Below are 72,089 nucleotides of genomic sequence, written 5' to 3'. Positions count from 1 at the left end.
AATAACACGACGATCGACAAACGGCAAGGAATGATGGACTTCATTTTGGACGGTAGTAGAGTGTAAGAGGCAACGTCGGGTCAGATCCACAAATAGATTCATTCGCATCGCATCAAAAGTAGATAGGCATACGGACTATGTAAGAACAACTGTCAACTTGAATTCGCTCTGGTGATGTCCAAGCTGGATGGACCAATGCATGAGTTAACTCGTTGACGTTTGAGCGGTGCCGTGTTATTTATGTGACCTTGGAAACGAATGAATATGGCACAGCTCGAAGATCAAATTCGTGAACTCGTGCAACGGTTCATAAGTTAAGCAAATGGAGGATGAAAAAAAATGAAACGAGCTCACCAGTTGGTAATCCATCATGATCAGTGAATCAAATTGTGATCAAAGCAGACGAAAAACTAACAACAAAGCAGGCGCGCTTACAATCGTTTGTCCCAACTTCTGTGGATTATCACACATTATCACAATCAAAAAAATCATGACAATCACAGGGGGGAACATTGTTGCAACCTTTTCAACTCGTGATTAATAAGTTATTTTGAACATAAAATCGAATTTGTTTCATGGATGTTGTTCGACAATGTAGCGATGTTTACCCACACGGAGAAAATTCTGGAAAATTGCGACAAAAAGCCTAGAAAATCGCTTGGTACACAGTGAGCGATCATTGTCATATTTTGTTCAAGTGGTGATAAACTGTTATTGCGCAATATAATTGTTGCAACCAAAATAGGAGAGGATCAAGGAGAGGATAATGTCTTTGCTGCTGCGTGTTGGTTGACAATTGATTTACTGATCATGATACTTGCACAACGTGAACCAGACACGATTGATCCTTGGGCTTTCCGAAGCACTGCCCAGTAAAAACAAAAACGAAACCAAAAAAGACTGCTCGGCGTCTCGAAAATAAACCGTCTTGCTTAGACTTTCCGAAGCACTGCCACAATTTTTTGGTACTGGCTCATTAATCCGAAGGCTGAAGTTCGTTAGGGCAAAGTACGTCAGGCCGTATGGATTATTAGGCTGAACGGGCTGAACAGGGCATTAGTACGAATAAGTTAAAAAAGTAGGTAGAAATTTTGCTTCGAAAACACTTTTTTAAAATGACCAATCAGATGAGGGTTTTAGTTTAAGCCTTGCTCAATTAAGAAACTGACGCCAGTTTAAGGATGTGAGAAGTAAATATATGTACCAATAATCACTGTAACGATCCAATACGATCAACGATCAACTGACGGATCATACATTTCGTGATCAATCAAGATAGTGATGTTGCACAGAGAACCACTCAGATGAAGCTTGTTTTTTCCACCATCTTCAATGTACAATCGCACTACCCTTATATTTCTAGAATCTAGATTCAGAGGTTAGAAGAAGTATCCTTGTAAGAATTCCTGAAACATTTTTTCTGGAATCTCTGAAAAAATTTCTTCAGCAAACTAGAGATGGGAGACTTACTCACGAATCATTCAAAAGAGTCGACTCTCGAAAATGAGTGAACGAATCAAGGCTCTTTTCAAAAGAGTAACGATTTACCTTGTACCGCCATTATTTGAAGTTGAGCGTATAAATTTACTAGGAATAATATTCTGGCGTTAGACCTTCCATAGCCAAGTATAAAATACATGTTTAAATAGTAGCTGTATATAATATGTTCTCATTCAAATACTTTCATATTTTCCGATCCTTATGCGAAATGTTTTTGTTTTAATGGTCACTGAATCGATCAATCGAATCACTTTTGCGAGTGAGTCACCTACGATTCGCTTTCAAAATTAGATCACCCATCTCTATAGCAAACCCACCCTGAATGATTTCTTGAAGAAGTTGGTGATGAAATCCCTGTAAAAACTATGTGGGAAATGTTATGGAATTTTTTTGTTAAGATATTCTTGAAAAAAAGCTAGGAAGAAATTTGCAAAAACTTTGTATGCAAACTTCTGAAGTATTCCATGCAGGAAGAATGTGTGCTAGGAAACTTTGAAGGAATGCTGGGTAGAATTCAAGAAATAATACTTGCATGAATTTCGATGATGGGCCTTCTTTAGCCGAGTGGTCCGCGGCCACGAAGCAAAGCCATGCTGAAGGTGTGTGGGTTCGATTCCCGGTCGGTCCAGGATCTTTCCGTAATGGCGGTTTGCTTGACTTCCCTGAGCATAGAGTATCATCGTACCTGCCGATATACGAATGCGAAGATGGCAACTTTGGCAAAGAAAGCTGTCTGTTAATAACTGTGGAAGTGCTCATTGAACACTAAGCTGAGAAGCAGGCTCTGTCCCAGTGAGGACTTAATGCGAAGAAGAAGAAGAAAAAGTATTTCGATGATAATCAATGCAACAATTCATCAAACATTCTTGCGGAAATCATGGAAGGGTTTTAATAAATTCTTGCAAGAATATTTAACTGGATTTTCCCCCTGTAGAGAATTCACTAGAGATGTTCTTTGAGAATACTTAAAAAAATCGATGAGCTCCTTTGAGGAATCCACTCAGGGAAGTTCGATGAAACCCCTCAAGAAATTTAAAATGAACCTGAAAAAATGTAACAAGAATGTTTGGATAATTTCCTTCAAGGTTACCAGGAAGAATATTTGAAGAAATTCCTGAAGAAACTTGTAGAGAATTTCTAGAACATACCTAAGAGCAATTCTTAATGGGATTGCAGGAGAATATTTTAGAAGTATTCATCAAATTGCGCATGGAAAAATATATTAAAGAATTTCTAGATAATCCCGGGACAATAATCATTGGAGAAATTACTCCAGGAATGCTCGGTTTGATTCTTGAATAAATCTCCGAAGATATTCCAAAAGAAATCACTGCCATGAACCCTTAAAAACCCACTTGGAGGAATTGTCGAAGAGCTTGGAGAAACTTTCAGAAGAGTAAGTTCAAAAATTTAACACCGTTATTCAATACCTACACACCAAAAAATCTTAGAATTACACGTAACGTAATTTTAGCTTAAATCATGCAAAAGCCATTTCTCATGTATTATTCAGTGATAAAACCTACAAACACATCTATTATATCCAACATTGCCAGCCAAATCCTAAATATTGAACACGAAAAGTCTTCTCTTAAAGAACGTTGCATGCAAAACAGTTCGGTTTACATGATTTCCACGCTGAAAATTCAATCATAAATAATGCACATCAAATGACAAGCCGGCGATTCATCCATGTGCATTATATATGACAGAATATTCAGCGTAGAATCATGTAAACCGAGCATTCTTGTTTGCAATTTCACTTTCTAGATGCAAGAAAGCATGCAATATTGGCGAATGTTGGATAGAAGTTCATGAAATGTTTCAGTTTCACTCAAGATTGCAAGCATTTTCGAATGCAATGAGATAGTTTACATTATGTATCGTTGAATATTCAGTTACATGATTATCATAAAAGTTTGTGTCGCGTGAATTTAAGATTTTTTTTTGCTGTGTGTTGGGTTACACAAAATAATACGTTTCTCTCTATATTAGGAATCGCTGATTTCCTAATACAAGTGACGTATCATATATGGCCGGTTATAGTTATTTGACAATTTTAGCATGATTTCTGAGCCCAAAAAATATTGTTTTGGATAAGAGCCTAAAACACCAATCAATGATATGGAGCACAGAAAACATATATTAAATCTCCATTCTGCGGTACAGGTTTTTTTTATAGAAACATATTTCACAATTCCACATTTATTTTTATATCACTTGTTTAATCGTAAAACTTTCAATTTGCGACAAAATTACCAAAAACAAATTTGAAACACCAGCCTTAATTCACAAAAAAAATATTGTTTCGATCATTTCCATGCATGGAGAATGTAGGAGACGTCGTATGAGAATTTAGTTCGAAAACGCCGTGAAAAAGGCCATTGTCCGGCTTTCAAAGCATCCGGCAATTAGAAGAGCACGGTACAAGATCTATCGTTAGGAATATTAAATGATTATCTGAAAAATGATAGAATTTGTACATGTGGAAAAATATGTTGAAAATTGGAGGAAAAAATAGTAAAGTTATAAGTCCTTGCAGGAATTTCTGCAGACATCCTTAAGAGAAACTAATGATAAATGCAGAAATAAATTTCTAGAAAACTTATGGCAGAATTGCTGCAGAAAATCGCAAGATGAATTCTGAAACTTCCAATTCGATAGACACATTTCTGGAAAGAAGCCAATATGAAACAATCACTAGAGGAATCATTGACATGATTCTTGAATTAATCTTTGGAGAAATTACTACAGAAATTTCTAAAGAAATTACTGGAGAAACGCATGACGATTTTGTTTTCAATGTTTTTCGGATTGCTGAAATAATTCATGAATTTAGAAATGTTGGACGAATTCGGGGGAAAGATTTAAAGGAATTCTAGAAAATATTTTATAAAAAAAGTAAAAGATGGATTCATCAAAATTCCTGAAGAAATTACTTTAAAGACCTGTAAAGGAACTCAAGAAGAAACCACTGGAAAACGCCACAAAAACCTCAGAGAAATCCATGAAACGAATTCATGGGAAAAAGTTGGTGGACATCCAGGTCAATTTATTTTCAAAATTTAAAGTAGAATTCTTGAAGACATCTTGGAATACTTGAACAACATCGGTGAGGAATGAATATCTTCAGAAGTGCTAATAGAACACAGAACTGAGAAACAGGCTCTGTCCCAATTGGGAAATACCTATCGCTTGATCGAAGATAACGTAGATCGATGATGGCACGCATTCGACAGTGCTTGGCATGAAGACTTATTGTAAAATTAAAGAACTTCAAATTTCCAACATAAATCGTTAGAATAATCCAAAGTTATCTTTCAAACCGTACACTTCATGTTAATTATCAGAACTCCAAGTCTGAAAGACTTCCTGTAAGAGCTGGCGTTCCTCAAGGCAGCATTTTGGGACCAATATTATACAATATGTCCACATCTGACTTACCTCAGGGATTTTAAAAATCTTTGCTTGCGGATGACACAGACCTCTCCGCCAAAGGACGAAGCCAGCGTGTCGTCTGTAGTAGATTGCAAAAAAGTTTGGACATATTTTCTTTATACTTGCAAAAATAGAAGATGTCTCCTTATGCTTCCAAAACTCAATTAATAATAATCCCACATATACCAAAAGCCCTTTATTTGAAACCTTCAAGTTGTCATGTTGTCACGATGAGAGGGGTTCCAATCAATTGGTCAGATGAAGTTAAGTATCTAGGGCTCATGCTAGATAAGAATTTATCTTTCAAAAATCACATTGAGGGCATTCAAGCCAAATGTAACAAACATGTAAAATGTCTCTATCTCCTTATTAATAAAAATCGAAACTTTTTCTTAAGAACAAGCTTTCGATCTTTAAACACATTTTCAGGCCAGCCATGTTGTATGCTGTACCAATATGGACTAGCTTTTGTAATACCAGGAATGATTACTATGAATTACGAATGATTCTCGATGAAACCTGCGAACGAACAATCCTGTAGGAATTCATTAAAGAATATTTTAGCATTATTTGTTTCCAAAGAAATGATTTACAAAACATTTAGATATGTATTATATATACACTGATTAATTGTATAAACTTTATTTCATTTTAATTCTCCTTTGAAATTGAACTTAAACCTTTTCTTAGTTTTAAATAAGCAAGGTGGTGCAAAAATCTACGAGCCAGAAAAGAGCCTTTTCGTATATCAGAACGATATTTTGTTATTCCTATATTTGCTATGATTTTTATCAGTTTAGCATGTCGTACTTATACAAAAATTGAAATTTTACTGGGGATTACTAAAAAGTAATACCATTATTAGAAACGAATGCCCCTTCTGGGTAAAGTCTCTCTAAACAAAAAAAAAATACCATTTGATGGGTTTGAAATAAGCATTCACTTAATGTGACCATTATGCTTATAGCTATATTCGCCGGTGTTTAAACCCGGCAATATCACAAACCGAAATCAGTTCAAAGACTTCTTAGAAATGTTCCAATCACAATCTTATCTGAAAGTAAATCCTCACATCGTTCACGGATCGATTAAACTCGACACACCTCTACCTGTCTGTGGTGGCTTATCATCGCCACCACCGGCAATCATGCGGCTAGATACCGACCATTAACAGACTGCCCTGTGCGATAACCGAAATGGCACAACTGGGTTCCCCAACGCCCATTAGCCATCCCTGGAGTACTAACCAGCTCGAGGAATTTCAGCATCGACAATCGACTGACGGCCATTGTTTCTGTTTGGTTTTTCGTAGGTTCTTCACAGGAACTTGTTCTTATTCACAAACGCAAAATAATTGCGGTTTTGACTCAAAAGCACCACCAAAGAGGTTAACTGTCACACACACACGTCGATGGGGACACTGATCGGGGGGACGATAATCGGAATCGAATCGAGTGAGGTAGGTTTTGAACACACAGCAAAAATGTAAGAGCACTGAACGAGACGACGGTTGGCGCGAAACTAAACTCGATGAATGGCGCGATGTGGCTTCTTAATGCGCATTGGCCGATGACGACGAACGAACAACTGAAACCGACAATAATGGCGATGCACGATGAACGATGAGCAAAGACGAGGACGACGACGCGACGCTGGATTGAATCGCGTCCCAACAACAAAGTGCAACAGATTGCCACTTTGATGCCGGTCCCTACTTCTGTTTGTGATGCTAAATGGTAAAATCCATCACGTTGATGCTATAAGGGTGAGGATTCGACCCAGAATGTACAGTGATCGGCTGATTTACTTGCTACTAGTTTTTTTTTTCGTATGATAAAGCTTCAATGTTGGTTCAGAGACATTGCATGACTTGTTATCCAAGCTATTTCTGGAGAATTTAAAGCACGTAAAAGATCTGCGGGCCCATCTGGGGGCCCACATAACCGTCGCACTGATAGACAACTTCAAAAAGTGAGGCTACATCAATCGCATCACGTACCGAGCTGAATCCTGATCATGTAGCTTTTAAACCCTCCCATTAACGAAACTCTTCCTGAGAAAATCATGGAGATGCAAAGGTGATCTCGGTCTCTGGTGACAATATACGTTACATTATTGACTTCGCAGCACCAAACTGGAGTTCGCCGGTAGGACTTCCGAAGCGAAGTTTTGAACGAACTAACTGTTATTGCTCTGCCTGTTTTTGAAAACAGTCCGACATCACGTCGACGGGAGAAGTTTCACCACAACGGAGGATTTGTCAGTTCGAGGGCGCCAAAATCCTTCCGATTGAAAATGTGTTGGCGGTCCTTAAGGTGCAACTGTTTGCTTTCCATAGATAATAATCATTTTTTTAGATTTGGGGATATGAATCCCGTTCTACCGGACAGAGATGAACTTAAAATGTATCAACATGCCTGTTGTTAGCAAGCATATGATCCGATAGATCACTGAATGACCGATATGATGTAAAACAGAAATATTTTCTTTTCAACGATAGTTTAAATATAGATTGTTCATGGATGCCACGATGAGTTTATCGTGTGTTACCTTAAGCTCGTTGATATAGAAGAGGAAATTGAGCGAAGTTCTCTTTCTGAATTTTATCGGGATGAACAATAACATTCCTTCCTTTCATCGATGCCCGTAAGGGGCTGTCCATTAATTACGAAAGACAATTTTCGAATTTTTATTCAACGGCCTCTAAGGACGTTGCCGGCACTGTTATTGACATTACTAACTACATTACTTCTCAGCTTAGTGTTCAATGAGTACTTCCACAGTTATTAACAGCGAGCTTTCTTTGCCATAGTTGCCATTTTTGCATTCGTATTTCGTGTGGCAGATACTGTATGCCCATGGAAGTCAAGGAAATTTCCATTACGAAAAGATCCTGGACCGACCGAGAATCGAACAGCCACCTTCAGCATGGCTAAGCTTTGTAGCCGCGGACTCTAACAAGTAGGATAAGGAAGCTTCCAATTCCAGGCATAACATTTCTTGAAAAGAAAAAAAATAGATGAACGTTTTGTGAGATATTTTGTTTGAAGTAAGGCATCTAAAACTTCAAATATCTCTAAAATGAAAACTTTGATTATACAAGAATTGTTTAGGCGTCATACCCACCACACCGGCACCAATTTTTTTTCCGCATTTCGTCACCTTTTAGAGATTTTTCGAGCAAAGACATTAGGTTTCAAGAAATATAAGCAATCCTTTTAAAATATCGGATAACAATTTCGAGATATTCTTTTGTAGGGTATCTCGGTGTAATATGTCCCAACGGGGAAATACGCCCAACTTCATTTTCACGGGATTGAGGATTCTTTTACTCGTATATATGATTACATATCGTGAATATCCACTCAGAAGTAGCCCAAGATTACGCGCAGCAGTTGAAAGTGGCCATACCAACGGAAGAGCAGCTTGGCGCCGCCACTCTTGAAGATGGTTGGAGGCACATACGATCCACCATAGGTAGCACCGCAACAGCAGCACTACACACCAAATGTTCAATGCTGTTAACCAGCAAATTTTTGCTGATTTTTTTTTGTGGTGTAAATTCCAGAGGTCTGACACGACTGTCATCCTGCATATATTTCGGCTCTTCCTCACATCGTTTTTGGTACCCACTTTTTGGTCGGTTTGCCTTAACGTGCTCCTGATTTTCGAGTATACGGCTCATGTGCTGCTAATGCTAGTTTCTGGCAATTAAATATATTGCGTTGAATCGTCGTATTCGATGACGCTTTTTCTCTTTCCAACATTTTGTTGAAGTTTTACGCATCAGTGAGGTATCATTGATGTCTCCTATCTAAAAAATCATATGTTTTGTCAGTCCCAAAAAAATCATAACAAAGACATTGGACGCCATGTTGAATCAATGTTGGATAGCTAATTATTGGCTCATTTCACTCCCCTGGTAAATTCAGCAAAACAAAATTTGATGGATCTTTCAACAAATAAAATTTTCATCAAGGTGACAGCTGGTTTGATGACTATCCAGCAATATTTATTTGAATTTGCTGATTATTCAGTACCGTAAAACGGGGTATCCTTGATAATGCGGGTAACTTTGATAGTGCGGGACCCATCACATACCAAACGAAATAAGATAACATCTGTTAATCAGTTAAGCAAAACGATTGCAAAAGTAAAGAATATTAGTATAACACTTCATGTCAGAGCTATTTTCATTTGAATCGAGAACATTTGAGACTTTATATACGAAAATTAAAAATTGATGCAACTTTAGCAATTTCGACACGTTTACGAACAACCTGTTCTACAATCACTATTTGAAGTAGTTTTGAATAGTTCGTTACTTATATTTGACAGCCTAGTTATAATAGAACTTGAATATGGTCTCAAATCTCTTAGCGAGAACCATTTTTATAAACTGTGACCATTTTTGTAATCCAAGTCAATAATTTTCACATAACGATAAACTAGAGGTATGCAATACCCTATAAATGTTCGTAATTCATTCAATTTTGTTTGATTTATGCTCCATTATCAAAGTAACCCCAAAACAGAAAACCGACTTTTGATTATATGGAAATTTATATGCCTATTCAAAATGAATCTTTCGGCAATCTATCAACTGAAATCGATAGCTAGGATGCCAGTAGGGAAAGTGTACCAGTTATGGCCATAGTGGTTCCCTATTTGGCCATGTGTGAAATTTCAATAACTTCCACATTTTAAATCTATTTGAATGTTTCAACATCGAGATTATTCTTAATTCTTACTATTACAACACACAAAACCTTCCAAAATGTGAAGATAGTCAAGTAATCACGTATGGCGAAATAGGGAACCATTATGTCCATAACTGGTACACCTACCCTACTTGTTTTAAAAATAAAAATTAAAAATCTTTGAATCGACATGCATATATATCCAAGTTTTCTTCGAAAAAAAACTATCAAAGTTACCCCATTTTACGGAACTTGATTATTTGTTTTTCAAGTAGGATTTCTTGCTGCTTTCCAGCAATTTCGAGTCGCCAGGTCAAAATTTAGGTATTGTTCATTTCATTATCATTGTTATGGAAATTACATAAAATGCAATTGCGCAACATGCCATAAGGATTTATTTAGCAACACCAAACATCAAAACCATATTTCTGCGCCAGTAGGGAAAGGGATAGGCAAAGTACCGTCTGCTGTTCCGGTATTGTTGCTATCCTAGAATTAATCACTTAAGTAATTCTACAATACTTAGTATATTAGTGAATATAGTACATACCAAATACGGTACTTCAAATGTTGTAAAAATGTGCTGGTTGGTTAAATTTTCCTTGGCCAGTTAGGTCAATGGAACGAGCGGAACATTTTTTTTTCTCGTTTTAAGTTTATCGGTTGATAAGTAAAAATGTTTGCTGGTTTACGGCAAAATTTCAAATCGACTGCTGGTCATCAACCATCTGTCATGCATTTCACATTTAGCTTTTGGCAAGAACAGTCGTGTTAGCAAAGCTGTGTTCGATTGTGGTATTGAAAGTGAAGCCTATTGTTTCCTCTGCTGAGAGATCGTTTAACAAAGACAAGTACCATTGTTTCATTCCTATTGAGAATTTGTAGCGTGTGTGAGCGCCAGTGACCGTAAGTCCGTTGCGGCTATGGAGACGGACATAAAAGATAATCCTGACGTGGCAAATCCAGAGCATTCACCGAGAGCCAGAGCATACCCTGTTACAGCCAAGCCTCCTTATGTAGTGTTCCTCCGACAAATCGAAAAACCATTATACATCACGACAATCTCCAATGACCTTCATAAGCATTATCGCTCTGCACAACAAACACGTAAAATTCGCGTAGTCGTGTCAGATCGCAACGATGCCAATGACATAGTGAAGAATCGCCTACTCAAGCAATATAGAACGTACATCCCTAGCGAAGAAGTTGAGATAGACGGTTGTATACGCACATATAACGTACGGAGGTGCGCGGTGATACGATCACATCGGGATCACTACTTCCACGTAAACAACGGTTGAGAGGTCACTGCCAATGACATAGTGAAGAATCGCCTACTCAAGCAATATAGAACGTACATCCCTAGCGAAGAAGTTGAGATAGACGGTTGTATACGCACATATAACGTACGGAGGTGCGCGGTGATACGATCACATCGGGATCACTACTTCCACGTAAACAACGGTTGAGAGGTCACTGAACTACACTTTATTTTGACTGGCAAAAATACACAATTTAGTTTTATTGCTACCGATCGCGGTGGAGATACATTTTCAACTAACTATCAGTGTGTTGAGTATTTTAAATGATGGATCGATTACAAGGATTGCTGTGCCTCCCAATAATCATTCATGTGTTGATTTATCCCTGTGTTCAAATAATTTATCAATGCAATCTTCTTGGAAAATTATTGATGATCCCAACGGTAGTGATCATTTACTTATTTTAATTGGATTAAAATCTTCTGAACACAGGAATGTTATACATGAACCATGTGTTCCTGATCTCTGTAAAAATGTAAATTGGTCGAAATTTTCTGATCTCATCTCTAGTTCTTTGATGAATATTGTTAATTCTGATTCTCCAATTGAAAATTATAATATTTTTTCAAAACTTTTAAATAACTGTTTACGAATTTCTCAGAAGAGAAAAATAGTTCCTGGCATTATAAAAAAACTCGTCCAACTTTTTGGTGGGATGATGAGTGTTCCACGTCTTTAAGAAACAAATCAGATGCATTCAAATTATTTCGCAGATCTGGCTCCAGAAATAATTATTTGTTATATTGTAAAGCTGAAGCACAGTTCACAAGAATTACTAAATTCAAAAAGAGAAATTGTTGGAAAAATTTTGTTGAAAATCTAGATAGAGATACTTTATTATCCAAATTATGATCTGTAGCTCGAAATTTAAGAAATTATAAATCTCATCTTTCTTCTGTTTTAGAATATTCGGAAAATTGGATTGACGATTTTTCAACAAAAATATGTCCTGATTTTGTTCCTCCTTCTATAAACTTCAAAACAAATTCTTTCAATTAGGGGACGGACCTGGTGTAGTGGTTAGAACACATGCCTCTCACGCCGAGGACCTGGGATCGAATCCCATCCCCCAGATAGTCACTAAAAATTTTCAGTGACGACTTCCTTCGGAAGGGAAGTATAGCCGTTGGTCCCGAGATGAACTAGCCCAGGGCTAAAAATCTCGTTATTAAAAAAAAAAAAAAGAAAATAAAAAAATCTCCTTCAGAAATGTCTCCTTTGATTCCTTCACCAAATCTCCCGAAAAATCTTCCAGCTTTGTTTCAAGCGATGGTTAGAGGATATTTTTCAAAATTGAGTACTAGAACGCTCTTCTCGATTATTTTGATTTCCCCAGTTATAACTATAGAAGATTTTTCAAAGTTTCCTACAGGAGTTATCTTTAGAAAAAAAAACTACAGTTCTTAAAGAATATCATTTAAGGATTTTCCCACATTGCATGCGAAATTACTCCTGTAGTACTTCCAAACAATTTCTCTTTAATTTTTTCAAGTAAAATCTCCATGGCTTCTTCAAAAGTTCATCCGAGGTTCCACACTACAGCTAATACTACAGTAAATAGTCTAGTAAATCCAATCATCTCGTTTGAAAAATTTCAACAATAATTTCTGAAAAAAAAATCCTTAATCTCTTTCTGGTGGTATTCCTGAGAAAATGATTGGGGGAATTCTTTGAAGGCATCTTTGTGAAATTTCTCTGTAGTTCCTAGAATATTTTCTGAAGAAGTCTAAGCAGCAAACACTGGAGTAATTCCTGATGGAAATAATAGTTGAAATCTCAAAGATATTGTAAACGAAAACCGTAATGAAAGTTTTAAGAAAATGATGAAAAAATCATTGAGCCCTTCTGATTTTCTTGAAAAAACATCTGGAAGATTCTTTCAGAAATTGATTTTTTGGAGGAATTTCGGAGGAAACTTCCATGTTTACCCTTAGAAGAATTCTACGTTGATTTTTTGAAGATCTTAAACGAAATACTTAGGAAGTCCGTGAAAATCACAAAATGAACTCCTGAGAAATCATTGGAATTCATATGGTAATTTATTTTAAGTAAACTTTGGGCAAATTTATCGATATTACAGGCAATTCTTCCATAAGAATTTCAAAATCAATCCCACCTCAAAAACACAAAATTGAATACCGTAATTCGGGGTGTAGTTGATCAGTGGGGAGAAGTTGATCATTTCCGTACCCACATGTATGAACTGCCAAGAGAGCTATTATCCGTTTTCAATTATCACAAGTTGAGTCATATCGTATTACCTGATTGCTGCTCTTGATGTTTCTAAATTCGATTCGTCGTTCAATATAGTTATACCATGGAAGAAACAGATTTTTAAGGAAATGTTCGATGAACTGTTAAAGGGTTCTACCCCAAACATTCGAATATTGCCAAGGCTATATAAAGACATCATTTAAATAAACTGTTTCGTACATTCCATATATATTCTGTGAACCCAGTTTTATGTTTGCATTGAGGATAAAAAATCATTTTCAGAGATAAAAATGTTCTTTTTGTGAGTGAGTTGCCAATTTCAAAGAAAATTGCATACCTTTAGGCGTTTTATTTAGTGTATTCTGGATTTCACAACTTTCAATTCTAAAATTGATCGATTAATCCACAAGTTGTAAGATTTTTGAGACTTGATTCGGGATCAGTGATCCCAAACTTAGTAGTTAGCATGTCTCTTTATGTATTCTCATCCAAATATTTTTAAAACCTGTACTGGTTGGATGTTTATCGAATTATAGAAACGAAATTTTTACGAATTGTTATCATAATAACAAAAACATTTTTTAGAAATCAAAAAGTGGAATTTTTGATTCCGGGTGAAGTTGATCAATTACTGTGACATGTTTCCTTGTCACAGTAATTGATCAACTTCACCCCGGAATCAAAAATTCCACTTTTTGATTCCTAAAAAATGTTTTTGTTATTATGATAACAATTCGTAAAAATTTCGTTTCTATAATTCGATAAACATCCAACCAGTACAGGTTTTAAAAATATTTGGATGAGAATACATGCATCCTACTAGAAATTATAGAACAGAATCGCTCAAAAGTGATCAACTTCACCCCATTTTACGGTACCCAATTAAAGCTGCAATGAATCATTGCTTTCTAGTGCTACTTGGTCAGCTAATATTTCCACTTCCATGTCATTACATTGGAAGTTCTCTCGATAATTTTCAGTAAACTAATGTGTTTCTGAACAGAAATTGAGAAAAGAAGAACTGTAGGCTCATTAATTGACATTTTTGCCAATGAACTACTGAAACAACATATCAACATATGTTCTATCACTTCAGTCATAACTCTACAAAAGCTATTTGTTCAAAGTTTATCCGAATTGAACAAAATTGTCCTAGATTCTATAAGAATAAAGCCAATCGGTAAGTTAGGTGTTAAAATTTTACCATTTTAGCACCAAAATTTATTTAAGATAGAAATTCTGTTTTGAGAAAAGTCTAGGGGAGAAAAAGTTGTCGTAGTCCTTGAAATTGAATGAAAAGTTTAAATTTATTCTAACTTCAAGTTATTCAATTAGACTTGGTATGACTTTTCAAGGCCTTCGTAGGGCGCACAAAATGATGTGGCAGCCGGATGTGGAAGCTCTGTCTTAATTGGTAAAGATTCAGTAAGGTTACTTATCAGAAAATGTTATCTGTGTCAAATTGTGTGCTGTTTTCGTGCACTTGATTACTTCGTAGCATAATTGCAAAATATTACAAACTATGAAATTTATCCAATATGTGAAACTATTTAAGTTCAAATACAAATTTAACTGCAAATCTTAAAAGCAAAGACAAATTGACGTAACACTTAGAACAAATCTCGTTCAAAATCATAGTCGTGAGGGTATGTACGCCCAATGCTAAAATCAGTGAATTTGGCCAACGGATGGCGATAGTGTGTAAACGTCAAACACGAACAAAAACGATGCTAGCGCTGCGTGTGGCGGATTGACCACCTACCTTATTTTTGAATCGACCGTTGAAAATGTGGACGATGGACAATGATGAGAGTGTGACGTCTGTTTGTCTGTGGTAAGAGTGCCTTTCGTCAAGAGTCTTAAGGCCGATGTAAGCTGTAAATATATCTAGAAAACATAAAAATGTGAGTCATAGGATAGATTATGTTGAAAATCCTAAGAAGGGTTTTTTACAGAAAATTTGGGTGGATTCCTGACATTATTATTAAAAAGATTCTTGTAATACCATGGACAGCTTTCTAGGCTTAAATTCAACATTATACTGGGCATGATCGACGCTAATTTGATGGTAGTTTCTGGTGGAATTGTGTGGCCATAATTCTGATCATTGCATGGCAAGTTTTTTAACAGCATTCTTAAGTAACTTCTTAAACAATCCTGTACAAGACAATTACAGCAGCAATGAAGAAATTTTCACAGGACATTGAGCAGGACTTTCAGCAGTTATATTTATTTTTATTCCTCCAAAAGAAATTTTTCACTCACAAGTTGCGAAAAATCGACCCACCCCAGTATTTCGCTTCTGAGATTTTACCCGCGACACAAAAAGGTTTGGCCGACCTGATTTAGGATTTCACTTAAAATTGTTTGCTTTTGTTTCACCAATTTGAAGATTATTGCGAACGATAACAATTCAAAAATGAGCTGTATAATTTTCACAACACCTTTCATTTTATGTATTTCATGAAAAATTATAAGAGTTATAAGCTTCTATATCACTGAAGAGTTTTTTTTTTCACATTTGAGCGTTTATTTTAGTTTTCTCTAATTAATAAATAAAAATAGTAACCATGTTTCAATAGAAGACATTACTTGGCAACAAGCAGTCTTAATTTGGAATAATATCCAAATTTATTCAAATTCGATTGAACTCCGTTTTAAAACAAAATAACGTCTGTAAATTAAAAAAAAAAAATAGTTTATCAAAAGATTGAGCTCTACCCTTAAAAAGCAGTAAATTTAGTACAAATATTTTTCAAAACTCAGTGATGGTCGTAAAAAGGCAGCTCAGTTTTTTACAACAAATTTTGAGAGGCCAAATTTTAGAATCTATTATATAGAAAAAAAAAAACATTTTAAAATATTGTTTATGTGTTGTCTTCTCATGTTGACTGTGCATCTTTGAAGAAAAAAAGTGGCCTGTGCCGATGAGTGGAGAATTATTGCTCTGAAACGGCCAATTTGTTTTGATCACAAATCGAGCACCCTGTAGAGAGTTTTTTGTCCCATACTATTAAGATTTTTTGAACGAAACTGCTTACTTATCTTTAAAGGTGGAATTTCACCTTTAGTTAGTTCCAAACCGCAGTTAGGATTTGTTAATTGAGTTTGTTGTTGAGGTTCATGTATTGATATCTCAAACAAAGAGCTCTACAGCGAGAGCAAATCCATTTGAAATCTGCTAATACTGAACTAAGAAACGATGGAATCATAAATCCCGTAGGAAAAGCACCAAACACCAAAAAAATCCTGCAGTATGAGGAATAACATTTTGATTTTTATTGGAATACATCCAAGAAATAACAAATGCTGAGACCTCCTGAAAGTTGACAAAAATTAACGCATCAAAAGATTTTTCACCGGTTCAAAAACCGACCCCGTCTTCTCGGGATGGTCAATCCTCATTGATGATCAGAGTAAAACACGATACAAAGTGAAAGTAAAATGCCACACTCAAAAAGACTTTTGGTTTGCTTAACGTGTCTACTTCGCCAGGCACCTAAGACTCTGAAGTGAGTGTTCTATTCTTAAAAATGGGCTAAATAGGCTATCAAAAGCGGCACAGCCAAAAATCGCTGTTTTGCCAACAACATATGCTGATGTGAGCTAGCTTAAATAGAACAAAGATTTTTTAAGCAGTTCAATACTCCCGGAATGAGTTTTCCAAAAAGCTGTCATAAACTAAATTTCCATGCATTGTTTTAGCAGTAAAACATTCATTTACAATATTAGCTAGTTAAGAACACAAACGAAAATTTCAAAATGAAATTGTATCTCTTCGTCTTTGATCAAAATCCTAAGTTTTTGCTTCAAAACACAACTATTTCACCTACACCAAAACTCGTACAAATTAAGTTTTCAGCATAAGTATTATTGGACAGGCTCACAAATTATCCTGCTCAAATACTCTAAGAAATCAATTGGAATCCTTTTTGTCTAAGTTTGCATAAACATTCATTTGTTTTAATAAACTGAGAGCCTTTCGAGATTATTCAAAAGGATTTTTTTATGACTATGCTCGATAAATTGCTTAGAAGAAAGCTGGAAAATAATTGCAAGACAAAATGCATCTGAAGAATTATTTCATGAGATTGAAAACTATTATAAAAGTAGTAATCAAAAGTGCATGCTAACTGGGCCCCCCTTGAAGTGCGAAATCGTAAATAGAAGTGCGGGGTTACATCGGATCGGTCTAGTGTCTTCACCGCACTTATTCGTCATCTCATGCTGAATGAGTGCGATAAAGACACCAGATTGATCCCACGTAATCCCGCACTTCTAATCGCGCTTGATATATGCGCAATGCGCTATATTTACTGATGGTGCATAATAATATTGCACAACCGGCACCAAGCCTCGTTGGATAACAATGAGAGATTCTCTCTTCTCTTGCTCCCTTTCGATTTTCACAGTACAATGTTGTATTTTTTGCCATAATCCAAAGTGCGATCGCAGCTCAGTTTGGAAGCTGCGAACTTAATTGCACGTTGAAATAAAATTACCCATTAGGGTAATTTGCCCATTATTGCGGTATTCCCTATTATTGCGGTATGAGAATTAAACGCTCATTGTTAATCGAAAACTCTATTTACCATGGATATTATTGATGATGATGAAAGTTTATAATATTCCCAAGCCGTACTAGATAAATTCTTTGAAAACTAAACGATTTTGATCGTTGGAAGAACAGTTTTAAATGATGCATCAAGAAAAGCCTATATTTTTAACCAGTCCCTCTATCTACGGACGGATTTTCATAAGCGTGATTTTTTAAGTTTAGAACCAAACCAATTATATGCAGCGGGTATATCAGTTCAGTATGGATGTAGTTACATGATAGATATTTAATTTTGAATAATAGTTCTATATTTTTGAGAAAAAGCATATACCGCAATAATAGGACAATGAAAATAGCTTCCTGCCTATTATTGCGGTATCTGTAAATCACATTTAAAAATTCGATATTTCAACAGTCATTTTGAATGTAATTGCTGTAAACATTAATTTTATTATAAGGATACTATTTTGTGACATAATTTTGTGTCATTTATACATTTATTTAGTTAAACAAAAGATTTATGTTTATCTTCACCCAGTAGTTGCTCTTATTTACAAATATATTGCAAATAAACGCAATGTTTTACCGAAAAATCACATAAACTGATTGAAAATTGGAACACATGCCAAAATTGCATTGAAAAACCAAGATACAAGATGATCGCAAGGAACCAATCTTTTGAAATTGCATTGGATTTGTGAAAACTAGTGAAAAATATGTTTAAAGCATCAAAGTTGTGTCCAACCCAAGTCAACAAAATAATTTCTTATATTGCGACTAGTGGTCTCAGATAAAAGAACCTTGTCTAATGTAAATAACATTGTCCAGCAACGATGAAAAAGGAGACGAAACCGGCAGAACATCATTCGATTCTGTTGATTTGTTTTCGAATCGTGACATAAAGTAATGAATTATTTTTTTTTTATAGATATGTCCAAAGTCACACAAAATGACAGTACCGTGCAATGTCATTAGCGTAGAGGGAGTATATTTTTAATGCTAGAACATTGTGTGGCATTGAATGTATACTGAATGTAAAAAAATCTATGATTTTTGTATACCGCAATAATAGGACGGCACTACCGCAATAATAGGACGAAATACCGCAATAATAGGACAAAGGAAGAGCTTCAGATTTATGTTAAAAAATGTATGTTTAATTCCAAAATTTACTTTTCTACTTCACTGTACTCCAGATAAGGGATAGTTTTAACCCTTCACGTTGCAAAATACTATCATATTTAGGTTTTGGACACTGAAATACGATTTGAATTTCAACAACGTGCTTAAGTCCTCCATAATAGGACGGATACCCTAATTGATGAAAATGCAACCCTTTTATAGTGAAATTATTACAACTGACACGTAATTATCTCAAGTTGCACAACATTTCATTTATTTTCATCATAAATGACATAGTGTGTAAGAGATCTATTTAGCCGTTTATTTACATTCGTGAAAGCCGCCCGGAGTGTTCACAGCCGCCGTGCTATTGTTTCGACTTTGACATTAGCTTCGCACCTAGAAAAGTTCGCACCGCATGAGCAGGTGCGATTACGGTTTGGTGCTGCGAAGTCAATACTAACATAACTGAAGTTCGGGGACGTTTTTCACTATTGATCGAAAGACTAGCGTTTAATACAAAAACAACGCATCAGAAGCGGTTAATATGGCTCTGTTATTGATTGAAAAGAAAGTCAACAATGAGAGCCTTTCAATGTTATTTTTTTGGAAAGGTAAGCGAGAAATGTACGACTCGTGCTTTTTAAATTTTTTTATCAGTATCATTTTAAACATTACATTTATATCGAGGCGTTCTTTGTTGGAAAACACTATTATCATAATTTGGTAAAACTAAATTTAGCATTTATTAACATTTTGTAAACAACATGTTCAGACCAGCACCAAGCCACTGGGGTGCTTCATTTCAGCTCCACACCAGTAGACGAAGCATTTTTCATGCTCTCGATCTTTCCAGATCGAACACAATCTAAGGGTTCATTCAAATATTACGTAACGCAAAATTTAGCAGTTTTAGACCCCCTCCCTCCCCCACGTAACAGCTTTTGTATGGAAAATTTTATTTTTTTGTATGGACCGTAACACTATGTGAGACCCCCTCCCTCCCCCTGTTGCGTTACGTAATATTTGAACGAACCCTAACGATTATGTATTTACATTTTCATTCTCTTTATTGTCTGACAGTTCCAAAATATTCAATGGACTTATCCACGGTCTTCTTTTATCCTCGACTTTCTTTTTCTTTTCTGGTCTATATGCGGGCAATGTTTACATTAAGGTGACACATCTCGGAATCATAACATGGCAGACACAATGGCCGGCTTGTGCCCCTACTCACGATTTCAAAGGCACTAATCTGCTAAAATAATGAACGTACAAAGTCAATCTTCTTATTTTAAGCTTTCTGCCAGTGCACAAAGCTGAAATAGAAATTGCACTGTAGTTTGATGCTTCTTTCGCGAGATTTGTGCCTTCAAAATTTTGGTACATTATTGAATTCTGATTCCAAGCTGTTTCACCTTAAATGACATCCGGACCAACATCCGGACAACGAATGTTCACCGAATGAACACGAAGTGGATGAATGTACACCGAAATCGTTCATTTTTTGTAAACACGGCCCGCAGTAAAGGTTTTCTTCCCGCTGGAAGTTGCAGCGTGACGTCATCGTAGATTAGTTCATACGTCAACTGTATAACAGTTTAGACACAACACATTAGGCCGGAACAAATTTGAAATTTTACTTTTGTCTCCCCCCCCTTCAAAATTTTCAAAAAGTCAGAGGGGGGAAATAAATAAAATGTCTTATTTTCAGTGTAGATTTTCATTATTCTTCGTGTTTTTTTAGCTAGCTTTGTAATTCGTCTTTACTGTATTATATGAGATAACAGGGGTTATTCGATTACAAGTCCTCAATCTATTTGTTTCACTGTAACTGTGTGGCCTATAACGTACATGAATTTTTCTTCTTCTGGGCATTACGTCCTCACTGGGACCGAGCCTGCTTTACAGCTTAGTGTCCTTATGAACACTTTCACAGTTATTAACTGAGAGCTTTCTTTACCAAAGTTGCCATTTTCGCATTCGTATAACATGTGGCAGGTGCGATGACATTTAATGCCCAGGGAAGTCAAGGAAATTTCCATTACGAAAAGACCCTGGGCCGACCGGGAATGTTACATTAGGACTGTTCAAAATTTTAGAAAAGTTTAAAAATTCAATCTCCCATATCTTTCTTACAATCCTTACCATACCATACACATTTTCAGCTTTCTAGGTGGTGATTTGAAGTTGGCCCAATGTTGGTTTATATGGAAATAACTATGGAGAAATGTTGAAAAATGTCCCAAGCACCTTAGTACTGGAATGTAGGTACAAATTTATCATCCCATAGTAAAAACTAATTCTTCAAACCATAATAAAGAAGATTGCTGAAGAGAGCAATTCAATCCGACCGATAGGAGAAAAATATTCATGAGTTTGTTAGCTATTATTTAGCTTCACAGCCCTGCAAACATCTACAAAAATCCCAAAGATAATTTGCTCAAAACGGATTTGTTTCTTCAGCAACTTCCTTCATTAAGACTTGAAGAATAAGTTTTCCCTATGGGATGATGTGTTTGTACTTACAGTACTAACGTAATTGAAATATTTTTCAGAATTTCTGCATATTCATTTTCATATAAACCTACATCGTCTTCGAGCCACCTTTAAATCATTACCTAGAAAGCTGAAAATTTCACAGAACACTATTTTTATGGTGAAGATGATAAGAAAGATATGAGAGATTGGATTTTCGAACAATTTGAATCGCCCTATTGTTACATACATGTTGGACCGAATTGATACAATCTAAATATGATTTCAAGTTGCATATAAGTGCAACATTTTCGCAATCTTCTCGAAATTGTTAATAGCTACAGTACAATTTGAAAGCCGTTTTATGAAAAATGTTATGCGATCGGTGTTACGAACAATAAAAGAAATTTCGTGTTTATTATTCAAACATTTTGATTTGACGGATATATGTGGCAAAACAAGGTTTTTCACCATATGAGAATAAAAAATGATGAATTTCCCTGAATTTCCATTTTATTATTTTTTGTCCCCCCCCTCGACACATTTTGATGGAAGGTGACAAAAGAAGATTTTAACATTTGTTCCGGCCTTATTGTATATTAGCACGTTTGCTCTAAAGGACACGCGGCTTATCCCGGAGGAAAGGTATTGACTGGTGCACCGAGGTATTGACTGGTGATACACCGCGCGGCTGTTGTAAAGTTTCAAAAAAACGCGCATTTGCCCAAAATTCCACGCGGCGAAGGAAAGGAACAACCGCGTTTGGCGAAACACCGCAATGTTAACTCCCATAGGAATGAAGTAAAAAGGGAGCAAAACCGCGGATATTCCTTTCCTTAACCATTCGCCGCGTGGAATTTTGGGCAAATGCGCGTTTTTTGAAACTTTACAACAGCCGCGCGGTGTATCATATCCAGCGCGCCAGTCAATACCACTTTTTACTTTATTCTTATGGGAGATAACAATGCGGCGTTTCATCAAACGCGATTGTTCTTTTCCTGGGCCATTTGCTGCGTGAAAATTTGGGCAAATGCGCGTTTTTGAAAACTTTACAGCAGCCGCACGGTGTATCATATCCCGCAGACCACACTGAAATGAGTGGCTTCGTAAATCGAACGACATTTAATCAGTATAATTTACAATGAGCAAATATTGTCAAAGTTACTATAAAATCAGTTATAATGAACTTCATTATGTTATTTTCAGAATGTGCTCGGTCATTTATGTATGGTAAATTCAAGAACACAATGTCTTCAAAAAGTCCACGCATATTTTGTTATTTTATGGGTCAATCCACTATATTCATTGTTGAATTTAGAATGTATTATGGTACAATTCTCAATTCTACAATAATTAGAATGTAAAATTGACGAACTTCAAAGTAGAAATTTCCATTCGTTTTTGTTTACGTTCCACCATTTTGTCATTCATCTGTATCCCTAATATTTACAAGGGGAAGCGTAGTATAAAAATGAAAATATAACTTTCGCCTTCATAAAATTACTTATTGAGTCGCCACGTCACATTTAAAGCACAATAGAAACACAATTGCTTTATTCTTAGAAGACCTATCAAAATACATTGATAATCATCAAAATTGACAACACTGCTGTAATAGAATCGATTTAATTTTCCACAAACTATTTTCATAATATGTTATCCTGAGTTTCCCAATTGAAATATTTGGAGAAAACCATTTACAATTTGCTGTAGATCGATAAATATGCCTACACGATTTTAAAAGTATGAGACTTTTTAATAAAACTACCATAAACAGTAAAATTTGTACTTAAGACTATGGTTTAAACGCACGAATTAGCTCTCGTTTGTACAAATATTGCTGGGAGTGAAAGTTTGGTGTATCAGCAAATTTGGGCATAAATGGGTTAATCACTCAAGTTACCTAATGTCAGAGAATGGTGGAATACAATTGATTTTTTTTAAAGCTATACCTTTAGTAGAATAGTAAAGAATACAATTATACAATTTGTTCATAAAAATTAGCAAAAAGTAATATTAAATTTTGACGAACAGCTTTTCTCAGCAGTTTTCGGAAAAAACTATTTAGCTCTCCAACCATAATTAATTAATTAATGCTGAGCATAAAATCCGACGCCTACTGTAATGCGATGGTCTGATGCGTAGCGTAGTGGGTCTGTGTTTGTCATTTTGATCACATTTTTCAGCGGCATGACCTCGAACACGTATCAAAAGAAAGCAGAACACAGGCATCCACCACCAGAAGAACATACAAATGCATCGGAAATGGAAAGTGACCATTTTTTGTGCTCCAGCGTTCTACTCTGCCAGGAGAAAAAAAACCCGCGATCCGGCAGAATGAAAACTGGTTGGCATCGAATGAGAGAACAAGTAGAATGTTATGATGACGCGGTAGAATTAAAAATTTCGACATTCCCCTAATGTCGTGAAATTGAGGGGCCAATGACTGACGGTTGAACTTAAGGCCAAATAGCCCGTCATTTGTTTTGACAGCTATGGCGACTTTCAAATTAATAAAACTCAGTTATCATAATTGGATTATTGAGTTTTGATTGCAATTTCAAGTAGTTTGCTCAAAAAAGTTATTTTCAAAGTTGATGTTACCCAGATTCCAATCCACAATCACATTTCGACTCACATAATGACATCTCATCCGGAAGTGAAATTTGCCTAGGGATGTTTTAAAAAACCATATTCTTATTGACTTCGAACACGTTTTAAAAATAGTCTCAGAGTACCAAACATTTTGAAAACTTGGATACTGATTCAATTTTTAATTAGCAACAATCATCAATGACACGTAAAAATCACAATGATGGTCTACTCTGCCTTAAGGGGCATCGCGAGAGAGCGTGCATTCAAAGGCAATGGTTTTTAGAGTGCATTCTTCCACATAACTAATCCAAAAAGGGGAGATTTTAAATATGGATCACTTCATTTCATTTTGCTCGGAAACTCAGCGATTGCCTCACCACTATCGGTTTGCCAGAATGCCGGTTGAAAATAAAAGACCAACGATGAATTACGAACTCTTTGGAAATGGTGTTTGTTTTCCTTTCTCGAAAATTTGTTTTCATTTCGAGAGTCTCATCTATCTCTCGGTCGGTTTCTGTTCAGTTTTATGTGCGAGAATGCCTGCGTTTAAATTTTTAGAACGATCGCTGGAGCGCGACGCTTTGCCATCGACGCGCGGCGACGCGCCACGCACAGGACGTCGCGACGTCGTTTTCTGTTTTTGTTTTGCACCGCGACGACGCGTCGCTTTGCCACCTTATTATGATTCGTTACCTCATCCCCGGAATGTTTAATATGTTTTTTTACTTGTTTCATTATGGGATGGTGACTACCGGCAAAACCAGTTTTTCGAGCGTTGTATATTTAGTTGTGAATACCGTCAACGATCTGTTTAAGGAAGTGACCTCATACCGTCTCTATTCGTAGCAAGCCACGCTTCGACGGTGACGAACTACGATTCTGCCGGTTGATCGTTTTGAGTCACTGTAGCCGAAGGCAATCGAAGAAGGCGCACCGCCTGTTCCTCGGAATGGTGGAGCGAACGATTTGCGATTGCTCATTTGAGTAATCTCGTGCAGCCGTGAAAAATATATTTTGCTCCATAAATATGAAACAATATAATGCTTTCAATCTTCTCCATAGAAAAGCAATATTGATCCATCAAATTTAGAAAATATATGACAGTCAACTCCTCATAGCTATAGCTATAGAGCGCTGCATATGACGAGCCTAACCTCACTTATTTGACAGCTGCTGGTCCTGTTGTTTACGTTTCGGACTTAGTCGTTTTTTCCATCATTTTTTCATCTTCGCATTTCTATCACCAGCATGCTGATAGTGACGATTTTCCACGGTAGGAAGATAGAATAATACGATCCGTGGGTATCTGCAGTGGATTTGACCTCTCCTCGCAGCAAACTTTCACGAAATTAAGAATGATTCGAAAAAAGTACTAAGTCCAAACTGTAAACAACAGGACCAGTACCTGTCAAAATTGATGCGTGACGTCACAGTGCAGTGGAGTATAGATATTGAATGGACCATCGAGTTAGAGAAATATCGAGTTACAGAACACAAAATCAGTGCAACAGAGATCCAAGGGACCATCGAGTTAGCCATGAAAACCATCTTTTACTATGGACCAATGCACGAGTTGATTATCTGAAGTTTGAGCGGTGCCGTGTTATTTACGTGACCATGACAACGAGTGAATTCGGCACCGCTCAAACGTCAAATTAGTGAACTCGTGCATTGGTTCATGGACCTATGCACGAGTTCATTATCTGACCTTTTGGCGGTGCCGTGTTCTTATTAATGCTCTTATTAATGTTCGAATCCTCTGAGTATAATCTCAACAGAGAAACTTAAAAGTAGATGGAGTACCGTGTACCTTTAAATTCCGCTCCTAAATGCTTATCTTTGACAGATACGCGTATTTCGACTACCACTTGCAGTCTTCTTCAGTGTCAGTTACTCGCAAGTGGTAGTCGTAATACGCGTATCTGTCAAAGATAAGCATTTAGGAGTGGAATTAAAAGGTACACGGTACTCCATTTACTTTTAAGTTTCTCCGGAAGAAAAACACCAAACTGTGGTTCGCGAAAAAAATATCTAAAATAATAAAAAAAACAAGACGTTTTTTTATAAGATGCTTGTATAGTTAGTTTTACAGGAAGCATAAGATGTTAGTTTGCTATCTTATCTAACGTTTTTCTTCAAACCGATCTTACTTCTTTACCATCGGCAATAATTTCCAACGGAGTTGCTTTTTAATGAAGAATTTCCATTTTTTTTAACACATTTGATCAACAAATTGCAAACATAACTACTACAAACTTTGAGAATTTTTTTTTTGTGAATCATCGAATATTAATAAAACACTGGGGCTATATGGTCGTACGAGGCAATATGGGCCACCTTTGATTTGAACTTGAAAAACAGATTTTCATCCCGATTACCTTAGGCTTGCATTCATAAATTTCATAACGCCAAAAATGGCCATTTCCGACACCAATCCACCCCCTCGTGAAGCTTTTCGTATGAATACTTTACAAATTTTGTATGAGCCGTAACATCACGAGGACACCCACCCACCCCCTACAGCGTTATGAAATTTGTGAATAAGCCCTTAGGGCTCTATAAAGGAGGCTTCAACCAGCCACCACCGTGAAAACTGTAAGAATCTGATTTGGGGTTGTCCATTAACCACGCGATATTTATTTTTGATTTGATTTCCCTTATGATCTGTTGACACAATAAAAGTTATAAAATTTGTATGGGCTGTTCGGTGTCAGAGAATGAAGAAGGTCTTAAAAAATGAGTTATTCTTGATGATAATAAAACCCTTTGTGAGTTTAATGGGCCCTCATTTTTCGTCAAAGTTTGATCAAAATTCTGATGAATATACAAAGTTTTTGAAGTAGACTATTTTTACTTTTACGAAATAAAAATCCGTTCTCGCATTCGTGAACAGCTATCACCAACACGAGAGCAAGCCAAAATACATCGTGAACAAGATCGTGTTTAGATGAATGTGTTGCCTGGTCCCGAGAACGTTCATGGTAACGCGACGGTTGTTAACGGTGTATTTTTGACGGTTCATGTTTTCTGGAATTCTGTTTTGAGCGTGTGGTTATAGACAATTTAGATGAATACCAGCTCATATTTTTCCTGTCAGAGCCGCATATCGAACTTACATGCAGTGTTGGTAGACTCACACTCAAATCTCTCAAATGAGAAATAAGTATTTGAAATTTTCACAAAGTTGTTTACATGAACCCTCAATCACGATTCTTCAGGACAAGTTAAAATATGTCAAGTCTCCAGAGACCCATATAAAACCCCTTCTATTATTTCGACATTGATTCTTCATTAAGTCAATCAATTTCAATATACTTCTGTAATTCAAGCGTGTGCTAGAATAAGGGAGTAAGTCGCATGATCTTCATCTTCATCGATCCTCTCTTCTGCGAATAAAGGTGACAAGACGCAAGTTTGTCTGCATTTTTTTCAACTCAGGACGCAATATTGCATTACTGCCAAGCGGTTTGAAGTGAAAAAATGCTAACAAACCCGCAACACTTGTCACCTTTTATTCACAGAAGAGAGGATCAATGAAGAGAAATCGATCCTGCAACTTACGCCATTTTTCAAGCACACACTCGAATTAAAGTAAAGAGTAATATTGACAATTCGAGTGACAATTAGAAGATCGGCAGTCAAAACTTCGGCGAAGTTCGGCGTCGGCATTCTAATTTGGTGCTTCGCCGACGCATAAGGATTGCCTTTGTCGGCGTAGCTCTTCGGTAGAATGCCGACACCGAATTTCGGCGAACTTTCGGTGATATTTCATTTCTTTTATGAACTTCGGTCTAAAGTTTATCTGAATGCACAATATTTTTCTCTCCTATAGAGAATCCAGCTTTTTACGCTGACTATAAAACTGCGAGGGGTGATTCGATTTTGACATGTCTTGCCCACATATTCTATAGCATGATCTCAGTAGGCAATATTTTAAACTGTTGATCGAGATGTCAATAATTTTCACTGCATTTGTTTTGGAGTTAAACTTTTTGTATTTCGAAGAAACTAAATAAAAAAAATATCATTGATTTGCAGTAACTTTAATCTTTTCATGCCAGTTTAGGCATCCGGAACGGAAGGACCTTTCACTCTACAAGAGGAAAAATTTACTTCTACTAAAAAAATGAATTGAAGCTTAAATTACGGCACATAATATTTTGCACTCCATTTTTGGCTCAACTCTTCGGAACAAAATTTTGATACTTAGTTCCGGTCGAGTTATATTTCTTTAAAAACCGTACATAAATCATGTAAACTTTTTGAAAATGGAAATATAGCCAATGATCCAATGAACAGTGTGCTCTAATGTGTTTTCAATTCTAGAAAAACGGCCTCATCGAATCGTTGATTTTTTCTACATGGTGAGGATAATGCTACGATTTGTCTCAGTTGAGAGCATAGCGCCGTTTGGGTGAAATTTTGGTGAAAGATCTTCAGAATGAGATGTCGAAAGTATGCCAGAGAAAAAGGATCTTTGATGTTCGAAAATTTTTATACGTCTCTGTTGGTTATGTACTACGCAATGTATAAACAACGTTGTATAGTTTGGAACATATCGAAGAACTGTCCATGGTAGGAAGGAATAGAGGGGTCTTTTATTGGCTCATGGTACGTCTCAATCAACGAATCATCGTAACATTTAGAGCACAAGAGTTCTAAAAAACTGGCAGGAATAGTCACGGATTTACCAAAGGCTGTATAATTTAGTAAAATATTTCACATCCTCTGTTGTAAACTACACAGGCACTAAATTCGTTCAATAGTTGTGCTTATTCTGCGCGGCGTATGAGTCGAAAGGTGTCTCTCTCACCGCGAGTGACGTGAGACGAATGATGAGCGAGTCGACAATTGTCACCTCATTCGACTCGTCTCACCGCACACGCCGCGCAGAATAGGCACGAGTGTGAAATAGCTAAACTTTTAGTAACAAAACCGTTCCGGTACCATTTTCTTAGATCCATCGGTTACTCATTCGCAACATTTATATCAACAGCAATCATTGTACAGACACAATTTAAGGCTAAGTAGGCCGTCATTGAAATTTGTACGTTTCGTTAATGATTGTTGCTAAATCATTTCACAATTTTGAATTAAAGAAAATCAGTTAATATTGCACCGATGTATCTGAAAAAGTATCAGCAAACTTTCTGCATGTCAGCACATATAGTGATACTTTTCCGAATCATTATGATCTATGAGGACTGAGACTTGTCATTTTGAAATTGCGAGCTGCTATGCCAACATGACTGCCAAAACGAATGACGGGCTACTTAGCCTTAAGCCGAGGAATTGGCACATTCTTCCACAAAACCTAAAATATAAGAACCATTAGTATGTAAGTAATAAGAAAATAGAAATAATTTTCGATTTTCTCGCGAATCAAACTAACAACAACATGAAACAATTTGATGTTACCTTGTCAACATAATATTGATGATTACTCGCAAAGCTTACTACGGCTCAGCCATAAAAAATATAGTGTTGTCAAGGAATGTCAGAAGGGGGTGAATCAAAGTTTATAGTAAGCAAGCGTAAAAAGCTGGATTGCTCTCTGGACTCCCCAAAAATGGGTGGCATGTTACTATTCGCTCGGGTGCTGTCAGTTCAAGCGAAGATGGCGTCGAAGCAGCAAGCACTCCGCGAACGTGTTGTACGGTTTCACGGTTTTACCATACTTGCCGAAAGAAAATACCCAACCAACTTACCCTAGTGCCGTCCTAGTGATGATTATTTCGGCTCCCTCAGTGTCCTATAGTGTACAAAAATATTTGGTGGGCCTGGGATACGAGGGAGTTGACTACGGGCCCCTTCTCAAATCTTCATCGATGTTATTTAAAGCATCATAAGAATATATTTTATTATTACTGTGTGACTGAAAAAATCTAATTTTTTATTGAACACCCATTGTTTTTTCATAAAACTATCAATACGATGATTTTTGATATTTTTGGCCAAATTTAATGATAAATATGAATACGAAACCATACATAAACGTTTGCATATGTACTAGACTATTCCTACAAAAATATTGTAAAACTCAATGGGACACCTCTTAGATATGTGCCTTGGGTTAAGAAAAAATAACTAGCTGATAGTTTCAACTCAATTGATTTCAACTAAATTGAATTCTAATAGTTTCCATTCAATGGACTACCTGCTTTGCTCATGCCCACAGTTGATCAGCAGAAGTTTTCTCGTTTAATTTTGTATGGGGAATGGCATCTAATTGCAAATATCTCGTAAATGAAAGCTTTATTCGTAAAAATATTTGGTACACGTGAAAGCCATCATCATTACGCAAAACCGGTACCAAATTTTTTTTTCGAAAAAACTTCCCAATTTTGAGAAATAAATCGTTAGATGCATTTCGCCACACAAATATTTTTCGCGTTACCTTTTAGCGATTTTTCGTGCATAGACACTAGCGCATGTGCGTTACTATGTGGCGAGTAGCGAATCAGGGCATGCATGTAATCCATTGAATGGATCATTAAAATTACCAAAACGGCCGCTATGAAAACACAGATAGCGCCACCGCAGTCTTGTGTGTTTTACATAACAGCGATGCTGTCACAAGGTTAAATCCCATATACGTTAGCGCCGCTGTTTAGATGCGGTGAGTGCCGAATGAGTTACCTTCAATGATCCAGTGATTGGAGGATTACCAGATAAATGGTTACGCTCATTGTGTCACAGAGGACGAATTAGCCAACGCCGACATGCGTCGCGTTGGGAGCAGTTACGAGTCCCCGGAAGCCAGGCAAGGTTCACATGATCTGGGATGAGGGCGGCCGTGAACGGAATCTCCTTCAATTCTGTACTGCTAAAAGGTCCAGATCAGCTGACTTCCCTTCCTGGAGTGCTAGTACGATTTCGACAGTTTAATGTGAGCGTCTCCTCTTATATAGAGGAGATGTTCCACCGAATGCACATTCGAAAAGAAGATCGCCACTCCCAGCGGTTTCTTCGGCGCAACGATCCTTCCAAAACACTAGATGTGTACCTCATGGATGTTACCACGTTTGGCTCTACATGCTCCCCGGCGTCTGCTCAATATATCAAGAACACAAACGTCAAAGAGTTCCAAGGACTTTACCTTCGAGCAGTCGAAGGCATTGTGGACAACCAGCACGTGGACGCCTCCCTAGAGAGCTACGAGTTCGTAGAAGAGGCGATCAAGATGTCACAAGAAATGCGTTTCATCCACAAGATATGTGGTTTTGAGCTAAGAACGCTTTAGGCGAAGGCAACCCCGAAAAAGACAAGAGAGTCGCAGCGGATAAACAAAATGATTATGAGCGTGTACTTGGACTTTTATGGTTAACGCAGGAAGACGTTTTCAGTCTCTCGACCAAGATGAAACAGGAAATCTCTGGGCTGACGAACATCCTACAAAAAGGTCGCTGTTCGCTCCGCTGGACCTTCTGAGCTTGTTCGTACTGCACTGGAAGATTCTTCTACAAGAAGTCTGGAAAGAAGGGATACAGTGGGATGAAAAGATGAACAAAGAACTGCATCACAGATGGAAAAATTGGATAAGGTATTCGAAGAGGTTCTCAGTCTCAAAATACCAAGATCTACAATGGGTTAAATGCATGCCCTGATTCGCTACTCGCCACATAGTAACGCACTTGCGCTAGTGTCTATGCACGAAAAATCGCTAACAGGTAACGCGAAAAATATTTGTATGGCGAAATGCATCTAAGGAATTATTTCTCAAAATTGGGAATTATTTTCGAAAAAATATTTGGTACCGGTTGTGCGCAATGCTGATGGCTATTACGCCTACCAAATATTTTTTCGATTAATGCTTTCATTTACGAGAAGTTTGAAATTAGATGCCTTTCCCCATACAAAATGAAACGAGAAAACTTCTGCTGATCAACTGTGGGCAAGAGCAAAGCATTTAATCCATTCCACATATTTGTGGATGTTAGCGAATCTGCGTATTTTCGTACGTCGAACGCTGATGGAATCACCGAATGCGCGCTCATCGCAGCGAAAACTAAGGTTGCTCCTCTAAAAACGCAATCCATTCCCCGCCTGGAGCTGCCACAGTTCTTGGTGCTCGTCTGTCAAACAATTCGTCGCATGCAGAATGGGAGAATTGCTGACGATCATCGATGTGAAAAATTGGCGTTGAGCTCCCACCAAGCAGAACCCTGCTGATATCGCTACAAAATGGGGAAACGGGTTTGAGCTAACTGCAAATTCCATTTGGTTCAAAGCTCCTGCGTTTCTTGGTTTGTCGGAACCAGCATGGCCGAAACAGAAAGCGAACAAGCAGTATGTATTCCAGAACGTTTCGTAGAAGTTCAGTGCTTTTCTCGATTAACAAGAGCAATCCAGGCTACCGCTTATGTCTATCATTTCGTGGAAAACCTCAAGCGGAAGTTCACACGATGTGAAAGGTTCATTGAACCACTATCATCGCAAGAACTCCAAAGTGCCAAAAATCTACTTATTCGGGAGACACAGTGGCAGTGCTTTCCAGATGAGATGATGACCCTGAAGCACAACTACCATTGTAGATTTCTGCACGGGAACACTGAAACTGTGGTGAACGAGATGCGGTACTACATCCCAGGACTCAGAATGGCGGTGAATAGTGCAGGCAAGGCATGTTAATGGTGTCGGATCTACAAGAGCTCACCAAAGGTTCCTCGCATGGCGCCTGTTCCATTAGCGAGAATGGCGTCCTTTGTAAGACCGTTCACTTCAGCTTAGATGAGGGCCGCTAATTGTGAAGACCGGGAGAAGTAGCGCAAAACGCTGAATGGCCGTATTTACGTGTTTGACAATACGAGCGGTGTACTTACTCCGAATTATTTTTTTGCTGGATAACTTAACCTGCAGTTGAAGCAACCAGTTCGTCGGAGGCCCTCCGCTAATTGTGGCATCAAGTTCAATAACAGCTGGAAGTATTTTGGAGAACGTGAACAAGGGAGTATTTGCCTACGTTGACGAAGCAACCTAAGTGGTATGGTGAAGCTCGTACCATAGTCGATGGACAGCTAGTGGTGGTAGTTGGCGAAGGAAATAGGAATGAGTGGACTAGAGGCCTAGTAGTTCATGTGATTCAAGAGGCAAATGGGGCTGGCAGTACTAGAGGTTGATGAAGGTAGTAAAACTGGACCTGATAATCAGTATTTAGGCCCAAACGCAATGATAGTGGGACGGCAACGGAAAGCGGAACCGGTTCGCTAGCATGAACTATAACATGCTTGATGACTCAGTGTTGGTTCACTTTCATTCGTTGACAGCTCAGTCGAGATGTTGTGATTCATGCTGGCGAACCGGTTCCGCTTTCCGTTGCCATTCCGCTGTCATTGCGTTTGGGCCTTTACGGAAGAGAGGGTGTTGATACTGGCAGCACTTCTAGTCAACCACTCAACTGTCTGCCAAATAGATGGCATGACACAAAGACAATGCGATAATCTGCCTCGTCATTCTTATCATTGATAGCTAGTAACCAAACCAGATAGGAAGTATTTTGTAGAAGGTGATTTCAAAAATTACTTTTTGATTATTCTAAACTACAGTCACCTCCCTTACTCGATAATCTGCATCTCGATATTTTCCCTAACACAATAGAATGCGCGGTCCCTTTAATTTAGCATACTTTGATGAGGTAATTCGATACCTCTCTAACTCGATCTTCCCTAACTCGATGCTATCTGTTTCAGTTTCCCAAGCAACTTTACCTCTCTAACTCGATATTTTCATGAAAAGTTTCAAATACCTACTCTCCAAACACTACTAAATTTCATGAATTTGATTTGTATTACTATACTGATAGTAAAATGAAGGTTTACAGCCCATTTTAGGGTAACAAAAATTTCAATTCTAGCAGACTGTTAAAAAAGCATCACATATGTTAATGTGTTAAAATTTTACTATTTCCACGTTCAAATTACTATTTTGAATGTATTTTGTATAAATAGTAAAAAGTTTAAAAATTGAAAAATGTGTGTTGTGTATCTCGATACCTCCCTAACACAACGGAGTGGAAGTGCTGCCAGCATCAACAGTGAATTAAACGTACAAAACTATGACAGGAAATTTCAATTGAATTTTGGAAAGGGTCTAAGTCAAGTCTGTATCCCTTTAGGGACGTAATGCCAAGATTTTTTCTTTCTTGTTGTTCCGTGATCAGGAAAAGTATTGTAAATTTTGCATCTTATCGAGCTTCGCCAAAATCGTGGCCAGCCAACCGGCCTCTGCGAATTTGACGTTTCACCAGTCTTACCAACGACAAATCGCCTTCTTTGATTCGTTTGCTGGCGACGATTTTGTTGGTCTGTTTGAAAGTTGGTGGTGCGTTTTAGTGTCCACAAAACAGACAATATATGAGTGTAAAAGAGACATCACAAGCAATGTACACGTCATAACCTTGTCTTTTACTCAGTGCGAACTTTTGTCCCTTACAATGCGAACTTTTGTTCTCAATATGGGGCAAAAGTTTGCATTTGAATTGTAATACCAGATAATGCATTTCCTAAAACAGAAATGAAAATTGAGAAAATCTTATGCTACGTTTTGAAGGTGATATTTTGAGGTATAATGTACCATACAAACCGATCTTATGCTTTAAGTGCAATAGACAATGTCTATTGGGCTTGTTCACAAATTTCATAACGCTGAAGGGGGTGAGTGGGTGTCCTGTGATTGTTACAGCTCATATATTTTTTTAGAACATATATACAAAAAGCTTAACGAGGGGGTGGGTGGGTTTCAAAAATGGCAATTTTTGGCGTTATGAAATTTGTGAATAGACCCATTAGACGTCTTCTGACACAAGTTTGGTGTGAACCTTTGCCCCGTGTTTATCAAAAATTGTTTGGCCAAATAAGGCATCATTTTTAGAAAAATGCGAAACAACTCAATGCGATTCGGATTTCTGTTCAAAGTTGTTGAATGATTGAAAAAGCAAGAAACCTTACCAAAAATTGTTTGAATTTATTGGGTAAGCTTCACTGAAGGAATTTACAACTTTTTGGTATTTTGTTTTATATTTTACGGAGCACATTCACTTTTTATAAGTGTTTCATTACAACAAAAACTTTTTCACTACCAAAATTGGAGGATATGGGAGGAAACCTTTGCTCCGGATTACGTCCCGCAGAGTAATTAACTCAGAATCATCTAATCAAGGATTGTCCACTCTGGCAGGGCCATTCAAGTTGATGCGGCGAGGCCATGTCCAAAAATATCATATTTTGGCTGCCCACCATCTTCAAGGTCTTCGTATTAGTCCATTGAACATATATAGGTATATGCTGAACATATCTGCACAGCACAACCGACCGCACGCTACAGTATCGACATCATTACCATCATATTTTACGACAGTCACGAATCGTCTTCTTCCAATGTCTTTGCGTGGGGTGCATTCGATTGTTTGGTAAAGGCGGCAGCTCCACTTTTGCGACTATAGGTAAATATGGAGTGTGATGAGTCAAAGGGACAGCGAGCACGTTTTTACGACCAATTTGACCACGACCGGAGCGAGGAAAGAGTGATTGTTTTGGAAAAAAAGGCCATTGTAAGTGCGTGTCACTTTTTTCCTCCAAGGGGACAACTATGCATAAATCCATTGCAGGCTATTCGGCCTCAATGGAAGTTGGTCCTCAATATCAGCTTCTATATTCGAATAGCCTAGATAACCGTGTAGTGTCGGTAGCCGATTGCAACAAGGCTAGAAATAACACTACGGATTGCCTGTTCCGGTGGTATAAGTCCATCATACAGGTGTCCCCTAATTCATGGTGTCATGCGGCTAAAAGCATACCGTGCCTAGGAATGAATGGTTAGGGGGGTCAAAAGAAACCTAACCGTGAACGGTGCCTGTGGAGTACCAGGGCACCCTCCACAGTATTATGCCCTTACTGTGCTACCCGGAGCAATGGCGCAGTTGACCTTGTACTTCTCCGAAATAATCGGCTACTCATATTTAGTTTCAAATCAGAGGCTTGATACGAGTGGGAGCATGTTAATGTAATATGAATCGAATCAAAATTATCCAGGTGAACCTTCATCATGCAAAGGGCGCATCAGCAGTGCTCAGCAGAAGGTTCACCAAGGAAAATATCAATGTGGGACTAATTCAAGAGCCCTGGGTAAATAATGGAAGGGTACTTGGTTGCCCTTCGAGCAGTTGTAGAGTTTTGTACGACGAAACTCAGTCCAAACCACGGACGGCTATTCTTGTAAATAGGGACACAAAATTTGTCCCAATTACAGAATTTATCCGTAGAGACATTGTTGCGATCAAAGTAGAGGTGCCAACTATCCGTGGGAAAACGGAGGTATGTATTGCTTCTGCTTACTTTCCTGGAGATGTTGAAGATGTGCCTCCATGCTCTGTCGTTCATTTTGTCAACTACTGTAAGAAAATTAATGCCCAATTTATAATAGGGTGCGATGCAAATGCCCATCATACAATTTGGAGCAGCACCGATATTAATAAAAGAGGAGAAGATCTTTTAAACTACATGTCGTCTAACAACATAGACATATGTAATAGAGGTGATTCTCCTACTTTTGTAAACTCTATCCGACAAGAGGTTCTTGATCTCACGATCTGTAACGACTTGTTATCGGAGAAGATTGTGAACTGGCATGTTTCTGATGAAGAATCATTGTCAGATCATAAACAAATCCGGTTCGATTTTAAAGCTGGATCAGAAATAACAGAAAGCTATAGAAACCCGAAGAAAACCAATTGGGATCTCTATCGTTTTCATTTAACGAATAAGAATTCGTATAACGGTGAACAGTTCACGACTGTTCCACAACTGGAAAATGCCTCTGATGGGATCATTGACCAAATGGTCTCATCTTATCATGCTAGCTGTCCTATTCAACAAAGGTCATCTAACAGGGATGTGCCTTGGTGGAATGACAAGCTGGCAGGATTGAGGAAGAAATCCAGGTGGTTGTTCAATAGAGCAAAGATCACTTTAGATTGGGTTGAATACAAAAAAGCCCTAACAGAATACAACAGAGAACTAAGGCACGCCAAACGTAAGGACTGGAGACGGGTGTGTGAAAGCATCAACAACGCTCCTGCAGCTTCAAGGCTGCACAAAGTCCTTTCAAAAGACCATTCAAATGGTCTGGGTAGCCTTAAAAAAGAAGACGGCAGTTATACTGTTGACTCTTCTGAAACACTGGAAGTAATGATGAGAACTCATTTCCCTGAATCGATCCCATATTCGGATGAAGAACAGGTCTCAGATGAGGCAAGACATGTATGGTCGATAAATGCCTATCAGAAAGCTTGTGAAATCTTCACGCCTTCGAGGGTCGAATGGGCATTGAGTTCTTTTCAGCCTTTCAAATCTGCCGGGAAAGATGATGTTTTCCCAGGCTTACTGCAACAAGGAAAAGAGACGCTTTGTCCGCTCTTAACCGAAATATTCAAAGCAAGTGTTGCGCTTTCATATATTCCAAAAGCGTGGCAAAAGGTTCGAGTTGTTTTCATTCCAAAAGCTGGAAGAAAGGATAAAACAACTCCCAAAGCCTTTAGACCTATAAGCCTTTCCTCTGTTCTTTTAAAGACAATGGAAAAAATAATTGATGACTTCATCAAGTCAACAAGTTTGTTAGAAATGCCTCTTTGTAAATACCAATTTGCGTATCAATCAGGTAAATCTACCATTACGGCGCTGCAGTCGCTGGTAAATAAAATCGAGAAATCTCTTGAAGCTAAAGAAATAGCCGTGGTTGCTTTTCTCGATATTGAAGGAGCATTCGATAATGCATCCTATAGCTCTATGAGTTCAGCCATGGAAGCAAGGGGCTTGGATAAAAGTGTTACCGAATGGGTTATGACTATGCTCAAGGATCGCACAATTTCTGCTGATCTAGGAGGTGCGCAAATATCTATAAGATCTACGAAGGGATGTCCTCAAGGAGGAGTGTTATCGCCCTTACTGTGGTCTCTTGTAGTAGACGAACTCCTTAGAAATTTAAAAGATCAAGGTTTTGAGGTAATTGGATATGCCGACGATGTGGCCATCTTGGTTCGTGGAAAATTTGATAACACGATTTCCGATCGGTTGCAAACTGCGTTAAACATTACTCTCAAATGGTGTAGGAAAGAGGGGTTAAACGTAAACCCTTCAAAAACTATTATCGTGCCTTTTACCAGAAGGAAAAAGGTAAAGCTTATACAGCCTTCTTTGAATGGAGTTCAAATTCAATTTTCGGAAGAAGTTAAACACCTTGGTGTTACTTTGGATAAGAAATTGAACTGGAACTCTCATCTGAGCAAGGTCATAAGTAAGGGTACTAATGCCCAATGGGTCTGCAATAAAGCCCTAGGAAAAACTTGGGGACTGCGACCTAATATGGTAAACTGGATTTATTCAGCAATAGTCCGACCAAAAATTAGTTATGCTTCACTGGTATGGTGGCCCAAGACAAATGAGGTAACCGCTCAGAAGAAGCTGGCTAAGTTGCAGAGACTTGCTTGTATATCAATGACAGGGGCAATGAAAAGTACACCATCGGTTGCCTTGGATGCCCTTCTTAATATACTGCCTTTGCATCAATTCATTAAACTGCAAGCTGCAAAAAATGCCTTGCAGTTTATTCGTTATAATAAAATACTAGATGGTGATTTGATTGGTCACATGAAAATCATCAAGGAATTCAATTTGAATTCAGATAACAAAACAATAGAAGATTGGATGACAACGAAGACCAACTATGATGTTCCCTTTAAAGTGGTTAAACCAAGCCGCTATACTTGGGATTCTGGTGGGCCAAGTTTACGTGCAGGTTCTATTGTGTTTTATACCGACGGGTCAAAGATGGGCGACAATACCGGAGCTGGAGTTTTCGGCCCTGGTATCAGCAAGGTAATCGCTATGGGGCGCAGACCCACTGTGTTCCAAGCTGAAATACAAGCCATCATTGACTGTACAAATGTTTGTCTCAAAAGAAACTATAGGTTTGCAAAGATCTGTATTTTCTCGGACAGTCAAGCAGCTTTGAATGCTCTAAAGGCATTCACATGTAGATCAAAGTTAGTGTGGGAATGCATTCTTTCTTTGAAGCAATTGGCCAGTAGGAACGAAGTTACATTGTACTGGGTGCCCGGCCATTGTGGAATTGAGGGGAATGAAATCGCCGATAATATAGCAAGACAGGGTGCAGCTTCGAGCTTTGTCGGCCCTGAACCGTTCTGTGGTATTCCTGAGTGCACTCTCAGGATGAAACTGAAAAATTGGGAAATGTCCATGGTAGAATCCAATTGGAACGCCACGGATACATCCAAGCAAGCGAAAAGATTCATAAAACCCAGTCTAGCTAAAGCCCGGGCTATACTGAATCTTAATAAAGGAAATCTTAGGGTAATAACTGGTCTGATGACCGGTCACTGCCCAAGTAGGTATCATCTTAAAAAATATAGGAAAAATACAATCCTCTGAGTGTCGTTTTTGTCAAGCTGAAAACGAAACTGCTGAGCATTTACTCTGCAACTGCGGAGCATTGCTAAATCAAAGAATGTTAACATTTGGAAAAGGGTTATTAGAGCCCTTGGAAATTTGGCAAGGTAGTCCTAGTAGGGTAATAGACTTTATAAAACGAGTTGTGCCCAGTTGGGACAGTGTGACACATCAACCAATGTCTATCACATCTCAATTGTGAAAGGATATTTGATGAGCACCAAATAAAATATGGGTCATACCACAATATTCCTAAATAATGGAAGCAGTGGTTAAAAGGCTCTACAGATGAGGAAAAAAAAAATGCATAAATCCTGTAAAGGTGTGATCGGAATTTTGAAATACAGTTGACACTTTACAAATCGATATAGATATATCGAGATATGGATAGAGGATTTGAGAGAACTTGACCGAAGAAATCTCGCTGAATTTTATGAAAGAACCTATGTAACCATGAGAGATTCTCTTCTCTCTCGCTCTCTTTCGATTATAACAGTGCAATACTAAATCTTTGGGGCAAAAAACGCAACTTAATAGGTTGTTGTGGCTTACTTATTGATTAAAGCGAAAGTGAACAAAAAGAGCCTCTCAATGTTATATATGTCCTTTTGAGAAGTTATGCAAGAATCTTCGATATAAGGGAAGGTATCATAGATAGCGATGGCGCTTAAATTTAGGCTTATCAGTCTGGACCTAATGTGGGAATATTTTTGTCCGATTTGAGTGACATTAACTGTGTTAGTCACGTCACTCCCAGCGAATCTGAAATCTGAAACGGTCGAAACGATTTTTTGAGAATTTGTGAAACTGGGATGTAAAAATATCGGAAGATAAGTTTTAACGAGATTTGAATAATCTTTTGTGGTAAAAATATTATGCTGCCGGTTGAGAGGTTACAGATATTAAGATCATTGCTAGTCGCAACTATTGACTCGCAAAACTGTATCAAACTTTGCGGTTCATTTGCTATGAAGTATTCCGATTCATTGTATTTTTTTTTTTTATAAAATAATCTTTACAGCAAAGGTCGACATCAACAATTACCTTTTCCGAACGGTTGTTTCATTATGCGGAACAACTCTTCGGGTGTTTATGTTTCACCTTAGCTGTGACCGGTCGTATAATAAATTATGTTTTCGATTTTCCTCCTGATATAAAAAATGAACAACTAAAACAAACACAGTAGGCGATGATCTTGTGATGTGGTGCGTCTTTCAGAACCGCTAACCCGTCAATCTAGTTGCCGTAGCGCACTTGTGAACGCACTTCATGCCTACTGTTTATTTTTTTCTGCTTCAAATGAGAATGTGTTTACGAATGCGCGCGAAATTCTCACCATGCTGTCTGCCCATACCTACATATCATGTCGGATGTCTTGTTTGCCTTCATACGCGCGCTCACCTAGAAACAATGCGAACGCATAGCATTGACCGTGATTTTCGGAACACATTGCATTACGGGCTGTCACATTTGCTCTGAATGTTTGAACTATGCGTAACCGATATCGAAGTTTTTATCCGATAATATAGTGATACATGATCTATTTTTCAGGTGAATTATATAGAATGAATCCTTGCCTTGAATTTTGAAGAGCACAAATCTGAAGGATCAAAAAACCGGTGCACATAGCATAAGTGGGCCTTCCTTAACCGAGTGGTTAGAGTCCGCGGCTACAAAGCAAAGTCATGCTGAAGGTGTCTGGGTTTGATTCCCGGTCGGTCCATAATCTTTTCGTAATGGAAATTTCCTTGACTTCCCTGGGCATAGTGTATCATCGTACCTGCCACACGATATAGGAATGTGAAAATGGTAACTTTGGCAAAGAAAGTTTTCAGTTAACCCACCGTCGGTCGCCCTAGTGTACTGAGTACACGCACTTTGCGAAAACTCGAAAAACACGTTGAAAACCCCTTCAAATTGATCCGGGTGTTGGTCCTATTCCAAGATCTACTCTTCTTCTTGCATGTAGGGAAGAAATTTTTCGAAAAAATCAACGAAAAGTATTCGAAAACTTCGTGTTTCTAACCTAAGTTTTGACGCGTGTACTCAGTACACCAGTGCGACCGCTCGTGTAACTTTTTTTTACCGGGCCCGTCACACGAGCGGTCGCATCGTGTACTGAGTACACGCGGAGCATTTTGATTGTCAATCTAAAGCTAGGCAAGATAGAGTATTGATGTCCTCGGCAAATTTCTTCAGTTCAGCGGTACCAATCGGACAGTGGACAAATGAAACTTTGAAAACATCCTCACCCTTCAGTGGCCATCGGAATGCGTCCCTGGGGAACCTATGAAGTGGACATTTCGCAATGCAACATCTCGAACACAAATATCTCAGGATCTAGATTTTTTAGCAAGATGGTGTCTTCGGCAAAGTTGTTCAGTAGATCAAGGACTAACATGTGATAGGCAGCTTGTTTTGGAATTCTGTCACCAGTTGGCGCTAGTGAGCATGTAATTGTTCAAATACGGATATCTCAGGATCCTGATTACCTAGAAAGATGCGGTCTTCGACAAAGTTGTTTAGTAGGCCAAGGACTATCATATTATAGGCCATCTAACTTGAAAATCTGCCATCAGATGGCGCTAGTGAGCATGCAATATTTCAATCACGAATATCTCAGGTTCCCGATTTTTTAGAAATATGGTGTTTTTGGCAAAGTTGTTCGATAGTTCAAGGACTAATATGTGATGATCTATTTAATTCGGAATTATTTCACCAGATGACGCTAGTGAGTATGACATTTTTTGAACACAGATATCTTCAAGCTATAATAAAGTTAATTCTTCAAGCTATAATAAAGTTAATTGCTGAAGAGATAAATTCATTCCAATGGATAGGAGAAGAGATATTCATGAGTTTGTATGATTTTATTTAGCTTCATACGGGATTATAGCCCTGCAAACATAAACAAGAAAATCCCAAACAATTTAGCTCAAAAGGATTTGTTTCTTCAGCAACATCCTTCATAAGGGTTTGAAGAATGAGTTTTCACTATGGGATGATAAATTTGTACTTACATTACAGTACTAACGTGTCTGGAAAATTTCTCAAATTTTTTCCATAGTAATTTCCATATAAACCTACATTGTCTTTGGGCCACCTTTAAATCACCACCGAAAAAGCTAAAAATTTCACAGAACACTATTTTAGGAAGATGTGGAAGATTGGATATTTAAACATATTTATATTTTGAATTTTGAAAATAAAATTAGATTAGAAAGATGGCGTCTTTGATCAAGTTATTCTGTATATCACGAGCCAACGTGTAAGGGGTAAAATGTACTCAAAATTCTTCCACATTCAATTTAAAATGCATTGGGATGCTAGATGTACTTCCATCAGGCTACGCTAGAGGTCTTAATTCAATTTTTTCTAATGCAGAATCTCGAGTTCCCGATTTTTTTGAATTAGACGTCTTCTTCAAAGTTATTCAGTAAGCAAAGTGCTGACATGTTATGGGCAATTATATTTGGAATTATGTAACCTGCCGAAAGTGAGCATTTTATTTTCTGAACATCTTATGATTCTGATCATTTGGGCTATTAGTGCACGTTTTGTCAAATGTTAAAATATTTCGCTACCAGTGAATTGATAGACAAGCACAAAATAAACCGAGATATATAAGGTTCATTATCGTTCAAACTCTAGATTCAAATTGATCAATCTTATTTTTATATTTAGCCTATTGAACGAACTTCTGATGAATACATTAATTATGTTTGCGTGAAAAGACTTCGTAAAACGCAAAGCAGTTCTCCTCACATAAGACGCACTATATCTACGCGATATACAGGTGAATGAAGATCTATACACACTTATATTATTTCTCCGACCTCAGCGAAACATTTCGCCATGAACCCAAGAGCTGAGAATTCGGTAATTTTAAATATCGAATCTCGGAACATAATCTACCGAGATGTCGGCTAACCGAATTTTTCACCACATAATTACTGTTGGATTTTGGTAAGATTCGTTTTCGACGCCATGCCAAAGTGTTTCCTAAATTTGTTATGATATAGCATCAATTATAGGGGGGTGCCGTAGTCTCGAGGTTACGCTTTCGCTTCGTAAGCGGAAGGTCATGGGTTAGATTCCCAATCCTCCCTCACAAAAAACTCCGCCCAGTCACCAGAAGACGCCGCACGAAGGACCGTGTATTGGGGGGAACACATCCATCCTCCGTCAGTATCAGATGGTGACTGAGACAAACTGACCCTCTTTGTAGGCTGTTGCCTCACACGACACGGAAACATGGCAAAATGAACCACCGCACACCAATGGACTACGGATATGGATATGGATTGGACCAACGGCAGCTCTCTCCTCTACCTGCTCCCTGCTCGGAATGAGAGAGATAGCATTAAGTATATAAATAGATTCTGTAAGATATGATAATCGGCATAGTAGTGGCCAAGCGCACGGAGTGCCGAAAAAAAAAAGCATCAATTATGAACAAAGTATACAACAAAATCAATGTTGAAGGATGATTTTCTATTTTATTGTTTACAAAAATGAGTGATGAAAATATCGTTTAATTTCGACATGCTTCGGTTTATAGCACCATAAATAACATTGAACTTTCTCTGCACTGGTATATTGTGAAACCTCCATGAGTCAAATTTTCGCTACTCGATATCGACTCATGCATCCATACTTAAATTCAAATTTCATGTTTACTGTTATTATCGCCAACAACAGCGTTCCAAGGTATTACTGTACATAACGGAATATTACCATGAGTCGATCATCGCTTCAATTATCAGAGCAATCATGGAGCGTTGACTATAGTGATAAACCCATAGAATATGATTATACTAGAGAAGTGCTGAGAGCATTTTGATTTTCTTATAAACAACACAGGCAATAACTATAGATCGTTGCACGCTTGATATAACCTCAAAAATCCTTATAAAAAATATGTCAACAATTTCAGCAGTGAATGTCAAAGAGCTGTACAGTCAATTGAGGGTGATGAGAGAGAGAGAGAAGGGGAATTATTCGTGACGTCACTATGCACTCTTCTATCACATTTGATGTGATTCGAGCAATGTTGTAGTGCGCGTGTCATCCTGTGAGTTGCCACAATAGAATTGAGCTAACCAGTGACGTCACTTTCATATCGCTTTGCTTTGTAACAGCTTTCTGCCGCCCATTCGACAGGCCTTTTTATGGGACAAGTCCGTGTTTCCATTCGTTTCTATCGGTGGAGTACTGGTGCATACACGGGATCGTCATTTAATTAATTTAATTTAATTAATCTCTATATAATCAAATTCTGTGGATAAACCCTACTTTCTTGATAATCTTGAACTTCAAGTAGTGTAGTAAAATACATTGAAGTGAATGAAAGCCTGAGATAGCCGCGATCAGTATACAGCATGCTCACTAGCGCCATCTGATGGTAGCATTTCTAGTTGGGTGGTTTATCACATGCTAGACCTTGACGTACTCAATACTTTTGCCGAAGACGTCAACTTTCTAGGTAATCGGGATCCTGAGATATCTGTGTTCAAAAAATGTCATACTCACTAGCGTCATCTGGTGAAAGAATTCCGAATTAAATAGATCATCACATATTAGTCCTTGAACTATCGAACAACTTTGCCATAAACACCATATTTCTAAAAAATCGGGATCCTGAGATATTCGTGATTAAAATATTGCATGCTCACTAGCGCCATCTGATGGCAGATTTTCAAGTTAGATGGTCTATAACATGATAGTCCTTGGCCTACTAAACAACTTTGTCGAAGACCGCATCTTTCTAGGTAATCAAGATCCTGAGATATCCGTGTTTGAACAATTACATGCTCACTAGCGCCAACTGGTGACAGAATTCCAAAACAATCTGCCTATCACATGTTAGTCCTTGATCTACTGAACAACTTTGCCAAAAAATCTAGATCCTGAGATATTTGTGTTCGAAATGTTGCATTGCGAAATGTCCACTTCATAGGTTCCCCCGGGACACATTCCGATGGCCACTGAAGGGTGAGGATGTTTTCAAAGTTTCATTTGTCCACTGACCGATTGGTACCGCTGAACTGAAGAAATTTGCCGAAGACATCAATACTCTATCTTGCCTAGCTTTAGATTGACAATCAAAATTGCTCCGCGTGTACTCAGTACACGATGCGACCGCTGGTGTAACTTTTTTTTGAGCGACTGACGGAAGGTTAATAACTGTGGAAGTGCTCATAAGAACACTAAGCTGAGAAGCAGGCTCTGTTCCAGTGGGAACGTAATGCCAAGAAGAAGAAGAAGAAGAAGAAGAAGAAGAAAAGAAGAAGAAGAAGAAGAAGAAGAAGAAGAAGAAGAAGAAGAAGAAGAAGAATATGTTGTGATATTCATTTTGAAACTTAACACTGTATATATGGTAACTAAAAGCAGTTGCTTTTCGTAACGCGACATCATCGCTGAAATGCACTTTTTCAAACACCACTCTATAATCGCTTCTGCTCTGTTATAATTTTTAGAATCCGGGCAACCCTTCTATGTATTGATTACTACCAGAATATGACTTCAAGCTGGAAGACGATATTGAATAATTGAAGAATCTCATTGATTTATTTATTGAGCGCCGCGTTACGTTTATCTTCCAACAGAATTCTGAAAATGGTGTCGCGTTACGCAAAAAACATTTTTTATTGACAAAATCACATTACCGATTTTGTCAATAAAAAAATGTTTTTTGCGTAACGCGACACCATTTTCAGAATTCTGTTGGAAGATAAACGTAACGCGGCGCTTTCGTGTTCGGAAAAAATGTTTATTTAGTATTGTTTCTAGTTTAATACATTCGACATTCTGCCTCACAGTCACAGTGGAGTAATTTGATCCGATATTGGCCAAAATTAATCCAGTGTTTCTGTGAAGCATTTCGAGGATGTCGTGCTTAGTAAAAGCGTAGATGGCGCATGAGGTTATCATAGATATTTGGCTAAATTTTTGCAATAATATTTAGAAGATTTTTTTTTTCAATATTTTGAGAATGTTTTCCGTACAGTACCATCAGATGGCGGAGTGAATAATTTTGAATTTTGACACATTGATTGAATATGATTGTAAAATAAAATTATATCAACCTTTCAAAGATGTACTTTGAAAAGTATGCTTTCGTTGAAGTCGACCATAACATTGTCAGAACTAGCCGAAACTCAATAACCCAGTGGAGCTAATGAATCGGATAATTGGGCAAAATTATTCAAACGTTTCAATAAAGTATCTTCAGAATATTTTTTTTCAGAAACTATTAGAAGACCATAATAGCTTCTGATTGGTGAACTGGAAAATCTGTTGTACAGTGGGGTTATTTTACCTAGTTTTGGGAAAAAGTTTTTAACTGTCCCTTTGAAATTTTTTGAACTTTTTTGAAGATGATGTTTCCGGCAACGTTCTCAAGAACATTTAGGACCTGCGTGGAAGGATACGTAATTTTGCCGCACAGTGGTGTAGTTGAAACTGAAATTGGGGCAATAATATCTCAACGTTTCCATATAGAGTTAAGTGGGACCAAAGTTCGAGTGAGGCAAGAGTTTCTTTTTAAGATTTCTAGCTCAATTCAAAACAAAACCGGTCTCATTCGAAAGAATAGAGTAAGGTGGGGCAAAAGTGTGACCTTAGTGGTATAGTCAAAGTTTCCCGGAAAATGATAGCAGTTGAAACAAAACAAATACCATACATTGAATCTTCAACACATTGGCTATAATTTGGCTGAACAAACTTGTGCCAAAATATTTACCCAATTTCAGTTATATCAGTTTTCAAATTGATTGTCTTAAGCGAATTTTTGCCCCACCGGTGGGGCAAGAGTTCGAATCTAGTGTGGGGCAAAAGTTCGCTGGCTAAAACACTAAACATCGATACTTTTATGACAGGCATATTTTATACCAGCCGTTAACTTATGTTTGTCGAAAAATACACACTAAATTTTCATCAAAAAATGCCAAAAACAGGGTTAATTGTAATATACTAAAAAATAACAGTTTTTCACAAAACTAAGTTGAAAGTAAAATTTTGTTGACATTTGTAGCACGATCAGGCAAATTTTACTAAATTTAAAGATAATATGTGGATTTTAGGCAATTTGCAAATTTTTACGTGAATTTATACATAGGTCGAACTTTTGCCTTACTATGGGCCAAAAATTGTTTCCAAGCATTTATGCAAAAACTAATACAACTCAAAGCATCCTTATGATAGGCCTAGAAACGCCCCTACATAAAATATTGAAAAAGATTTTATCCTTATTTGGTTCCATGCAACGAAAGTTTGACCATAAATTACAATATTCACGTCGAAAAACAACAAATAGCCATAACTATTCCAAATCTTAATCGATTTTTATGATATTTAGCATAGCATAGCATAGCATAGCATAGACTGACTGTACATGTCAATGGTTGCTACTCCGTGATTGATCGGAACTGGTAAGAATTGCACTACGATCCAAATGAATAAGGGATGGGAGTTTCCGCTTACTCTCGAAGTGCAATTTTAGCAGATCTAATATTATTGATCAATAACGGCGCCGGCCAAGTCCTTACAGTCAGTTGGGATGGGGAAGGAATGTTAGGGTGTAATGATTGTTGCTTCTAGAGACCGAGAATACCTCTGCATCTCCACAATCACCACGGGAAGGGTGTTTATTAGTGAGGGAGGAAAAGATCTGGGAGTCACCTCTGGTCGGTGATGCGATCCATGGACAAGGGGGAAATATACAACTTATATTTAAAACTAGTTTTGTATTTTGTCTCGAGAAGTTTTTGGTAGAAGCTTTAAAAAGTACGTCAACATCTATAATGTTGAACAATTCAAAAGACGTTTTTATTAATGACGAAAACTGAAAATTACATGTATATATTTTAAATTATATGAAACAGGAATAATGCCGACACTTGTAGTGACGAACCATACATAGTTTGTTTGAAAATGACATATGAGTATTACTGTGCATTTTGTCTCGATATGGTAGAAATTTTAGGAAATACGTCAACATTCACAATGTCGAACAATTCAAAAGATTTTTTAATAAATAATTTTTATTAATGTCAAAAAGAGAAAAATATATGTATATTCAAATTGTATAAGAAAAAAGCATAATGCCGACACATATAGTGACGAACCATACAAAATTTGTTTTAATATTACATAAAAGTTACTCTTTCAAGAAAATATGTGTTATCATAAGCATGAAACGAACTCACCAGTTGGTAATCCATTCTCGACTGAACACAAAACTGACACTGACAGCAAAACTTCTTGGCGTCCCGAAAATAAACCGTCTTGCTTGGGCCTTCCCAAATACGTACCCCGCAAGACGCTCCAAAACAGGTGAAAAAAAAAAAAAATCTCCGGCGACGAAAACACGCGCGAATCCGTCAGCAAAATCAATCGGACGACGCAAAACCGAACTGTTCTGCTTGGGCTTCACGAAGCACTACCCAGCAAGACGCTCCAAAACAGGGGGAAAAAAATTCTCCGGCAACAAAAACGCGCGAATCCGTCACCAAAATCAATCGGACGACGCAAAACCGAACTGTTCTGCTTGGGCTTCACGAAGCACTACCCAGCAAGACGCTCCAAAACAGGGGGAAAAAAATTCTTCGGCAACAAAAACGCGCGAATCCGTCACCAAAATCAATCGGACGACGCAAAACCGAACTGTCCTGCTTGGGCTTCACGAAGCACCACCCAGCAAGACGCTCCAAAACAGGGGGAAAAAAAATTCTCCGGCAACGACAACGCGCGAATCCGTCACCAAAATCAATCGGACGACGCAAAACCGAACTGTCCTGCTTGGGCCTCACGAAGCACTACCCAGCAAGACGCTCCAAAACAGGGGGAAAAAAATTCTCCGGCAACAAAAACGCGCGAATCCGTCACCAAAATCAATCGGACGACGCAAAACCGAACTGTTCTGCTTGGGCTTCACGAAGCACTACCCAGCAAGACGCTCCAAAACAGGGGGAAAAAAATTCTTCGGCAACAAAAACGCGCGAATCCGTCACCAAAATCAATCGGACGACGCAAAACCGAACTGTCCTGCTTGGGCTTCACGAAGCACTACCTCTTAATCGATTTTTATGATATTTGGAGTGAAAGTCTCTTACTTAAATAGCATTCGAACCACCATGACATTTAAAAGTTTTGTTTTGAATTAAGCTAGAAATCTTAAAAAGAAACTCTTGCTCCACTCAAACTTTTGCCCCACTTTATTTAACCATATTTGACATGTTTACCATTTGAGAATGTCAAGAAGTGTATAACATAGAGCCACATATTGTCGCACCGCCACCAAACCGGATCGCGCCAGTGAGACTCGCGACGCGCCTCAACTCGCGCGATTTTGAAATCAGTTTTTTAGTGTGGCGCTGCATTCTTACGATTTTTATGAACACAGCGCACTATTCACATATTAGCTGCGACGCACGGGGCCCGAGAAAACAATAATTATAAATAAATGTTGGTCTTGATTTCTACCGGATACATAATAACATAAGTGGAACTCGAGCTCAAAAAGTGGCACCCACTTTAATATTTGCATGCTGGTATAAGGACATCGGAATGTCAAAAGTGTTATACCACCAATACATCAATCGACATTGCACATTGGGCCAGACCGCAAAATTAGGAGAAAAAAATTTGATTATGAAGATGATTTTTAGAACGCAGCTGTCTTCGGCAAAAATGTTACATATGATGAGGACTACATTTTGACATTCAGTGACATTAGGGTGGTCCAACAAAACACGGAAATATTTTTTTCAACTTTTATGCTTTTCAAGCTAGTGCTTTGAACTGTTCTATAAAGTTGTTCTCTGTTAAATTTTGAACAACTTTGCCCAAGACGCCAACCTTGTAAGTCTACTATGGCCCTTGCTATGGCGCTTTCAATGTTGCAGGGTAGGGTTGTCCATGAAAAATTGACATTTTTCCCATAACTTTTTTACTTCAAATTCCATCAAAATTACGTCTTCTACAAAGTTTTAGAACTAGTTGAAACGCGCATTTTGGTGAAAGAGTTAAGTGATTCTATTCATTTGTTTATGAAATATGATCAGTTTTATTAAAAAAAAAATCATATTTTTCAAACGTCAATATCGACAATAACGGGGATCCAATTTGCACAGGATCTGAAAGGTATAACTTAGAGGTTCAAATGGTATATTGTATTACTGGAAAATATTGGAGGATTTACCGTATAATTTTGATGAGAAAATGAACATATAATTCGATAAACGCATTGTACGCCGACCAAGTGTTCATCACTCGCCCACGCAAGAGCAAGTGACACGATCAATAGATCAAACACTTTTAACAATCCGTGACGCTTTTTCATTTCACTACTCGACCGACGCGCGATATGTTTGATCCCGCCTTCATCGACCGCCCCCGCAGGGACAAGCGTCAAGATCGAAGGATCAAATAGGTCACGACATTTTTGACCTTTTTTTAAGCGCGACATGTTTGATCCTGTCCCCATCGCCGCCCCCAGGGACAAGCGCCAAAGACGAAGGATCAAACAGAATTCAATTTTGATGAGAAAACGAACATATTTTACAGAAAATTCATGATTTTAGCTGAAATATTGTTGAGTGCTGACAAAAACAAAGTCAAAACCATCGGAAATCTTCTTAATCGAATATATATGGTGATATATGTTTATATTTTTCTTTTATATATACATGTTTATATTTTTCTTTTATAAATACATATAAATTTATAAATACGAAATAATCAGTGTTCATATCTATGACATAACGACATACTATGAAATGGTTTTTACAAGCATTTACACATGTTGTTCAATGAACTTTCAACCATGCACAGCCTATTCATTGGAAATGTACAACGAATCAAAACGTTTTCATTGATAATTAAAACAGAGGGATTATATTCCGAATGCGCGGATTTGTATGGCATGGTGGTTGAAATATTTCACTGATATATGTCATCCAATTCCCAGGAAGTGGAAGTCAATTGCAACTCAAATTTATTGTGTTTGAACCTATTTTATATCCTGGGAGTAGTAATGACTTTCTAGCTCGATGTCAGATAAACCAGCTTAAATTAATTTGTATGCTAAATTATTTACATGAATAGGATTTATTCGTGCTGTTCGGAATCACAGCGATTGACAATGGAAATAAAATATTATTGAATACTTTTAAGAAAAACTTAAAATAAAAGGAGATATATTAATATTTTTATCGCCACTTCAGGCTGATTTTTGCCTATTAGTTGCATTTCAAGTCAGCCTAAGCCGCAAGTGTTCGGAATATGTATTTAAACATTACATAAATAAGTATAACATGCTAAAAATATTCAGTTTAAAAGTTTTCAACCAAATTATGTTTAGAACTTTACAGTAATGTTCAACACAAAGAGAATTGACAGCTATTAAAAATAATAAACATTTTTGTAGTTTTCAATAAGTAATAAAAAAAAATTGTTGAAACAACAATGAATTTTATCAGAACAATCCAGCTTATTACGCCAGCTATAAAACAATGGGGGGTGATTTGACTTTGACATTTCTTGGCTATCAATTTTATAGTTTAGTCTTAGTAGGCGATAATTGAAGATTGTTGATTGAAATGTCGATAGTTTTCACTGGATTTGTTTTGCTGCTGCGGTTTTTCTGTGCATATTGCAATGCCTACTCCATTTCACACAAAACTTTATTGAATGAAAATGGTCATAACTCATAAACGAATGAATATAATCACTTAATTATTTCACCAAAATACGCGTTTCAACTAGTTCTAAATCTTTGTAGAGGACGTAATTTTGATAGAATTTAAAATAAAAAAGATATGGGCAAAATATCAATTTTTCATGAACTACCCTACCCTGCATCATTGAAAACTCCATAGGAAGCTTTCAGTAGGGAGGCTACAGTAGACTTACAAAATTAGCGTCTCGGGCAAAGTTGTTCAAAATTAAACAAAGATCAACTTTATAGAAGCGTTAAATTGCAAAGCATAAAAGTTGCAAAAATATTTCCGTATTTTGTTGGACCACCCTAATGTCACTTAATGTCAAAATGTAGTCCTCATCATATGTAACATTTTTGCCTAAGTGTTCTAAAAAATCATCTTCATTATCAAAATCTTTTTTTTTTTTTCATCTAATTTCGCGGTCTGGCCCAATGTGGCATTGTATTGAAATGAACCAAAGATAACATATATCCAGAGTGGCAACGAAGGGAATGAAAATAACTATTTATGGTACAACTTTAGAATGAGATTTACACCACTCGTATTCGAGATAATTTAGTCAATGTATTAGATATCTATGTTGTTATGCTGGAATTATATTCTTTAGGTGAATGAATGGAAGGATTTTCGAAAGCAAAAGCTTTTTCACGTTACGAAACAATAAGTTTTTTGATATGAAATAATATTTTCGAAACGATCATATTCTGTGGTTATGAAACATGAATATTAAATAGTATGGCAGAAAAAATTACATTTATGAAAAAATAAATATGTTTTATCTTCAGACATTGCTTTCCAACGTTGTCGACCGTTCCCCGATCTTAATGTCTGTAATCTTCGCAGCAACTGGTCTACTGATCGAATCATATGTTTTTTGTTTACTATTGGAAATGACAGTTCGATGTCTTCTATACTAGATATACCACTTGCCAGCAGCTAGAAGTGGGTACAACTTTTCAACTCGCTTTCCCTTTGGAGTTCCACATATGTTATGTGATAGAGCTCTTCAAGAATACCTAAGGCGTTTTTTAAATTGTAGTGCAAGATATCTAGGAAACGTTTTTAAATGTTCATTTATTTCTCAATGTGAGGCAACTATTCCATAGTATTCGATGTACTATGGCTTCACTTGCGCTTTTTGGCGCCAAAAAATATTTTTAGTAACACGAATCAGACCATTAGACCATCATACTTGTTATACAGAAACCATCTCAAGCTTGTCCACGATTCAAATTAGCATCTAAATAATGACGTTTCATTTGATTTTGCTCTGGATATGGATTGCATTGATTGAATTAAAAAATATGTGCTTTTTAAACTAAATCTGTCAAATATACGGGAAATATCGATTTTCTGTTTCAGCGACTATTTCTATCAAATAACCTCTAAAAATCATGTTTTGTCAAATAATTAGCATTTTTGAACGTTTTGAGTGAGAATTGTACTTTTGCCCAGCATTTGTATGGGATGCGGCCACTGTGCGACCGGGAATTGAACCCGAACACCTTGCTTTGCTTGCTTTGTAGCCGTGGACTCTAACCACTCGGATAAGGAAGACCCCTTAACATGGGTATATTTATAGAATTAAATTATTTTTAGTGAAAATAGAAACATTTTCGATGTACAGAAGATGAATGCTAGTCTGGATCCGTCTTATCTTTCTAAACGACTTTCTAACTAAGTTGATATTCTTTTTTAAACTAATAATTCTTTACAGAATGCCCTAGGGCTTCCGAAATATGCAGGGATACTAATAATATTGGTTGTCCTCCACCGGATTTTTGTCTGTTGTCTTTGTTACATGGAACAGCAAACAAACTGTTGACCAACTTGCATCGTATCACCTTTATTCACTGAAGAGAGAATCGATGAAAAGAAATATATTAAATTACTCACATCTTTATTCTAACACATGGATGAAGTTTAAAAGATTTCCTGTTAATTAATAATTATTGTCAGATTTCCTTATATAAAAAGCGTATATCAAGCGTTCTAGTACACGCTTGATTTGCGCTCTTTGTTTCTACTGAGTAGAAATTCATTAGCGTGACATTTACGATAATGCATGTTGTTATACTGTTATACGGTCCATAAAAGTCGATTTATGTTCCGTATATGAATGCAATCATCAGCTATCCACATATAGATGGCAAAATAAAATCTTCATTAAACTTTTATGTAGCAACCTTAGCACAGCCACCCTATTTTCATAGCACCACTCACACTTGTTTGTGGAAACCCATCAAAGTGTAAAAAAGTATTCGATTTGAAATAGCATGTGGATCTGTCACAAAATAGGTGAATTCAAATAATGGGTTGTTTGCGAATACTCTTTGATGGGTGAAAAATACTCATTCCGGAATAGCAATATTTGTCAGAAAGCGGGTGAATTCAAATGTGAAATGGGTTAATAAATACCCATTACAGTTAAGCAACTGCAGTTTAGAAATGTGTGTTTCAAAACCCATTTATAGGTGAAAAAATGTTGGGAAATCATTTCATAGTAACTTGAAGCAGCTGTGCGCACTGTTAATGAAAGCAAACAAAGTTAGTTAATATGTTTACCGATGAAAACAGTAGGGGAACTTTATGCAGATAAACTAATCATAATCTGAAAATATGCAAAAAATTCCAGGTTGTCTCGTTGTTCCAGCCACCTCACCTACCGCTGACATCTTTGATTACTCGACCAGTGGATTACATCAAAATTGTAGCACAATTATATCAAGATATGTTACAAATAACATTTTTTGTTTCAGTTTTGTCAGATGCACATTGAATTGATGGAGGAAATTATAACATAATTAAAACAAAATCAGTTCTTATAACAAAATCTGTCTAAAATTTGTTTTAATTTAAAACATAATTATCCAGCTTTTTACGCTGGCTATAAAACAAAATGGGGTGATTGGAATTTGACATTCCATACCTACAGATTTTATATCAAGGTCTTAGTAGGCAGTGATTTGTGTTCGTTGACTCAACTGTCAAGAAAAGAAGCTCTCACCGTGGCCCTTGCAACCCTATGTTATGCAGCCGCTCCTCTGCATAGAAATTTCCCCTTGATTTTGGAAAAGTTTGAAGAATTGAAACTTAATTGATCTTCCTCGACTTTAAAGAATCGCCTTTTTTGGCTAGGCGAGCATCAGATTTCCTGACTCTGAAATGATAAAAACGGAATAATTTGTTGATGAAATCGGAACGTGACAAAAACGGAACATACCTGTATGTGTTTAGTGAACATCTTTGCTGAACAATGTTGTAAATTGAACATTCAAGAAACTACAAAATTTTCTCAAAACTACGTATATAATACAAAGAAAATACTCATTCTGGTTTGTAACTTGAAATTTCTCGCGGTGACCAATGCATATTATCACTTTCAATTGTACATATGAGTTTAATGAACAACTTTCCAGAACAACGTTTAACTTTCAAGAAACTACAAAATTTTGACAAACAAACAAAACACAGACAAAATACTTAAATTGTTTGTAACAAGATTTTTTTTCGAGATTACCAATACATATTATAACTTTGAAATGTAAATATGTTTTTAGTGAACAACTTTCCACAACAATGTTTTAAGTTCAATCTTCAAGAAACTTCAAAATTTTCCCATAAATACGTGTAACACGAAAAAAATATTTTTTGGTTTGTATCTTGAAATTTTTCGCGATGACCAATACATGTTATCACCTTCAAATGTACAAATGTATTTGGTGAGCAACTTCCCAGAACAATGATGTAAATTTAACATTCAAGAAACTACATTTTTTTCCAAAAATATGTGTAACACAGAAAAAATACTTATTTTGTTTGTAACTTGAAATTTCTCCCGATGGCTAAAACATATTTTCACCTTCAAATGTAAGTATGTATTTAGTGTACAACTTTTAAATCGCTTGCACCTTGAACACAAGAAAGTACAAACATTTGTATTTCATATGTTTTTTTATCGATTAAACCACAGACAAATATTATGCTCGCTGTCCAGTTTAGTACTTGAGCCCTAAAAGTGATTCACTTCCTCGGCCAGATATTTTGACACTTCTTTATTTACTTTTTGGCTGGCGCACAACTCGGCACATGAACCACCGGCGCGCAACTTGTTGGACAGTCTGCGGATTTAAGTAAAGATTCGCAATATTGTACTAGGCAAACATAACTGCATAAAAGTACTCCTAGTAAGCGCATGTGACGTGCCTTACGAGACGTCTCATGAGACTCGCTCACTAAGATTTATTTTGTACGTACCTATCTACATCTCGTGTCTCACATAATCTGTAAGCTGAGATATGGAAATACCGCATGGCACACTAGCTCATTTAGGTATACATGAGAAATAAGACACTCTGCTTTCAAGAAACTACAAAATTTTCCCAAAAATTTCTTGCGATGACCAATACATATTATCAATTTTAAATGTTCATATGTATTTAGTGAGTAACTTTCCAAAAACAATAAGTGTATTCACTTAATGGCGTTAATCACCGCGTAAAGTGTGTATTGCTGTGTGCATTTGAGGTGCAAATCTTCACTAAATGTCCTTCAAATGCGGTAAGACAAAACAATCAAAGGACACCTAGCAACGATTACACACATCACCGCCAACCTAGCATAGAAAAGCTTACTTTGACATCGGATTGCCTGTAGAAAATCTTACCGCGTTTGGTGTTCCCGCATTTGATATTTGCGTTTCAAATGCACTCAGCAATATAATGAGTAATTTTAAACATTTCACGGCATAGCCTCAACCACAAATGAAACATTTCAGATTGTTGAAATCCGGTATCCAAGAGCATGATAACAAAACAAATGTCAACAAAACAATTACTAAAGAATTTTTCATCAATTTCATCGGTTTTCATAGGTTTTCACCATTTTAGCAAATCAGAGGCAATTGAAAGAGAATTATTAAGAGCCAGTTCGCGAGAGCCGCAACCCCTTCTTGTATCGATGTTCTTCGATCAGGCTGAAATTTTCAGGGATTGTTCTTCTATATAAAAGAAGATGTTTTGCAAAATTTTAGATTTTTATATTAGGGGAAAGTGGGACAGAATGACCCCCAATGATTTAATGTCACTAAACATGCAAAATCACAAAAACTGATATAACTATAGTAAAAGTTTACAGATTATCTTGAAATTTGGCATGCTTACTCTACGCTTAGCTTAGCTTAGCTTAGCTTAGCTTAGACTGACTACACATATCAATGCACTATGGTCCAGGAATCAGTTTTACGCGGAAAGATGCATATTGAGCTTAAGAATGAAACATTAGACAAAAACGGTCTTCTACAAAGTTGTTTGTATTAGTTGAGCCCTTTGTTTGGTTTTATTGAAAATTAGGGTGGACCACATTTTCATAGAAATTGTGTAACTAACTTTCTTATTTTTAGAAATTATATTATGCATGCTTCAGCAAAGTTGTAGACCATTCAATTTCAAGCAACTTTGCCGAAAAAAGTTTTTTTGTATCTCTTAAATTGACCGATTTAGAGCTTTTTTTCCTACGGTGACATAGGGTGGTCCGAACAAAACTGGTTTTCTGGCTCTAGAGTTTTCAATTCAAATTTCTCATCAAAGTAGTCTATGAAACACTTTTAGAGCTTTGAAAAATGCGTAATTTGGTGAGTGAAGAAACTCGCTATCTCCTTCCGTTTAGGAGTTATTGTTGTTTTTCTCTCAAAAACATGCTTTCTTTGATTGTGAATATCTCTGATTGGGGCAAACATAAAAATATCTTTTGACGGCATTCAAAAGACAAAATAAAATTGTATATTATATCAAAAAATTACAGATGTGTTATTTTTGTAACTTTAATAAAACGTCTTGAAAGTCAAATATGTTTTATCATAAAAACTTTAATAACTTTTGAACTAAAATAGATATCAACAATCTTTTTGCATGAAAATTTGCGTTTTGTTAAGTTCTAAAAGTCGTTCATATACGACTTTGACGAGAAAATAATATTAAAAAAACTAGAGTTGAAAAACTTATTTCTGTTGGACCACCCTGCGATGATTAGGAAAAAATGCTCTAGATTGGTCAAATTTTGAGCTACAGAAATACTTTTTTCGGCAAAGTTGATCAAAATTTCAAGTTCTACCGCTTTGCCTAAGAGCATATACCAATATTTTTGCAAATAAAAAAGTTGATTATATGATATGTGTGATATTGTGGACCACCCTAGTTTCAAATGACACAGTATGTAAGCTTACATTTTTAGAAACAATTTTGTACAAGATCATTTTTGTCTGAAATTTCATTTTCATGCCCAAAATGCAAAATAATAAAGAAATACATACTATGAAAATCTTCAAAATAGTTTTAGAGCCCTATCTTTCTTATTTCGGATTTCTCGTCAAAGCGGTCTATGAACGACTTTAAGAACTTAACAAAACGCAAATTTTCATCCAAAAATATTGATGATATCTATTTTAGTTCAAAAGTTATTAAAGTTTTTCTGCTTAAAATCCTATGTTTTTCAAGGCATTTTAATAGAGTTACAAAAATAACACATCTGTAATTTTTTGATATAATATACAATTTTATTTTTTCTTTTGAATGCCGTCAAAAGATATTTTTTATGTTTGCCCCAATCAGAGATATTCACAATCAAAGTAGGCATGTTTTTGAGAGAAAAACAACAATAACTCCTAAACGGAAGGAGATAGCGAGTTTCTTTACTCACCAAATTACGCATTTTTCAAAGCTCTAAAAGTGTTTCATAGACTACTTTGATGAGAAATTTGAATTGAAAACTCTAGAGCCAGAAAACCAAGTTTGTTCGGACCACCCTATGTTACCGTAGGAAAAAAAGCTCTAAATCGGTCAATTTAAGAGATACAAAAAAACTTTTTTCGGCAAAGTTGCTTGAAATTGAATGGTCTACAACTTTGCTGAAGCATGTATAATATAATTTCTACAAATAAGAAAGTTAGTTACACAATTTCTATGAAAATGTGGTCCACCCTAATTTTCAATAACATCAAACAAAAGGCTTAACTAATACAAACAACTTTGTAGAAGACCGTTTTTGTCTAATGTTTCATTCTAAAGCTCAGAATGCATCTTTCCGCGTAAAACTGATTCCTGGACCACTGTGCAATGGTTGCTATTCCGTGATTGACCGAGGTCAGTGAAAATGCACAAAGAATCAACTAGAAGTTTGACTGGGATTGGCCATAATCTTCTTCAGTGTGCATAATTCAGTGCCTCTATTTATACAGGGTCAATAACGGCGCCGGCCACGTCCTTGCAGTCAGGTGGGATTGAGGGAAGGAATGTTAGTGTGTAACCTTTGCTATTTGGAGACCGTGTTTGCCTCTGCATCTCCACAAAGGTTACTGGGAGGGATGTTTGTTAATGGGGAGGATCGTTGGGTCACAGGATTCACTTTGATAAGTGATTAGACCATAAATAATTATTTGTGACATATAAACATGATTATGCCGACACTTGGGGTGACGAACCATTCAAAGTTTGTTGAACAAATAGCTAAATGTATCATTCCTAACACTCTTATTCTTATGCCGACACTTACAGTGACGAACCATCCAAAGTTTGTTGAATAAAGTGAACCTTTCGGAAGTCTACACTTGTAGTGTCGAACCATTCAAAGTTTTTTTAATTACAAAAATTAAGGTAAAAAGAAAGGGGTGTTTTGAAAAAAAAAAAAAAGTTAAATATTAATAATTCATGAATCAGAGTTTATGTCGACACTCACAGTGACGAACCATTCATAGTTTGTTTAAAAATCATATATACATATAAGGACTAATCGAACGCGGCAATTTTTCACTTTACTCGTCCGACGCGCGACATATTTGATCCTGTCCTCATCGCCCGCCCCCGCAGGAGCAAGCGTCAAGGTCGAAGGATCAAACACTACTAACGAACCGATCACTTTTTCACTCCTAGCAACCGACGCGCGACATGTTTGATCTTGCCCTCATCGCTCGCCCCCGCAGGAGCAAGCGTCAAGGTCGAAGGATCAAACACTACTCTGAAATTTGGCATGCTTACTCTACGTTATATAAACTTTAATATTGGCATGGTATGTTGATTTTGAAAGTACTTCAAATCGAGAAAAATGAGTTTTTAATAAAATTTTTGATGATTTTCAAATCATTTTTTTTCTTGCCAACCGAACTAGGTCAAAAATCTGAATATGACGTTTTGTAGGGCAACTCATGGGCTTTCATTTAAGGTGTAATCCAAATATGCCGTTTCAAAAATTTTCGAAAAAAAATATTTTTTCGGGGTAGTGTTTGAACTTGAGCCATTTTTCGAGTACCGCAACCCCCTTGCACAGAGTGGTTGCATTGATGTTCTTCGATCGAGCTGGAATTTACAAGAGTTGTTTTTATTTATAAAAGAAGTTATTTCGCAAAATTCGCAAACCCCCTTGCCGGCTGCTTGGGCACGTCAGGAGTTAATCATCAATATTAACCTTCTTTTTCCGAGCAGCCTAGATAGCCGCGTAGTGTCGGTAGCGGTTAGGGGGGGCTAAGAACTAACACTACGGACTGCCTGTTCCGGTGGTAAAAGTCAACCTCACAGGTGACCCCTAATTTATGGTATGATGCGTACCGTGCCTAGGAATGAATGGTTAGGGGGGTCTAAATAAAACCTAACCGCTAACGGAGCCTGTGGGGTACCAGGGCGCCCTCCACAGTATTGAGTCCTTCCTGTGCTACCCGGAGCAATGGTGCAGGTGACCTTGTGTTTCTCCGAGATAATCGGCTGCCCTTCTTCAGTCTCTATCCTGAGGCTTAATAAGGGTGGGATTATGAATATGTTGACATTTAATTTAAATTATCACCTATATCGATTCGCATTATGCGTTTTACACAGTGTATTCTGTGCTCTTTCGCCTTTGGCGACTTTAAATAGATACCGATCTGGTTTTTTCGTTGCTGGTCTTTTTCGTGCTGAGATTGCAAAAAGCTTAAGTCTGCCTAGTTTGGGTAGTGGCTACGGTTAGGTTAGCTCAGATCAATCTTCAGCATAGAAGAACAGCAACGATCAATCTTTGCAGACTCATGCAAAATGGTGCAGCCCAAGTGGCGCTAGTTCAAGAACCCTACTTTCGTAGAGGGAACTTCTATCTAGGTAACCTTGTGGACCCAGTTTTTGCTACTTTCAGCAAACTTGAAATGGCAAACTCGCGCTCCATGCCCCGCGCATGCGTGCTCGTTAATAAAGCAATCGTTGCTACACTCATTTCTGAGTTAACTACCAGAGGTGTATGTGCTGTCACAATCGATGTTTCTGTTGGTGACCTCAACAGGAAATACGTCTATTGTTCGGTATATTTACCACATGATGAACCATCCCCAACGGATGACTTCAAACGAGTTGTCGTACACTGCGTAACAAAAGGCCTTCCGCTGGTTGTGGGCAGTGATACTAATGCTCATCATATCATCTGGGGCAGCTCAGATATCAATTTGAGAGGCTCCAGTCTGATAGAATACTTAAGTAGTACAGACCTTGGATTACTTAACATAGGCAATCGCCCAACCTTCATGGTTTCTAATAGAGAAGAAGTGTTAGACATAACGCTTTGCTCGAATAGAATCAGTCACGAGTTGACGAATTGGCATGTATCAGATGAGGAATCATTATCTGATCATCGCTACATCTTCTTTGAACATTCAAATGTAACTTCGCAGACTTTGCGTTTTAGGAATCCCCGGTCAACAAACTGGGAACTCTATATTGAATTGGTTGCGCCCAAATTTCATGGATATTCTCCGTCCATTGAAAATCCAAGTGATCTGGATGATGCAGTTGATACTACAACATCCTACATTATGGAAGCTTTTGAAGAAGCATGTCCTCTGCGGTGTGTAAAGACTACAAGAGGGACCCCATGGTGGAATTCCGATCTGACTAGACTCAGGAAACAATGTAGATGGAGTTGGAACAGACGCCGTTCAGCTGGATCAGAGTCGTTCAAGTCGGCTCGCAAGGCTTACAAGAAGGCCCTTCGTTCTGCTGAACGATCCGGCTGGAAAAACCTTTGTACAAATGTTTCCAGTTTGAGTGAAGCCAGTCGACTGAACAAAATCCTTGCAAAATCTAAGGATTTCCAAGTGAACGAAATTCGCTTACCTAATGGTGAGTTTACTTCTTCCGATGAAGAAGTTTTAGAATGTTTATTCAATACACACTTCCCCGGATGTGTGGACATAGCACCTACGGATGAACCAAATGTCTTTTCATGTAGTTACGAGTCTCTGGCCTCGGCTCGCAGTATCGTAACTACTGAATCGATTCAATGGGCACTTAATAGTTTTGCTCCTTTCAAATCTCCAGGAGCGGATGGGATTTATCCTGTTCTGCTCCAAAAGGGATTTGAGTTTATCAAACATGTTTTGAAACAGCTACTTGTAAGCAGTTTTGCTACCGGGTACATTCCCAGATCCTGGCGTGATATTACTGTAAAGTTTATCCCGAAAGGAGGACGTGCGTCGTATGAAGAAGCGACCAATCAGTCTGACCTCTTTTCTTCTGAAATGTCTGGAACGCATTATCGATCATCACATCCGTGATGTTTATTTGGCAAACATGCCTCTTCATGTGAATCAACATGCTTACCAATCTGGAAAGTCCACTGTGACTCTCTTACACAAAGTTGTATACGATATCGAGAAAGCATTCGCTCAGAAGCAATCCTGCTTGGGTGTTTTCTTGGATATTGAGGGTGCCTTTGACAACGTGTCTTTCGATGCCATATTGGAAGCTGCGCGAAACCATGGGCTACCTACAATGATTACCAATTGGATTCATCAAATGCTCAAAAACCGACATCTCTTCTCGACATTGCGTCAAGCAGCGATTCGAAAATTGAGTGTTTGCGGATGCCTAGTCTTATCACCACTTTTGTGGAATCTCGTAGCAGATACGCTATTGAGGCAACTCAATAATTGCGGTTTTCCAACTTATGGATTTGCCGACGACTATCTATCTTTGATAGTTGGTATGTGCATAAGCACCCTATTCGACCTGATGCAAAGTGCTCTTCAGGTAGTCGAGAGTTGGTGTCGCCAATATGGCCTTTCGGTTAACCCGAATAAAACATCTATTGTTCTTTTTACGGAAAGACGAAACCGCGATGGAATTCGACCTTTAAGTCTTTTTGGCACTGAGATTAATGTGACTGATCAAGTAAAGTATGTCGGAGTCATTCTAGATTCCAAACTTTCATGGACACCTCACATTGATTTCAGAGTCAAAAAAGCTTGCATGGCCTTCGGTCAATGCCGGCGAACCTTTGGTAAAACTTGGGGCCTCAAACCCAAATATATCAAATGGATTTACACAACAGTTGTTCGACCAATATTGGCATATGGATGTCTTGTGTGGTGGCAAAAGGGTGAAGTGAGAATAATCCAGTCAAAATTGGGCCATCTCCAAAGGATGTGCTTGATGGCGATGTCTGGTGCGTTCTCTACAACTCCCACAGCAGCGCTCGAGGCCCTTTTCGACGTTGCGCCACTACACATATATCTTAAACAAGAAGCACTTTCTTGCTCTTACCGTTTATGGGTACTGGATCTACTGGAGAAAAATCCAGTGAATCGTAGATCTACACACACTTCGTTGTTTCCACTTTTGGTGAATTGGGACAAAATTGTCCTTGCTCCAAGTGATCTCACAATTGCTTGTCACTTTCCGTACAGGACATTTACCACACAATTCCCTTCACGGGAAGAGTGGACGTCTGGCTATTTGGAAAGAAGTATATCTAACAATATAGTATGTTACACTGATGGCTCCCTTCTTGAAGGTAGAGCTAGTGCAGGAGTATACTCTCGTGAGCTAAGGCTGAATCAGTTTTACTCACTTGGTAGAAACTGCACCGTTTTTCAGGCGGAAATATTTGCTCTTTTGTGTGGAGTGCAATCAGCACTTCAACAGCGCGTAATGGGTAAAGTCATATAACTTCTGTTCAGATAGTCAGGCTGCTATAAAAGCTCTTGCTTCGGCCAACTCAAGGTCGAAGCTTGTTATCGCATGTCGAACTCAAATTGAGGAACTGAATTCAGTCAACTCTGTAAACCTTGTATGGGTACCTGGCCATTCTTCCATCGCTGGAAATGAATTGGCTGATGAGCTAGCTCGCGATGGAGCATCACATGACTTCATTGGCCCTGAGCCGGCTATTCCAATTTCCAAGTGCCGGGTGAAGCTTCAGATAAACTCTTGGGCGGCAACTCAGCACAAGCAATATTGGAATAGTTTGGAGTCATGTCGTCAAACAAAATTGTACATTACTGAGCCATCTCCAAGGGTGGCGAAGTATTTAACAAATCTGTCAAAGCAGAATTGCAGTCTCTTGGTCAGAGCGTTGACAGGCCACTGCCGACTCAACTATCACATGGCAAATATTCAGCGTGCTGACTCATTTGTGTGTGATAGTTGTGACTCCGATTATGGAACTTCGTATCACCTGATATGTAACTGTCCAGTTTTTTCGCAAATGCGATTCCAATTACTTGGTAAACACTTATTAAGTGAAACTGAATTCAGAAGCCTGAATCTTCAGGATATTCTGTTATTCTTAACCCGCTATGGTAATGAGCTATAGGCTCTCTTTACGCTCATGCGTTTTGCAGTGTCCTTTTTAGGGCGCTGTTCGAACCCATTGTGGTATGGAGCTACATGCTCTCATTTCGCTTATGCGAGCTTCCCTCTTCAAGGGACCCCACTCCTATTTCCTCCCATCTTTCCTTCCCTTTCCTCTCCCATCGGGTAGATGATGAAATAGGCTCAAATATGGCGATGGCACAAATCTCCCAACTGGTGGGGAACGTGCCTTTGGAGCCGGCCTTCTGATACCTTCTGATACCTGATGTTGATTTTGAAAGTACTTCAAATCGAGAAAAATGAGTTTTTAATAAAATTTTTGATGATTTTCAAATCATTTTTTTTCTTGCCAACCGAACTAGGTCAAAAATCTGAATATGACGTTTTGTAGGGCAACTCATGGGCTTTTAAGGTGTAATCCAAATATGCCGTTTCAAAAATTTTCGAAAAAAAATATTTTTTCGGGGTAGTGTTTGAACTTGAGCCATTTTTCGAGTACCGCAACCCCCTTGCACAGAGTGGTTGCATTGATGTTCTTCGATCGAGCTGGAATTTACAAGAGTTGTTTTTATTTATAAAAGAAGTTATTTCGCAAAATTTCAGATTTTCATATTAGGGGGAAGTGGTACAAAATTACCACTAATTATTTGTTGTGAAAAAAATACAAACTAAATTAAACTGCTATAGCTGTAGTAAATATGCACGAATTTGTATGAAATTTGGCTTGTTTACTTTACTTTACATGAACTTCAAAATGAACATGATTGTAGTGTAGATTGTAGTGATTGTAACATAATAATATACAAAGTTATCGTTTAAAAGTTTAGCGACACCACGTTGAAAAAATATGATGTAAATACAGTTTAAAATAGTATAAAGAGGCTGTCCGGAGTTGGAGCCACATGTTTTTTAAATCCGGAAATTGTATTGGAATCGTATGTTTAGATGCCGTAAATACACCATTTTTAAATAAAACTGAAATAATACTTTGAAGATTATCAACACATGAGTAATATGTAATAGGAACGATACTGTGCGTCGTTCAATGCGGATTCATTGAACCAATCAGTGATGATTGCAAAAATATCTGTCCAAACAACTAAATCAACTGCTTACTTTTGTATTTTTAAAAGAATACAGAACACATGCATTCTACTAGTTATTAAAGGCGTGATACATTCAGTTGATTTTGAAAAGCTTTGCATAGTTCAATCTGACAATTTCATGTTGAAACAAGGTTGTTCGGATTTTGATTTGAAAGTGTCCGGATTTATAGCTGATTGGATGATAGATGATTGGCTGCATTTTCCGTTGTAGTATTTGAGCTTAAACAGGTCACCAATTTACAATAAGCACAATTTAAAGCTTGTCAACTATCTCATAAAAATCTATAGTTTTTCAATATTTTTTCATTCAATTCTATTCAAAAAGGAACCCATTTGGCAAAACTACAATTTTTATAAGGGGAAAGTAAATCAAAAAGAACCCCTATATTTTTGTGTCGGAAAATACACAAAATCATAAGAATTACTGTAACGTATAAATGTTATTTTTTGTAAAAATACATAATTTTCGTAAGAAAATGCAATTTTCAACAATCTTTCCCTCTCTTTCACCCTTTCGTGAAATTTGCAAACATCAAGGCCATTAAGAGTCAAAATTCTATTCAAGATATATAAAGTAAAATGTCTCATAACAGCCATATGTGCAGTCAGTCTAAACTAAGCTAAACTCAATTACCATCAAGGTTTACACACATATGTGGCCCTCCCAATCGAACCCATCAAAACATTACCCAAAATAAAAAAAATGCGGTAGTTGATTCCCAATCAAACAGTGTGACAAGAAACAACGCTTACTGCTGAACCGCCGAGGCTGCTAACGAAAACATTGGTGCAATGCCTTATTGTTATCCACATCATCACTTTTGCAAGGAAGTGACATTTCTTTCAGATATGGCAGCGGCAACACGGTATGATATAATCGGTATTACAACTACCGACAAGAGGCCTTCATACGCTACTCATACCGTCCGGATTTTTTTGATTTTTTCATATTTAGTTTTTTGACCTAGTTCGGTTGACAAAATATAAGTCGTTTTAAAAACAAAAACTAATTTTACAAAAAACAGGTTTTCTTGATCTGAAACATTCTTTCAAATTCAAATACCATGTTCATTTTAAAGTTTATATAACGTTAAGTCAAATTTCATACAAATCCATGCAATTTTACTATAGCTATAGCAGCTTACTTCATTTTGTATATTTTTTTATATTAAATCATTAGTGGTTATTTTGTACCTCTTCCTCCTAATATAAAAATCTGAAATTTTGCGAAATAACTTCTTTCATAAATAAAAACAACTCCTGTAAATTTAAGCTCGATCGGAGAACATCAATACAACCTCTCTATGCAAGGGGGTTGCAGTACTCGCAAAATGGCTCAAGTTCAAACACTATCCCGAAAAAAAAAAATATTCGAAAATTTCTGAAACGGCATATCTGGATTATACCTCAAATGAAAGCCCATGAGTTGCCCTACAAAATATCATATTTAAATTTTTGACCTAGTTCGGTTGGCAAGAAAAAAATCGATTTTAAAATCATAATATTTTTTTATGAAAAACTCATTTTTCTCGATTTGAAGTACTTTCAAAATCAATATACAATGCCAATCTTAAAGTAGAATAACCATTCCAAATTTCCACATAATCCGTGAACTTTTACTATAGTTATATCAGTTTTTGTGATTTTGCATGTTTAGTGACATGAAATCATTGGGGGTCATTTTGTCCCACTTACCCCTAATATAAAAATCTAAAATTTTGCAAAACATCTTATTTTATATAGAAGAACAATCCCTGAAAATTTCAGCCTGATCGGAGAACATCAATGCTTGTGGCTTAATAATGACTTCCGGAGATTGAGGCTCTAGGAGCAGTCATTTGCATACTACTGATCGATTCGGAAAAAGGCTAGGTGGAACCGGATGTAAAAACTGTTACTGAGTGCTATTGTCGCAAGAGTTTTATCTGATATTTTATTGGGTCGATTCGTATAGGATCTGGGAAAGTACTGGTGAGGCTGCTGGACGAAATCGAAATATTTAATTGCAGGCGGTTATCCACTGAATTACTAATTTGTAAAACTAAGATAATTCTTTCTTTTGCACATATAGGGTAGATAGTAGAGGTACTAAGCACGATTGAACTTCATTTAAACACCTAAATTTAAGACGCGCAATCAATGTATGTATATGTTAATGTTGTAACGGGAAAGTAACGACCATTGACTTAATGAGAAAAATGATTTCATCGCAGTAATCCACGGCATGTCGGTGAAAAATAATACCTCCACTATTGGTACATTGTTCCATTAGTTGCGGTATATTTTTTTTTAATTTGTGTTCCTATAGTTGCGGTATCCGTTGTTTTCTTATGGGATCCTCCACTATAGGAACACTTCATCGCAACTATGGGTACAAGTAAGGAAAGTTTTAGCAATTTTAGTGAATTTCCATAAGTTTTAAAGCAATTTGAACGCTCTTTTCAACTATTCCGTGTATCAACAAGCCAATACGTCGATTGGCAGTGTCGATTCTGTGGCTAATGTAATAAAATCAGTGTAAACGGCATTACCGCAACTATAGGAACACCCACAACTAAGGGAACACTTACCCTATGTAAAGAAATTAGTTCAAAGAGTTCGATAGCAGAATTTTTGATAGAATTGTGGAACATGTATGGCAGGGTCCCAGTAAAAATACTTGGAGTAGGAAAAGCGACCCAGTTATAACCATAATGGTTTCCTTTTTGGTCATATGTGAAATTTCGATAACTTCCCTACTAACAACTAGTGTAGAAGTAAACATTCTCGATGCTTTCTTTATACGGCTTTATGCTGATGTAAATGTGCTGTACAACAAATGAAAGCTTTTATGCGATCCTTTTTCCAAGAAATTACTAGACTAGAGATAAGGAAATCGTGAGTTCGATTCTCACCGAGAAGATGTATAACTTTTTGCAAAACGTCACATCAATTTGTCCATTTAATTCAATTGCAAAGTATATGTAATGTTAAGCTTTTCGGTAGTTGTTAAACTTCCACTCGGCTGGTGAGCCGTAAACCACGATTCATAATTAATTAGAAACAAGTATTTATCGAGCAACGGATTCATGTTCCGTAACCGGTCATTTGAGAACGTTGCGACCCATTGGAAGCCCATATAATAGAAATCTCAGCCAGCACGTCGCACAATGGTCGAAAAAAAATGAAGTTTGACCAAAACTAGTTTTATTGCCTAAATCGATGAAATATGTAAACCTAATATGTTATTTGGCGTTTTTATTGTTTCGGAAGGGGTTATTCACATATTACGTAACTTTTTTGAAAATAGTTTTTTTTCATTAAAAATGTTATCAAACTGGGCTGAAAGCACATTTTATGTTTGTATTTGACCGAGTTTGATCAAAATGTGTATGAACAGTGATGAAATATATTTTAAATAAACTTTGAACGAAAAATATCTTCAAAATATATGAAAATATTAAATTATTTAAATAGCTCTAACTTGAAAATCAGCAAATTTCTGCAAAAAATTTAAACGTTTTTTTGTAAGATCTAAGGATGCATTTTGATGTGCAATATTCGAAATGGCGGCGACATGACGCGACAAGATTTGTTTTTCATATTAAAAATCATAAAAATTACTAAAGTGTAATATTGAATAGTATTAAAACTTCAACCAAATTTTTTTTTCATCCTCATGCTCGATAAAAGTGTTGAACTATAAGCTTTCAGATAGTGCGTAGCTTTGGGGAAATATTGCATTCCTAAATTATAAATTTTGTACTTTATTTTTTTGTAACATTTTTCAATTTTTTGACTTCAGCCAGTTTGCCGTCATAAAAGTCATAGAAATTAAAATTTAAGGTCAATTTCAATTAGGGATCATAATAATTTAGTACATGAGGTATATTTTAAAATGATAAAAAACATAAAAATCTCAAAAAAAAAGTTTTTGGTGGTTTTGGCCGCCCCTTTATATGGAGCCCGACCATTGTGCGTCGGTGGCGAGTGATGTGTGGTATTGCACTACCTAAAAAATAATGCGCTCTCGGGCTAGTCATTGGATATAAATAGAAAGCGTTGTGTTTGATTCGGCATCTAATTCTTCCGAAAGAGGTGCACATTGCGAAAGAGGACCACGTGATTATTGAGCTGAAATCGAATTCAGGTTAACTTCTGCGTCCATGAGTCCTCTTGTGGCGTAGGGGTAACGCGCTCTAACTAGAGATCATGGAGTTGTGAGTTCGATTCTCACCGAGAAGACGTGTAACTTTTTCGCAAAACTTCACATCAATTTGTCTTTTTAATTCAATTACAAAGTATATGTAATGTTTAGCTTTTCAGTAGTTGTTGAATCTACTCAGCTATATTTAAGCTGTGTTGGCAGCTCTTACGCATACTAATCATTGCTTTGTCCCGACTGTTATAGGACAAGTAGCTGTATAACATCTTCGAAAGGCGCTCCTTCAACCATTTCGCAACTGTAAAATAATGTTTATACAGCTTCATTGTATTATCGAATAAATATTTTTTCCAAGCTGTTTCACAGCTTACGAAGCTCAATTCATACGTATCTGAATTTAATGTTCGCATCGTTACATAGTTTATTTATTTATTTGCAGTACATGCCATCGCTTGGGATTGAACTTACGATCATGTGTCGCGACGCTGTCATTCCTGCCACCACAGTATATATCAAAGGCAAAGACAAAACACCTTTTTGTTCTACATCGAAAACGATCCATATAATACTTTATAATGATGTTATAAGATTTCATAACCACGCTTACACCATCTCAACGAGCTGTAAAAGTGCGTGAAACGTCAAAACTAATGTTTACATCCAACACGCTGAGTAGATGCACGACGTGTTGTTATTATACAGCTTTCTGCTATATGTGCACTGCATAAGAAACGACAAAGCGCTTTTCATTTATATATTATGAAGCATAACAAAACATATTGCATAGAAGCAGCCGCATGAATAATGGGGACTTTTGTTTCATAACATTAGGTTGCTACTGTTTAAGGGGTTGTGTTAAAACTTTGTAAAAACAGCAAAAGCGATAAATGACGAAATACAGTCAGCTGAGATTTGTAGCTGCAAAATGTTTGCATTATAGATGTATTAACGCTAATCGTTCTATTTTTGACAGGTTTCATATTTTGCATCATTCAATTCAACTGTTATTCAGCAGAAAGCAAATAATCTTGGTTTATTGCGCTAAAATTGTTAGTTGGGTTTCACATTTAGGATCAACAAAAAAAGTGTTAAAACTAGGATTTTTTAAATAATTGTGAATTGATTCCTGCAATAAACATTGACAGTATCCCTGAAAGAATCCCTAGAGGAGTGTTATTCCTGTAGAAATTTTAAAACGAAATATAAGAGATGCAATCTTGAGAAATTGCATGTAGCGGGATTTTGGGCATAATGAACACTCGGGGCGAAATGGACATCCCCTTTTTCTCTGAGAAAATGCAAATTTCAATAAAGTTTTATACACTGTATCAAAGTTTATAATCTGTATTGTATATGTCCATTAGAGTGATGCAAATTTTGAAATTTTAGCTCCCCTATGCTTAAACGACTCGTATTATGGTAAATAGCATCCCCCAAAAGTTTGAAATGAATCGGAAGAAATTTGACTGTGCACAGTCCATTCGAAGTTTATATGGAGATTACTATGGAAAACGCCATCCTTTTGTGTTCAGCCCTCTATCAATTCGTCATAATATTTTATGGAAAAGTAAACACAATCTTCTCATGTGAAATCCTTTCAGCTACAACTTTGCCGAAGACCACATTTAGATTAGACGTCAGGATAAATTGCTATTCATAATTGGGTATGTATTTTGCATGCTCAACCAACTGCCCGGCAGGCAACAGTGGTGCTTCTAGTAGAATAGATCAAAGTAATCCAGGCTACTATGTTCTACAGAAAAACAGCAGTGTTGCTCTAAAAGTAATTGAATGATCATCTCATCATGATTTAGACTTTGGTATCAATAATAACAAATTATCCTTACGTCCCATCAAAAAGTGGTCTTCGGCAAAGTTGTAGCAGGGAAGATTTCACATGGAAAGAGTTTGTACACTTTTCCATAGATTATTATTACGAGCAGATAGAGAACTGAACACAAAAGGTTTGCATTTTTTATAATAATTTCCATATAAACTTCAAATGGCGTGTGCACAACCAAATTTCTTCCAAATCACTTCAAATTTTGGGAGACTGATTTGTATTATAATTGACACCGTTTAAGCATAGGGAAGCAAAAATTTGCAATGCACCCCTCAGCACTC

The 72,089-nt window shown here is 37.1% G+C and overlaps 1 protein-coding gene and 1 long non-coding RNA gene across 2 annotated transcripts in view; both read right to left on the bottom strand.

Moving 5' to 3' along the window:
• LOC5573532 overlaps positions 1 to 6,505 on the bottom strand; it is a 23,291-nt gene extending 16,786 nt beyond the window's left edge. The window contains exon 1 of the mRNA XM_001660873.2: positions 6,186 to 6,505. Within this exon, the coding sequence (XP_001660923.1) occupies positions 6,186 to 6,227 (42 nt within the window). The 5' untranslated portion in view covers positions 6,228 to 6,505. The remainder of the gene's footprint in view (positions 1 to 6,185) is intronic.
• Positions 6,506 to 14,952: 8,447 nt separating this feature from the next.
• On the bottom strand, positions 14,953 to 46,961 carry LOC110676969. The gene is made up of 2 exons (XR_002500861.1): positions 46,710 to 46,961; positions 14,953 to 15,061 (listed from the first exon to the last, which is right to left on the bottom strand). It is a non-coding gene; the product is annotated as an uncharacterized LOC110676969 (long non-coding RNA).
• Between the last annotated feature and the right edge of the window lie 25,128 nt (positions 46,962 to 72,089).

Source organism: Aedes aegypti, chromosome 1 (assembly GCF_002204515.2).
Source record: "Aedes aegypti strain LVP_AGWG chromosome 1, AaegL5.0 Primary Assembly, whole genome shotgun sequence".
Taxonomy (NCBI): Eukaryota; Metazoa; Arthropoda; class Insecta; order Diptera; family Culicidae; genus Aedes; species Aedes aegypti.
Note: the sequence above shows the minus strand (reverse complement) of the source record. Positions and strands in the feature narration are given on the sequence as shown.